General features: G+C 33.3%; 5 protein-coding genes and 2 long non-coding RNA genes across 30 annotated transcripts; 3 read left to right on the top strand and 4 right to left on the bottom strand.

Annotated features, from left to right (window-relative positions):
• Positions 1–8379: 8379 nt before the first annotated feature.
• On the bottom strand, positions 8380–9000 carry LOC112748175 (uncharacterized). The gene has a single exon (XM_025796381.1). It carries the CDS (start codon positions 8998–9000, stop codon positions 8380–8382), a length of 621 nt encoding a protein of 206 aa, XP_025652166.1.
• Positions 9001–29776: 20776 nt separating this feature from the next.
• LOC112748174 (uncharacterized) lies at positions 29777–30853 on the bottom strand. The gene has a single exon (XM_025796380.1). It carries the CDS (start codon positions 30851–30853, stop codon positions 29777–29779), a length of 1077 nt encoding a protein of 358 aa, XP_025652165.1.
• A 10102-nt stretch (positions 30854–40955) lies between these two features.
• Positions 40956–43170, top strand: LOC112750062 (xyloglucan O-acetyltransferase 2). Its single transcript, XM_025798578.3, has 2 exons — positions 40956–41445; positions 41882–43170. The coding sequence occupies exons 1-2, from the start codon at positions 41151–41153 to the stop codon at positions 43006–43008; spliced, it is 1422 nt and encodes a 473-aa protein (XP_025654363.1). The 5' UTR covers positions 40956–41150; the 3' UTR covers positions 43009–43170.
• A 3956-nt stretch (positions 43171–47126) lies between these two features.
• Positions 47127–48822, top strand: LOC140179637 (uncharacterized). The gene is made up of 2 exons (XR_011873327.1): positions 47127–47609; positions 48411–48822. It is a non-coding gene; the product is annotated as an uncharacterized lncRNA (long non-coding RNA).
• On the bottom strand, positions 48155–51614 carry LOC112750060 (uncharacterized). Of its 3 annotated transcripts, none has more exons than XR_011872969.1 (11): positions 51313–51614; positions 50925–50987; positions 50762–50848; positions 49999–50115; positions 49787–49909; positions 49317–49620; positions 49140–49213; positions 48967–49040; positions 48830–48880; positions 48663–48740; positions 48155–48434 (listed from the first exon to the last, which is right to left on the bottom strand). It is a non-coding gene; the product is annotated as an uncharacterized lncRNA (long non-coding RNA). The 3 variants fall into 3 exon arrangements; XR_011872967.1 differs by having other exon boundaries at positions 49140–49308; positions 49479–49620; positions 49999–50065; XR_011872968.1 differs by having other exon boundaries at positions 49140–49210; positions 49479–49620; positions 49999–50065.
• A 2480-nt stretch (positions 51615–54094) lies between these two features.
• On the bottom strand, positions 54095–62592 carry LOC112748173 (heat shock protein 83). Of its 22 annotated transcripts, none has more exons than XM_072218929.1 (8): positions 61432–62218; positions 61057–61337; positions 60164–60575; positions 59226–59531; positions 58933–59135; positions 58481–58605; positions 57989–58218; positions 54095–54586 (listed from the first exon to the last, which is right to left on the bottom strand). In XM_072218929.1, the coding sequence occupies exons 1-3, from the start codon at positions 61442–61444 to the stop codon at positions 60402–60404; spliced, it is 468 nt and encodes a 155-aa protein (XP_072075030.1). In that variant the 5' UTR covers positions 61445–62218; the 3' UTR covers positions 54095–54586; positions 57989–58218; positions 58481–58605; positions 58933–59135; positions 59226–59531; positions 60164–60401. The 22 variants fall into 22 exon arrangements, with proteins under 22 accessions (XP_072075030.1, XP_072075038.1, XP_072075029.1 ...); XM_072218937.1 differs by having other exon boundaries at positions 58880–59135; positions 59226–59431; XM_072218928.1 differs by lacking the exon at positions 54095–54586 and having other exon boundaries at positions 57812–58218; positions 58724–59135.
• Positions 62593–62719: 127 nt separating this feature from the next.
• LOC112746969 (xyloglucan O-acetyltransferase 1) lies at positions 62720–64571 on the top strand. Its single transcript, XM_029293221.2, has 2 exons — positions 62720–63106; positions 63412–64571. Exons 1-2 carry the CDS (start codon positions 62932–62934, stop codon positions 64149–64151), a joined length of 915 nt encoding a protein of 304 aa, XP_029149054.1. The 5' UTR covers positions 62720–62931; the 3' UTR covers positions 64152–64571.
• Positions 64572–72089: the final 7518 nt, after the last annotated feature.

Genomic DNA, 72089 nt, shown 5'->3' with positions numbered 1-72089 from the left:
TCTTATTCAACTGTTGCATCTTTTCTGGTATTATTTTGGTGCTTCATGACTTGTTTTATTCTGATTGGGTAATATTATTTCAGTCAATGCTAATCTTTTATGATACCTGCGTTCCTTTTGCATTGACATGAATTTATATTGTCTTTCATTACCTACTATCTCTTCCCCATTGTGGCACTTTTTGCACTATTGGTATGCCATTTGCTTCTAATATTTTCTCACTTGCATGTTGTAGCTACCATGTAATTGAGACTCTCGTTATTTGGCATTAACTCGCCCATATTTTATTTGTTTTCTCTATCTTTGTTTGTGGGTTACTTTTCTTCTTTTTTCTCTTCTCTCAGGATGGCCACCGAGAAGGGAAGGAAAAAGCTTCTCAATGGGGCGACAGACAAGTCCATCTGCACAATCATTAGAGAAAAGCATCAGTTGTAGCAGTCCATCTACTTGCACATCTTAGCATGCACCGAGGACGGTGCAATCTTTAAGTGTGGGGAGGTCAATCCTTGACTTCCGGAGGTAACTTCTCTCTCTTAACCCCAACATTTGACTTTTTCTTTTGTTAGATAGGATAAATTGCATGTTAATAATTGTTACATGTATGTTTTGCTTAGTTGAAGTAATATTTTCTTTTTCAAGACCCTTTTTTATAGCATTTCACTAATTTAAATTGAAAATTTGTGTTAAACTTGTTTGAAGATTGTAATTTGGAACATGAATTATAGCTAAGAACACACAACCTGTGAGATTTGAGATTAATTACATGGTTACACTATTTAACCATAATATTTTATTCTTGTGTGTTTCCTTCCCTATGATTGTAATCTATATTTTGTTCCATTCTATATGTCCATTATTTAGTATATTCATACTTATATGTGATTGAGGCCATCATTTGTTATTAGCTCACTTATCCCAAATAGCCTACCATTTCAATTACCTTTATTTGCCACTTTAAGCCTTTTAATCTCCTTTTGTTCTATATTTCACCACATCACTAGCCTTAAGCGGAAAAACAATTAATTACCCCAAGTGAATCTTTGGTTAGCTTAAGTTAGAAATTGTGTATCAATTAAGTGTGGGGAACTGTGGGAACTTGTGTTGATGAAATTGTGCTGTGTTTTACTGAAAAAAGTATTGGAAATTTGGGGTGCATACTCATATGAGAGCAGAAAAATTAAAAATTCATGTGCATTGATATGTTATGTTTACTTTTATATTTTTAATCACAAAAAAAATTCAAATAAATAGATAAATAAGGGGACAAAATTACCCCAATGCTAAGTTTAATAAAAGATCAATGCACATGTGGTGAAATTAAAGAAAAGTTGATGCATGAATATGTGATGCAAAAGTAGAAATTTTGGGTAGCTAGGCATGATTTTGGAATTACATAGAGTGTGTGTGTATGTTAGGTGAAAGCTTAGGTTCATCAAAGATTTTTAGCTCACTTGGCCATACATATATCCTCACCCTTACCTTAGCCCCATTACAACCTTGAAAAGACCTCATGATATTTGCATTGGTATACTAAATTTTTGTTGATTGGTTAGATGAAGAACAAAGTCTAGAAAGCAAGACTAGAGAAGAATAGAGTGATCAACCCTAGACACTTGAGAGATTAGAGTGCATATACACTACCAGTGAGGGTTCAATGCTTGACCCTATGTTCCCTGCTTCCATGAGCTATCTTCTTACAAGTTTACTTGTCTTTTATTGTATGATTTGAATTAGTGGAATCTGGTTTATTTTTGTCTTGAAGAGCTTATTTACTTTTGACCAAGTAAACAGAATCATCTTAGCATATAGTTGCATTCATAGGTTGCATCTCATGAGTCTTACTTTCCTGGATTCATTCTGTATATCTCCTTGAGCTTAGCATGAGGACATGCTAATGTTTAAGTGTGGGGAGATTGATAAACCACTATTTTATGGTTTATCTTGTGCTCAATTGAGTGGTTTTTGTCAATTCTTTACTCACTTATTCATACAATTTGCATGGTTTTACAATTCCTTCCTGATTTTGTGATATAGTTAAAAACATGTTTTCTAGGTCTTTAAACTATCAATTTTAATTATCCTTTATTACCATTCGATGCTGTGATCTGTGTGTTAAGTGTTTTCATGCTTTATAGGACAGGGATGGCTTAGAGAATGGAAAGGAAACGTGAAAAAGTGGAAGGAACGCAAGAAAATGAAGTTTTGAGAAGCTGGCAGCGAGCGCACGCATGGGCGACGCGCACGCGTGCCTAGCGCAGAAGACGAGCGACGCGCACGCGTGACCTACGCGTACGTGTGACATGTGCCACGTGCAGAAAGTTGCAGAAAGTGCTGGGGGCGATTTCTGGACTCCTTTTGGCCCAGTTCCAAGCCCAAAAAACACAGAATAGAAGCTGCAGAATGGGGGAAACACATTCATCAATTCATTCACATTAGTTAGGTTTGAGATGTAGTTTTCTAGAGAGAGAGGCTGATAAACCACTATTTTATGGTTTATCTTATACTCAATTGAGTGGTTTTTATTAACTCTTTACCCACTTATTCATACTATTTGCATGGTTTTATATTTCCTTCCTAATTATGTGTTTTGATTGAAAACATGCTTCTTTGATCTTATATTTGCTTATTATTAATCCTCTCTTATTACCATTAGATGCCTTGATATGTATGTTAAGTGTTTTCAGATATTATAAGGCAGGAATGGCTTGGAGGATGGAAAGGAAGCATGCAAAAGTGGAAGGAATACAAGAAGTTGGAGAAATTGCTAAGCTGTCTAGCCTGACCTCTTCGCACTCAAACAGCTATAACTTTAGCTACAGAGTTCCAAATGATGCGGTTCTAGTTGTATTGGAAAGCTAACGTCCGGGGCTTCGATTTGATATATAATATGCTATAGTTTCCCTGATGCTAGATGACGCGACCGCGTGATCCATGCGGCCACGTCGCAGTGACGGAAATCAGCGTGTTTGAATTCTTCTCCAGCGATTTCTGGGCTGTTTCTGACCCAGTTTGTGGCCCAGAAAACACAGATTAGAGGCTATAAAGTGGGGGAATACATCCATTTATAGAGAGGCTCTCATATTTACAATTTTAAGAGTAGATGTAATTTTTAGAGAGAGAGGTTCTCTCCTCTCTCCTAGGATTAGGATTTAGGATTTCTCTTAGTTTTAGGAGTGACTCTCAATCCTAGGTTTAATATTCCTTTTACTTTATATTCCTCTTTTTACTTTCAGATGCTTCAATGCTTGTATTAGATATGTTGCCCAATTGGCTTATGAACTTTTCATGTTAAGATCTGCATATTTTATTTAATATTATTTGAGGTATTTTCAGATTTAAGATTGATTTGCTTATATTGATGCTTTTAATTTAATTTAGATATTTTTCTCCCTTTTGGCTTTGGTCAAGTGATTGGTAGTACTTGAGTTGTCAAACTCAGCAAGTGATTGAAATTGGCAGATTTTGCTTTAGCTAGGATTGCTCTAACACTAGTCTCTCTACAGGAATTGACTAGGACTTGAGAATCAAGCTAATCATTCCACTTAACATTCCTTTGTTTAATAAAGGCTGACCAAGTGGGATTAAAACCCAATTCTCTTCACACTTGTTTTATTCTGATTGGGTAATATTATTTAAATCAATGCTAATTTTTATATTACTGATATTCCTTTTGCATTGACATGAATTTACATTATCTTTCATTACCCACCTTTTCCCCCATGGTTGCAAATTTTGCACCACTGGTATGCCATGGCTTCTATTATTTTTTCCCTTACATGTTGAAGCTTCCATGTAAATGAGACCCTTATCATTTGGCATTAACCCATACTTCTTTTATTTTCTTATTTCTATTATTGGGTTACCTTTCTTCCCTTTTTCTTTCAGGATGGCCACCAGGAAGAGAACCGGAAGACGTTTACATGGGGAGACAGACAAGTCCATCTGCACAATCCTTAGAGAAAAGCAACAGTTGAAACAACCCGTCCACCTGCACATCTCAGTATGCACCGAGGACGGTGCAATCTTTAAGTGTGGGGAGGTCGATACCAATCTCCATGGGTTAGTACTTTCCTGTCTCAAACACCAATATTTTATTTTCTTTGTTAATTGTTACATTTGCATATTTAATTGCATGTTTATTTGATTTTATGCATTTAGTTACTACTTGGTTGAAGTAATATTTTCTTTTTCAAGAAATTTTTATAATATTTCACTAATTTAAATTGAAAAAAAAAATTTTATGTTAAACTTGTTTGGAAGTTGTATTTGGAACATAGTTTTTGAGCTAAAGAACACACAACCTGTGAGATTTTGAGCTTATTTATATGGTTACATTATTTAACCATAAATTTTTATTCTTGTGTGTTTACTTCTCTATGATTGCAATCTTAGCTTTGTTCCATTCTATATGTCCATTATTTAGTATATTTACATGCTTGCATAGAATTGAGGCCATTGTTTGATTTTAGCTCACTTATCCCAAATAAGCCTACCCTTTAAATCACCCTTGTCAGCCACTTTGAGCTTTTTAATCCCCATTTGTTCTATATTTTATCACATCACTAGCCTTAAGCGAAAAATAAATTAATTATCCCAATTGAATCTTTGGTTAGCTTAAGATAGAGATTGTGTATCAAATAAGTGTGGAGAAATTATGGGAACATGGGTTGATAAGGGAATGTAACATGTTTCTAATTTATTTGAATATTAGGAATTTGGGAACCTACTCATGAAAAAAAAAACCAAAATAGAAAAATAATAGAAAATCCATGTGCATTGATAAGTTATGTTTATTTCTCTACAAAAAAAAAGAGAAAAAAATATATAATATAAATAAATAAATAAGGGGACAAAATTACCCCAATGTTAAGTTAATAAAAGATCAATGCACATGTGATAAAAATTAAAGAAAATTTGGTACATGAGTATGGGAATTATACAAAAGTGGGAATTATGGGTAGCTAGGCATGAATTTAAAAGTATATAGAGTATATGTATATTAGGTGAGAGCTTAGGTTAATTGAAGATTCATATTATAGCTCACTTGGCCATACATATATCCTTACCTTTACCTCAGCCCTATTACAACCTTGAAAAGACCTCATGATGTTTGCATTGGTACATTAAATTTTTGTTGATTGGTTAGATGAAGAACAAGGTTTAGAAAGCATGACTAGAGAAGAGTAGAGTGAATAACCCTATACACTTGAGAGATTAGAGTGATATACACTTCCAGTGAGGGTTCAACGCTTAAATTCTATGTTCCCTGCTTTCATGAGCTGTCTTCTTACAAGTTCACTTGCTTTTTATTGTCTGATTTGAATTAGTGGAAATTGGTTTGTATTTGTCTTGGAGAACTTATTTACTCTTAACCAAGTAAGTAAAAGCATTTAGCATGTAGTTGCATTCATAGGTTGCATTTCATACCATTCCTCTTCATCTTTATAGCTTCTCTTGAACTTAGCATGAGGACATGCTAGTGTTTAAGTGTGGGGAGGTTGATAAACCACTATTTTATGGTTTATCTTGTACTCAATTGAGTGGTTTTTATTAACTCTTTACCCACTTATTCATACTATTTGCATGGTTTTATATTTCCTTCCTAATTATGTGTTTTGATTGAAAACATGCTTCTTTGATCCTATATTTGCTTATTATTAATCCTCTCTTATTACCATTAGATGCCTTGATATGTATGTTAAGTGTTTTCAGATATTATAAGGCAGGAATGGCTTGGAAGATGGAAAGGAAGCATGCAAAAGTGGAAGGAATACAAGAAGTTGGAGAAATTGCTAAGCTGTCCAGCCTGACCTCTTCGCACTCAAACGGCTATAACTTTAGCTACAAAGGTCCAAATGATGCGGTTTCAGTTGCGTTGGAAAGCTAACGTCCGGGGCTTCGATTTGATATATAATATGCTATAGTTTCTCTGACGCTAGGTGACGTGACCGCGTGATCCATGCGGCCGCGTCGTAGTGACGGAAATCAGCGTGTTTGAATTCTTCTCCAGCGATTTCTAGGCTGTTTCTGACCCAGTTTGCGACCCAGAAAACACAGATTAAAGGCTATAAAGTGAAGAAATACATCCATTCATAGAGAGGCTCTCATATTTACAATTTTAGGAGTAGATGTAGTTTTTAGAGAGAGATGTTCTCTCCTCTCTCCTAGGATTAGGATTTAGGATTTCTCTTAGTTTTAGGAGTGACTCTCAATCCCAGGTTTAATATTCCTTTTACTTTATATTCCTCTTTTTACTTTCAGATGCTTCAATGCTTGTATTAGATATGTTTCCCAATTGGCTTATGAACTTTTCATGTTAAGATCTGCATATTTTATTTAATATTATTTGAGGTATTTTCAGATTTAAGATTGCTTTGCTTATATTGATGCTTTTAATTTAATTTAGATATTTTTCTCCCTTTTGGCTTTGGTCAAGTGATTGGTAGTACTTGAGTTATCAAACTCAGCAAGTGATTGAAATTGGCAGATTTTGCTTTAGCTAGGATTGCTCTAACACTAGTCTCTCCACAGGAATTGACTAGGACTTGAGAATCAAGCTAATCATTCCACTTAACCTTCCTTTGTTTAATAAAGGCTGACCAAGTGGGATTAAAACCCAATTCTCTTCACACTTGATAAGGATAACAAGGACAGGATTTCCAGTTCTAATACCTTGCCAAGAGTTTATTTTATTATTATTATTTTATTTTATTTGTCATATAACATATTCTCACCTTACTTCCTAAACCCCAATTTACAAACTCATAACCAATAATAAGAACATACTTCCCTGCAATTCCTTGAGAAGACGACCCGAGGTTTGAATACTCGGTTATCAATTTCAAAGGGGTTTGTTATTTGTGACAACCAAAACGTTTGTATGAAAGGACTTTTGAAGGTTTAGAAACTATACTTGCAACGAGGATTTATCCGCAAATTTCTAGACCACGCAAAAGTCCTCTCATCAGAGGCTCTCTCCTCTCTCTAGGTTAGGATTTTAGGATTAGCTTTGTTCAATTTCAGATTTATACTTGCTTTAATTTAGTTTTCTTCTACTCTTATTTGTTCTGGAACTTTAGTTTATCTATTTCTCTTGCTGATTTATTTATTTTCCCAATTTAGCTTTATGAATTCTAATGTTAGATCAATTTTATATTTAATGAAATTTGAGGTATTTCAGATTTATGATTGCTTTCTTCAATTTATATTATTGATGCTTGCACTTGGTTGTTTGAAATTTATTATCTCTTATTAGTTCTCTATGTTTTTATGTTGTGCCTTCCAAGTGTTTGATAAAATGCTTGGGAGGGTTTTAATTTAGATTTTGGATTCTTAGCTTGAATTGAGTAATTGGAGACTCTTGAGTTATCAAACTCCTTTGTTGATTGATAATTGGAATTTGCTGGTTGATTTGGATCCCTCTAAAGCTAGTCTTTCCTTAGGAGTTGACTAGGACTTGAGAAATCAAATTGATTAGTCCACTTGACTTTCCTTTATTTAGTAAGGGTTAACTAAGTGGGAGCAACGAACAATTCTCATCACAATTGATAAGGATAGCTAGGATAGGACGTCTAGTTCTCATACCTTGCCAAGAGTCTTTTCTAGTTATTAATTTACTTTCTAGTCATTTTATTTCCTTGTTTCTTATTTCAAAAATCCAAAAAGATACTTTTCCATAACCAATAATAACTCATACCTCCCTGCAATTCTTTGAGAGACGACCCGAGGTTTGAATACTTCGGTTATTATTTTTATTGGGTTTGCTTTAGTGACAACCAAATTTTTGTATGAAATGATTCTTTGTTGGTTTAGAAACTATACTAGCAACAAGAACTTATTGTGAAATTCTTTACTAGCAAAAAATCCGTTCGTCAAAATGCATCCAACCATACTGATTGGTCTAAGATCCTTTATCTCCTTCGCACCCACAAATTTTGGTGCCAATGCTACCCAAGTAACATTGGAATCTGCTGGTAGCCTCACTGTCTCAAAGAACGTCATCACAGCTTTAGTAAATTCCACTCCAATCTCCTCCCAGCACCTTTTTATAAATTTCATGTTATATCCGTCACTACCCGGCGCCTTAGATGATTCGCAATCCCATACTGCATCCTTCACTTCCTCCTCCGATGGTAACACCTCTAACGCTTGAGCTTCCTCCATCTCCAATCAATTGACTAGACCATCTCGAAAGCTAATATTTGGCGAAGCTTCCTGTTGGTACATTTTCCTATCAAAATCTCTGGTTGCAACCTTAATTCTTGTATGATTTCTTATCAATCTCCCATTAATCACTAAAGACTCAATCCGGTTATTCCTTTTTCTAGCTGGTGCTATGTTGTGGATATACCTTGTGTTCCTGTCCATCTCCTTGGCATGTCAAGATCTGGACATTTGTTTCCAGTGTATATCTTGTCTCGTATACCATATCTCACAACATCTTACTAGCGCCTTTCTTCTTGCTTCTATTGTACCATCATATAGCCCGTTGCTAACCATATCGTCCACTTTCTTGATTTCGTCCTCAAACCTTTTTATCTTCTCAGGTATATTCCGAAAGTGCTGGTTGTGCCATCTACCCAGTGGTTTTGATAACGCCTTTAGCTTATCCAAAAACTGTGTATCTCCTAAACCTCTCCATTCTTCTTTCACCATCCTTAGGAAGCCTTTGTGTGTGAACCACGAGTCTAGACTGTGGAACGGTCTTGAACCCTGTACTATTCTTCTATCTTCCACTATCAAAGAACAATGATCTGATAAACCTCTCGGTTCTCCTCTAAGTTGAGTATCCGGGTACGCGTCTAGCCATTCCAACCTCACCAGGATTCTATCAATATGACTACAAGACTGACCTCTAAACAATGTATACTTGTGATCATTAAGCGTCAAGTCCATCAACTCCATATCATTTATCCATGTTCTGAAATCTTCAGCAGATGCTGACAAGCTAGTCGCCCCTTTCCTCTCCTCTATATGCACAATTTCATTGAAGTTCCCCATGAAACAAAAAGGAATTTGACACAGCCCTGTAACATAACTTAATTCCTTCCATAGTAAAAGTTTTTCATCTCTCACATGCGGTCCATATACCAGACAAACCGCACAGTGAAAGTTATCTTTAGTCATCACCCCTTCTACACATAACCACATATCTCCTTTATAGCAATTTATCAGTTTAAAAATAGATTTATCCCATATTAACAGTAAACCTCCCGATGCTCCAATTGAATTAACGCACTCCCAGCTAGCTCTATCATTACCCCAAATACTTGCTACATCAAATTTATTCACCACCTCTTTTTTTGTTTCTTTCAAACCCAACATGTCTAATCTATATTTATTTTTGAAGTTTTTTTATCATATTCAATTTTGTAACTCCTCTCATACCCCTAACATTCCAAGAACTTAAAATCATTTATAAATTTTCTTACACACCTTCTTACGAATTTCTGGATGACTTCTTCTGATTTTCTCTTTTTGCTTTGACTGTCTCCATTTCATAGCCAATGCTTCATTTTTCTCTTAAAGAATCGCCATAATGTCCTCCTCATCATTGCACGGGATTGCACCAGATTCGACCGCCAATTTCCAAGCCTCTTTATTCTCCGCCATTTTCTCTTCCCAACTCTGGGATTGGTGGCCTCTGTACAGCGTGGAACCTTCGTTCATATGAACCCCGGTGTCAGTCTCATCTAATTATTGGTCTTCAGTTTCCATTCCTTGCACACCACCGTGAGCTTCTTCCAATCCTGCTGCCAATTTCCTATCCCCCGCGCCCTTGGATTCCCGTCCCTCCTGGTGTCTTTCAATTGGACCTCTTCCGTCCATCTCATTCAAATTCAGGTTTCTTCTCAATCGTTCAACATCCTCGAGACGTTGCACTGTTCTAGTCTTCCCAGGGAGCCATTCAAGCTCTTCATAGCCGTGCCCAGAACTCATGTCCGCAGGGCACAGATCCACTGCGTCCGCGCCATCTACCTATCCCTCGTTCGTCGCCTTGCCCGGCTTCTCGTGCTGGACAGAATTGTCCGTGCGCGGCTACCTGCTCTCCCCAAAGCTTCTCATCTTCTCTTTTCCGCAACCGTTGTGGAACAGCTTGGAGGCACGCTTCTTCCGTTGGTTCTTCATACAACCGGGTCATGTCCTCTACCGGATCGGACCTAACCGATTTGGGGATTCCAAGTCCTCCTTCCTTCAGTTGGGCCATTTTCTTTTTATTTTTTCTATCATTGAGTTTCAAGACATAGGGCTTGCTTTCCTTGAGCCCAATAATCTCCTTCCTATAAGCATTTGAATCCTCATTTTGAAATCCCTTATAATTGCATGATAACGTGCAATTTGAATCAACCTCTGTAGCTGGCCCCACCAAGATCTCCTTCCCCCTTTGTTAGCGCATTATCACCGCTCTCATAATGACAATTTGAAAACTGAATATTCCATTCATTCAATTCGGAGGGTAAAATCACAACTTTACCCTTGTCTTGTTCATCATCCACTTGCTTCTCCACCATAAGCCCCGCTGCCGGATCCCCTCCAGCCACCATCGGCTCAATGCCACCACTGATTGCATCCCTCATATCAACGTATTGCATATCTTTTCTGACTACTAATAGCTTATCCCCTTGGTCAACCTTCGTCTCCGGAAAACATTCTTCTCAATACACATCTCCACCTATCTCTTTTACTAGAACATCAAATCCGCCCGCACCAATGGTGACATGAATCCACTCGTTAATCATATCGAACATACATGTATCTATTAGGACGCGGCCAACACTAAACGAATTACACGTTTCTGTTAAAGTATCACACTTTACCACCTTACCCCATTGATCTCCTATTTTTGTAAAAGTCTCCGTTGACCAAGCGTGCAAAGGAACTCCATAGCATTCCAATCATATTCTTCTAGTCTCGCTCCTCTCAGTCTCAACCATCTCCATATCATATAGAACAATTTTAATAGATCGTTCATTTTGAATGTGTATGCTTCCTCCGTATTAGCTAATGTGTCAAACATTAGCATTGCTTTGGATGCACCCAAATCCCTTACATGCGTTACGCAGGGCCATTCATTATGAATCTTTTGACGTAGTGCCTGAAAGTTAATCGTCTTTGTTGTGCCTCCCACAATACTTCTTTGTAGCCATGTAACATTATCTTTTGCCACTGGTATTTCTATTTTCTTCGACCATCCATTCTTATTTGGGTTCTTGACATGCGTATCTCTTGCAGACTTATCCCCTTGCTCTTCCGCCTTCCTTGTATTCTTGTGCTACTGAGATCCACCTTCATGTCCTTGTCTTGTAGGTTCCGGCACTTCTTTTTCTTTGATGTCCTTCTGTTCAGGTTTTCTTCTATACTTTGCTTCTGCTACAAAAATTCTTACCTCTCAACATTGTATGATTCATTTCTGTAATAGCCTTCAAAGCTCTCCCTTTGTAGTGTATCGGACAAATGCGAATAGATAAATTTACCCATTCTTGTTTTTCCGTGCCAGATAAATGTCTATCATCATGCCCGTCCAATTGAACAAACTAAAAAATTCGCATTTTGATATATCAGCTAGGAGATTATCAACAAATACCGAGAAAGAATCAAGCTCCAAACGATGATACTCATCTTTGTTCCAAATCCTAGGATCCTTACCCTGTTTGGTCGTTTGTCTATTGCTATCCCTCCCAGTGTTTACCCACCCAGCGTTTCCCCTCATCTCTCTCTCTCTATAATATGTTCGAATTTTAATGTGTTTGCTATTTGGATACCCCTAGTTTGGATTTTAATTTGTTTAGACTTTCGATTACGACAATGACAAGTATTTAACTATAATTGTGGATTATAATGGGTTTTTTTGTTATTGCTAGAATATTATTAACTTGTTTATTGATTTTATATGTTTATTATATTTATAGGAATTTTAAAATAAAATTCTCATTTTTTCAATTTTTTTTTCGAATTCTTATTTCATCGGATGCCCAATTATTCGAATCGAACTAATCTATTTTTTTAAGGGTAGCAATGGGGCAGATTTTTGCTCTACTCGACTCTGCCCGCCCAACAATAACCCACGTAGAATCCGCCCTACTCCTATCTGTGGGTAGTATAAAGTTGAACCATAATCCGCCTCCGCGAGTACCCGTCCCACTCCTATCTACTCCTATAATTATTAAAATTCAATAAATAAAATTAAATTTCAAAATTTATATAACCATAATCACATACATAACATAAATTAAAATAAAAATTTAAATATGATACAATATTATTAATCATTTTACAAATTATTTTACATATATTACATGTATTATATATTAGAATTACATATATTATTTATATATCGGGGTGGGTATTACCTAAACTCGACCCCGCTCTCACCCCTCCTAAGAACTTGTCCCAGTAAAAGCCCGCCATGAGCGAGTAAAAATAAAATGGATACCCACAAACTCGGATGGTATTATCATCTCTATCTATTTTTAATCAGTTTGATTTAGTAATACACATAAAAAATGTAAAACCAATATCGCATCCAAACCAATAACAATTTAATTGGTTTCATTATCATTTCTCTTTAAATCTAAATCAATCCGATCCGTGAAGGCTCGTTTGTAGAGGAACAATTTTTTCTTTTTTTGCATGATAACGTGGTCGCATCATATATATTTGGTCCACTATTTAAGAGTTGTAGGACATTATTGTTGTGCCAATAAGGGGGAGCAAATTTTCGGTGACAGCATAACCCATGCCGTAAACTTTAAGGCAAGAAAGTATGCACTATATATATGGCTAATTTTTTTTTATATTGTTTAAATATATGTGTAATACATTATTATTGGAAGATTAGGTATTTTTTTTGATATGGTGTTTTATTCAAATTGGACAGTCCGATTTGTTTGAAGAGAAAAATAAATTACAAATCGGAGAGTCCGATTTGTTTGGAGAAAAAAATAAACTACAAATCGGAGGGTCCGTTTTACATTTTTTATTTTTTTTATTTTTTAAAATAAAAATCGGACGGTCCGATTTCAACATTAAAAATTTTTTTATTTTCAAATTCACAAATCGGACCGTCCGATTTGTGATTATTTGTTTGAAAAAAAAAATAAAACAAACAAATCGGATGCACCGATTTGTACATCCCATACCAATGTAAAACACACTTCTGCTCACAGCTTCTTGTTATACACTTCTCTCTCCCACATAAAAATAACAAGCGTATATAATCATGTGCTTTATATAAGAAAGGGCAACCGACACTCCAAATTAAATGACATGAATACTGAATGAATTCAGCTAGGTCAGGTTTTAAAATTATTGTTAATAAAAGTTTTCAAATTTTTTATTTTAGTAAATTCATTATAAACATGTTTAAAGTTTAAATTTTGTATGAATTTTATAAAAAAGTTAATTAATAACTTTAACGTGTTTGATATATGTTAGTTAAACAGATATAAATACTATTAGGATTTTGCTATTGTCTGTTTTTCAAATACTAATTTTTATACCCATCTAACTCATGATTTGCATATATATATATATATATATATATATATATATATATATATATATATATATATATATATATATATATATATATAATGCTACCCAACCTAGTCACCAAAAAAAAATAATGCTACCCAACCCTTCTAAAATAACATGTAAGTTACCATTCATTATATGTCAAATTGTAATTGGTCCTTATCTTACCCATAGTTGGATTATTTTATAATTTATTATTCTTAAAATATCAAAGCTCCACTCCCGTTAATTGAAGCACATTCCACTCCTCCATTTTTTGTTCATCACTTCATCACCTAGATTCGATCCTTCCAAGCATCGTCGCATTCGTGACAAGAAGCGCCAACGTCATCGCCATCTACTGCCCTCCCACACAACCTCTCTTTCTTTAGTGCATAATTCCTTAGTCACGTTGTTGAATTCCGTCGCCCATAACTTGTCCTTCCCAATATAGCCAGCGCCTCTTCTTGCCATGGATCACTGCTTATCCACATAATTAATAGTTAATTTTGGTTATTAAATTTTTTTAGTAAAAAAATATATCTTTATTTAATTACGTGATGGAACATATATTTATATTTATATGTAAAATATAATATAATAAAATAAATCTATTCAAAGTATTTAAAAGTATAATTAAAATTATGAACATACAAATATAATAATAAAATTTGTACTCCAAACAAATAAACATATTTTTTTATCATACATATATTATTTAAAAAATAAATATATTATTAAAATTAATAACAGAAATTTAAAATGATAAAATTTAACTTTCTTACCGTATTTTTATAGTATTTTTATTTTTTTAATTTTTAATTTATTAGTACTTTATTATTTAATTAATAATTAAACAAATTATTTTTATGAAAAATTATTTTTTGTATTATATTAGAGAAGAGACCAATATAGCAGTTTAAAAAATAAATTGTATAAATATTTAAGAGATAAATATGAAATACATACCTAAAATAAATAAAACAGACAAAATAGAAGTACTCTTGAAAAATGGAGAATTATTTTTGTCTGTTTTATTTATTTTAGGCATGTATTTCATATTTATCTCTTAAATATCTATCTATATAATTTACTTTTGTATTTAAAAATTTTAATATTATCTATTTTTTATTTAAAAATAATTTTTAAATTATTTTTTAAACTGTTATATTGGTCTTTTTTTTAAGATAATACAAAAAATAATTTATCATGAAGATAATTTATTTAATTATTAATTAAATAATAAAGTACGAATAAATTAAAAATTAAAAGAATAAAAATACTATAAAAAAATACTTGTAAAAAAGTTAGATTTTATCATTTTAAACTTGTGTTATTAATTTTAACAATTTATTATTTTTTAAAATAATTTATGTACGATAAAAAATATATTTTTTTTTATTTTAATTATACTTTTAAGTACTCTAAATAGAGTTATTATATTATATTTTACATATGAATATATGTTCTATCGTGTAATTAAATAAAGATTTGTTTTAATAAAAAAATTTAATAGCCAAACTAAACATTACTTAGGTATGTATTTCATATTTATCTCTTAAATATTTATACAATTTATTTTTTAAACTGTTATATTGGTCTCTTCTCTAATATAATATAAAAAATATTTTTTCGTACAAATAATTTGTTTAATTATTAATTAAATAATAAAGTACTAATAAATTAAAAATTAAAAAATAAAAATGCTATAAAAAATACGGTAAAAAAGTTAAATTTTATCATTTTAAATTTCTGTTATTAATTTTAATAATATATTTATTTTTAAATAATATATGTATGATAAAAAAATATGTTTATTTGTTTGGAGTATAAATTTTATTATTATATTTGTATGTTCATGATTTTAATTATACTTTTAAATACTTTGAATAGATTTATTTTATTATATTATATTTTACATATAAATATATATTCCATCACGTAATTAAATAAAGATATGTATTTTTAATAAAAAATTTAATAACCAAATTAATCATTAATTATGTGGGTAAGTAGTAATTCACGACAAAAAGAGACGCTGGTTATACTGGGAATAGAGGCTTTGATATTTTAAGAATAATAAATTATAAAATAACCCAACTATGGTTAAGATAAGGACCAATTACAATATGACACATAATGAAGGGTAACTTACATGTTATTTTAGAGGGGATTGGGTAGCATTATATATATATATATATATATATATATATATATATATATATATATATATATTGATGATAGATTATGATCCAGGTCTAGGGTTTGTAAATAAAACCAAAACCTAATATATACATACATATACATAAAAAAAAGTATTTATTATTGACTCACTAAAAGATAAGCTAAATTGAAATTAAAAAACACAGAAATTTCAACAATATAAAACAAAAGTTTGTAAAGTCAAACACAGGAATTTGTAAAAGCCCAAATGTAGTATGTATTTTATTATTGTGTTTCTTTTTAAAAATTTGTGTGTTTATCGTAAAGAATTTTGTATTTTTGTCTTTATATTTTTTCTTCACTTTTTCACTTCTGTTTTTCTGTTTTTTCTTTTTTCATAAAACACTATAAAATATAAAATGAAAGAAAGAAAGAACGAAAGAAAAAAAAATGCAGAAGAAAAAATTGGAGAAAAAAAAGGGAGAAAATGTAAAAGTGTATGTGTGAAGGAAAAAAAATTGAAAATACCTTATTATAAAATTAGTTTGATCGAAAAATATTTTTGTGATATATATATATATTGTGGTTTGTGGATGTGGCTTTGTATAAGAGCGGCTATGCATGATTGGATGAACATTTAACTGATGAATGATGATGAACTCGTCACATTTTCACACAGTTCTAATTTCTTCCATAGTGGGTTGTTGCATTTGCCAATCATTGTTCAGAATATATGTGTGCCAACTTTTTTAAATGCGTTTTTTGTTTTTGTTTATTTATTTATTACTTTTATTTCTTGCTTCGGCCATTCTTGTTGGCTAATCCCATTTTTATGTAAATCATGGAAGATATATAGGGTTTCATAATATAATTTATTTCATGTGAAATAAAAATCTTTCTTAAAAATACAAGTAATTCAATTAAAAAAGGTACGTGGCTCTTTTTTTAATTCTCTTATTTCATAATATAAATTTAACTCTCAATATGATATTTATTAATAATAGCTATAATTAGTAACTTGATCGTTTTTTTTTTTTATCAAAAGTATTAGATGTTTTATTGCAAAACAAAAAAGCAATATATTTGTCTATGATGCCAGAATACAAGCATAGTAAAAAGGTTGGATATTCTCAATTGAAAATAAAATCAGACAAAAATCTTAGAGAGAGAAAATATAAAATAAAGGAGTGAATTAAGAAAATTGGGGGTGGTATCAATAATTTTTGAGAAATTCATCAGCGAAGTACAAGGTTTGAGATAGAATTTTTTTCAATCGGTTTACGCTAGCCTTTAAACATCCAAAGATTTCGATTGATCCATACTTTTCAAAGGATATTAGCTACTGGCTAAATTATTCTTGAAGTCTAGTTGTTTCATCATAGTTTTCACAAGTTGTATCCGCCATTGCCAAGGTTGAAGTTGCGGGCCTTGGGGATCAAGTTGCTTAAAGGTGAGTTGTCCCAAACACATTATTTGAGAGCAAAAAATTGTTGCATGAAATGCTGATTCCGGAGCAATAACACAACGGGAGCACTGTTCATCCGCATGAAGAAGGCGTTCATAGAGTTTCTCTTTAATTGCCAGTCAATTATGAAGTAGTTTTCAAACAAAAACACGAATTTTAGATTGGCACTTTAAACCCCAAATAGATTTTCAAATTTCTTTTTTCTGGAATCTTTCTGTAAGAAGGTCAATTGGAGGGTTAGAAGAACTAATATACTGTGGAGTATCCCGATTTGACAGTGTATTTTTTGAAATTATTTATAGTCCATGGAGGGAGTCTTTTACTTCATCTATTGGAGTTTGATTGATTTGAATTACAATTTTTAAGCTGAAATATTCTTGAATCAATTGTAGGTTCCAGTTTTCAGATGCATTTAGAAGTTGTTTCACTCAGAGGAGATCAAGGTTTCTAGCTTTATTGGGAGGGAGTCTGAAAGGGAGGCTCAAACCCAACCATAGGTCATCTCTGAGCTTCACAGATCCCTGTTTCGACACTCACCATTTAACACTTTTTTCTAGCACCTTCCTTTCTTCTAGGAGGTTTCTCCAGGTCCAGGATAATCTATTTTCTACTTGAGCATTTGAGAATGAGGTAAGTCTGAAATATTTGTTTTTGTATATCTTATAGAAGAGCGAATGTGGTTGTTAGTAGTTGCCAACCTAATTTAGCTAACATTACTAGGTTGAAGACCTTTAGATTTTTGAAACTCGTATCTCCTTCATTTTTTGGTATGCTCAAAGTATCTCAATCAATCCAATGCAACTTCTAATTCATTTTGTCTTTGACCCCACTAGAAGTTTTTCATCATTTTTTGCAATTCATCAATTAGAGATTCCGAAAACTTAAAGCAACTTAGTGTGTAGATTAGAATGGCAGTCCCTACAGCTTTTATCAGTATTTCTCTCCCACTAGTCGACAAAAAAGAAGGTTTCCAGTGGTTCAGCTTTTTTGCAACTTTGTCTTTGACATAAGCAATGGTCTCTATCTTTGATCTCATGACTGTAGAAAGTAATCCTAGATATTTGTCTTGTGCACCCACATTAGAGATATCTAATACATTGGCTAGGTCTTGTTTACTCTGCTAAGGAGTATTTTTACTGAAAAATAATGCAAATTTATTAAGATTTATCCTCTGCCTACTGAGATCACCATAAAGTTATAGAGTATTTATTAAGTTTATATAGTTGAATTGGTTTGCTTTATATAAAAGAAGCGAGTCCTCTGTAAATAGTAAATGATTGATAGAGGAGCATCTACTATTCAACTAAAGTCCCTAAAATAGGTTATTCTGTTCTCTTTTGTGAAGCAGAAAAGAAAGACCTTCTGCACATAGTAGAAATAGATAAGGAGAGAGGGAATCTCCTTGATGAAGCCCTCTATATGGTTTAAAAAAATTAGTAGGAGTACTATCCACAATAATAGAGTAAAAAATAGTAGAGACATATTCTTTTATCCAATTAATCCATTTATTAGAAAAACCTAACTTTTTTATAACAAACCACACAAAGTTTCATTCTACCCTATCATAATTTTTACTCATGTCAATATTTAAAGCTAAATCATAATCACCATAGATTTTAGATTTAAGAAAGTACATGCATTTATGAGCTACTATAATGTTATTACTAATAAATCGTCCTCGGATAAGAACACTCTGATTGTCACTAATGACTCTATTTATGAGAAGCTAGAGTCTGTGTACTAAGATTTTAGAGAAAATTTTATAAAAAAACTATACTCAAGCTAATTGGTATAATATGATTCATAGACACAACATTTGAAATATTAGACATGAGACAAATTTGAGTATGATTGAAACTTTTGAGAATTTTGTTACCTCTAAAGAAGCTTTTCACCACTTTACACACCTTTGACTTGATAACAACCCAATAGAATTAAAAAAAAAAGTGGCTATAAAGCCATCATCTCTCAGGGCAGTGTCTAGATTAATGAAAAAAATAACTTTTCTAATCTCTTCATCTGTTACAGGCTTGGTCAGATTGCGGTTAGTCTCAGCTGACACTTTTCTTCTTAAACCACCTAGCACATCGAAGGGGTCTTGAAGATCCCTTGCTGAAACCAACTCCTGGAAGTACCTCTGATCCCTCGCCCCTATAGATTCTGGTGTGGTACACCATAGCCCATTCTCGTCTTCTAGCCTCTATATCTTTTTTTTTTTTTTTTCTGTTTTTGGCCTGATTCTTGGAATAAAAAAATCTAGTATTTTGATCCCCACACTGCAACCACTTCACTCTAGATTTTTTCTTTTAGAACCTCTCTTCTTTAAGATAAGCTTCAGATAACTCATCCTAATCTATAAAATTTCATACTTCTCAACTAACTCAGGATACTCCTTCAAAATTGTGAGCTTGTCCTCCAATCTCATCATCCATTTCTTACTATTATTCATATCTAAAGATGGCCACTTCACCAGTTCTTGTTTGCATAATTTTAATTTTTGAAACAGTTAGTACATAAGAGATCTTTCTATATGAGTTAGCCAAGTATCTTTAATTATTTTATCAGTTATCTCTTCCTCACATCACTTTTTCTAAAATCTGAACCTCTTCTTACTTTTTACTATTTTTGAATGTGATCAACATGAGGAGCCTATGATCTCATCCCAAGTCTTCCAAATGAGTAACAATGGCCATTTGATATTATTCTCTTAGTTTTTCAGAAATTAAAGTACGATATAATCGTTTCTTGATGGCCATTTCCTGACAGCTGCGATTCCACCAAGTGAACTTTTCAGTTGTGAAATTCATATCCATCAAACCACTCCTATTACTAAATCTCTGAAAACTCTAAATAGATTGTGGATATTTCTCTCTACCGCCCTCCTTTTCATAGTTTGTCAATATTGTATTGAAATTCTCATAACTACAAATATATCTCTTGTTTAATTGAGTATGTTGAGCAGTTCATCGTATTGACTTTCCCGGATCTGATCTATATTGCTTAGGTGGACTCCCAAGACTTGCCAAGTGATCTGTCTTTCTTGGTCATCTACTGAAATCCATATATATAAAGAAATCCTTTGTCATCCGGATCTCCAATTTCACCTCATCCTTCCATGCAACAATCAACCCTCCCGTCATTCCATTCGGATCGACAGTAACTCTTTTTGTATTCACACTTTTTCATTTGCATAGGATTGATGTTTTATCTCACATAGAAAAACCGCCTCGGAGGAATCTTTGGATCCCTTGAATGTTGTGAATTGCTAATAACTTTTTTCAAACTCCGACAATTCCACATCATCATCTTCATATCAGTGTGGGTGCCTGATTTGGGTAGGCACCCTCCTCCCTTTCATCAACAGCTTCAATTTCACTACTCAACATCTCACCTTCCTGCTATTCCTCCATCTTCTCCTGCCTTCTTTTGGCACTAACTACATTTTTATTATTCTCTCTAATAGTATTCTTCCTTGCCAGGTGTTTCAGCCTAGGTCTCTTGTTGCTGCCTTTGTTTTTTTGTTGAAAATTTTTAATTTGATCATTTCTCTATATTGATAATTAAACTAAACATATCAATAATTTATAATAAAATTAAAAAAGATGTTTAGAATACTTAATTCTACAAACTTAGTTTAAGAGAGACAATATTAAATATGTAAATAAACTTGAAGAAATTAAATTTTTCAATTTCTTTTTTTTAATTTTGTTATAAAATGTAATATTTTACAGAGGACAGATCCAAGAATCTAATAAAAAAAATGTCAAAAATTTGGTAATATATATAAAAATAATGATGATTAGTGTCTTCTTTTAATTAAGAAAAATATTAATAAGTATTTGTCAAATAAAAAAATTATTCCAATTCTTATAATATTTTATTTTAAATCTAATAAAATATAAAAATATCTATTTTTAAATTTTTTTTGTTAATTAATTTATTTTGTTAAATGTTCACGTGACAGTGAGTTATATTTTATGTTTTATATCATTAAAAAATATGACATAAAATAATATAAATCAATTACACTAATAATTTGTTATATGAATTTAAAATATATTAAAATTTTTTTATATAATAATATGTATAAAAATTAAGAAGAAATAGTAAAAAAGACAAGAAACAATTAAATAAAATTAAAAATAATGTTATTATAAATAATATTAAAATATTATATGATAATAAGTGTAACATTTAAATTTAAAGAAAAAGTAAGGGCAATTTACATAAATAAATTGTTTGTCCCTCAAATTTACGCAATTACATTGTTTCAAAAATGAAGACGCAAATACATTATTTCATATATCTATAGAAATCGCTACTACTAGTAGCGGTTTATCAAAACACGTAATCCGTTATAACCAGCAGCGGTTTACATGCGAATGGGAGAACACAGAAACCGCTAGAGACGGTCGCGGTTTCTGTTTGTTGATGCTTGGCCATAAACCGCTACTGGCAGTAACGGTTTATGTGTATTGGGACATGTGCGTAAACCGCTAGGCAGCAGCGGTTTACGTTGATTAGAAACAATATTTGTTTATGCTAAATTAAGTTACAAAAAGATTGAGAGAAAGAAAACGGAGTATATATTTTTTGCAATCATATGATTTATATGGATAAAAAATGAAGTAATTTTTAAAGAAAAAGGGTATGCTTTAGTGAATTTTTTACTAAAAATAAATTATTTTATCATTCATGAGTTTTAGAAGGGATGAAGATAAAAAAAAATTAGTCTTAGTTTATATATTTTAGTACTCTGTGAGTATTTACTCTTTGATTTGTTATTTAATCTTATTTTAATAATAAATACAAATAAAAAATTATTACATGCATATTTATATTTTTTATTTTATAACTATTATTTATCCAATTAATCAACTGTAAAATACAAATAATTTTTATTTTTTGGTATAAGACAACAAAGTTGCACAAATAAAAAAAATCATTTGGCTAGAACCTCAAATGTAAATCAGCAGCAAAGAACATAACCCATTTTTCAAACTCTCCAATCTCCTTTGTATGGTTGATATAAATAAAAAAGAATGAAGTGATTTTTAAAGAGAAAAATATATGATTTAGTAAACTTTTGGTTAAAAATAAATTATTTTATTATTTATAAATTTTAAAAGAGATGAGAATAAAAAAATTTAGCCTTGGTTTATATAATTCAATACTTTGAAGACTGTATTTTTTTATTTATAATTTGGTCTCACTTCTAATAATAAATACAAATAAAAAATTTATTACATGCATATTTATATTTTTTAAATTATATTGTGAAATGATAAATTAAATTTTTTATTTATAATATTATTTAAATAGTATATACCATTAATTGTGAGATAATTAATGGTATATACTATTTAAATAATATTATAAATAAAAAATTTAATTTATCATTTCACAATATAATTTAAAAAATATAAATATGCATGTAATAAATTTTTTATTTGTATTTATTATTAGAAGTGAGACCAAATTACAAATAAAAAAATACAGTCTTCAAAGTATTGAATTATATAAATCAAGATTAATTTTTTTATTCTCATCTCTTTTAAAATTTATAAATAATAAAATAATTCATTTTTAGCCAAAAGTTTACTAAATCATATATTTTTCTCTTTAAAAATTACTTCATTCTCTCTTATTTATATCAACCATACAAAAAAGATTGGAGAGTTTGGAAAATGGATTGTGTTCTTTGCTGCTGATTTGCATTTGAGGTTCTAGCTAAATGATTTTTTTTATTTGTGCAACTTTGTTGTCTTATACCAAAAAATAAAAATTATTTGTATTTTACAGTTGATTAATTGGATAAATAATAGTGATAGCATCATAATCTTGATGAATAAAATAAAAAATATAAATATGCATGTAATAATTTTTTATTTGTATTTATTATTAAAATGAGATTAAATAGCAAATCAAAGAGTGAGTACTCACAGAAAACTAAAATATATAAATTAAGACTAAATTTTTTTTATCTTCATCCCTTCTAAAACTCATGAATGATAAAATAATTTATTTTTAGAAAAAAATTCACTAAAGGATACACTTTTTCTTTAAAAATTACTTCATTTTTTATCCATATAAATCATATGATTGCAAAAAATATATACTCCGTTTTCTCTCTCTCAATCTTTTTGTAACTTAATTTAGCATAAACAAACATTGTTTCTAATCAACGTAGACCGCTGCTGCCTCTAGCGGTTTATGCACATGTCCCAATACACATAAACCGCTACTGCGAGTAGCGGTTTATGGCCAAGCATCAACAAACAGAAACCGCGACAGCCTCTAGCGGTTTCTGTGTTCCCCCATTCGCATGTAAACCGCTGCTGGCTATAGCGGATTACGTGTTTTGATAAACCGCGACTGGCAGTAGCGGTTTCTATAGATATATGAAACAATGTATTTGCGTCTTCATTTTTAAAACAATGCAATTGCGTAAATTTGAGGAACAAACAATTTATTTATGTAAATTGCCCAAAAAATAATGTAAAAATGAGAAACTCTATACCAAATAAAAAAATACAAATAATATAAATATATGAGAAGAGGTTAGAATTTTAAGTATATAAGATACATGGTCAACTCTTTTATTATCACTATACTATTAAGCTTCATTTTATGTAATGCATTCATTAGAATAGCATATAGGAGTTTAAAATTTTTTAGAGAAGCCAAAGTCGCTACTCGTCCTTTTTAAATCCATCCTTGTTCTCACATATTTTTTTTTAGTCTTATTTAAAAAATATACAATAAGATATCATATTTTATAATAAAATTAAAAAAAATTGAGAGAATTTATTTTCCAAATTTGTCATTCATCATTAATCAAGTTGTAAAAAATTATAAAATCTCTAATATGATAACTCATATTCAACTGTCCAAGAGAAATGCAAACTAAATTCATCAATGTTAGGAAGAATAAGAAGATTATAGAAGTTGATATGTTTGACAAATTAAAATATCTCTAATTGCTTACTAATGCAAGTTGCTAATATCATGAGCTTATGCATTAAACATTAGAAGCAAGAAGAATCAAGTAGAAAAAGAAAATTAAATTAAAGTCAAATATGAATTGCAAGTTTTGACCAAACATTGAAGAATATGGAATATTAAAGGATTTAAAAGCAAACATGAATAAGAATTAGGAAACAAGTTAAGTAGCAAACTAAATGCAAGTTGTTTACCACCAAATTTTATTCTTAAAAATTAAGGATATTAGTCGTTATTATAGTTATCAATTCGGATTAAATCGGTCAGTTTGACTGAAAAATCAATAAACCGAATTTTAAATCGATCCGAATTACACTTCTAATTATTTCTGCAATTAATCCGCAAAAAATTAATTTGACTCGTCTTAAATCGGTCAATTCAGTTTGAACCGGACATATTTAACCCAACGAATCGATCAATTCAAAAATTAACACTTGGATCGATCAATTCAAAAATTAACACAAGTGTGACTTAATCTTGAAATCTCTGAAATAGAGGAATATGAATCTTCTACTAGGGTAACATGTTCTTTAATACTATTAGGTAAATAATTATATATGTTATGAAAGCAACGCCGATGCACTTATTATCATACTAAAGACTAATAACTATATATATTATACTAAAAGCAATTGTATTTAAATTAAAGCAATACAATTTAAATAATATAAAATATTATTTTTATTCTTCCATAAAAAAATTGTATTTGTTTATTTTATAGTTTAATTTTAATATATTAATAATATAAAATATTTTATATAATTAGCAATCACCTCTATTCTTTTGAATAACTATTTATACGTTTAATATAAAAAATAATTATTTTTACTGACGTAATGTTACATAACTAAATATAATGCATCAAAATTTTAATTTTATTAAAATTGTATATATTTATTTAATTATTATTGGGTCAAACGGTTCGACCAGTAATTCACCAGTTGAACATTAACCTAGTGACCCAGTAATTTAGCCGGGTCGACTGACAGTTCGGTTCTGATAAATATGGTCATTACTCATTATATTAGGTATTTTTTTTTTACGAAAGATAGAGAGACTCGAATCCGCGATCTTTTAGGTAAGTATATGGAGACTATGCCATTTGAGTTATAACTTATTAGCTAAAATAGAGGTTTGCATTATGATATAGTTCTTAAGTAAAGTTTATAAGTTAATATGAGTTTAGATTAAGAGTCTTTATTTTTTCTCTATTAAAAGTAAGTTAACAAATACTAAAGATATGTCTTATTGTTGTAATGTTATTCTTCTTTCTAGTATATTATTATGTTATTGTTAAAAATTAAAATATATTAAATTTATGTTGTATTATTATTAAGTTATTTATGTGAATGAACGATTGTAGACGAACAATTTGTGGAGTTTATTCTAATAATAATAATAATTTAATTGATATATATCTTTAAAATTATTATTAATAAAAATTTTAACTTTTTTGATAATACATAACAAATGTATTAAAAATATTTTTTTATATTTTTATAAAAACTTTTTAATGCTTTAAAAACACATGGTAATAATAATCACCCACATGATAACTAAACCTTAGTAATGATCACGCACGTGTTTGAGAAACTCGGTGAGGTTTGAAAATTTTTAAGGAAAAAACATGTGCTGCTTTACATTGATTGGAGACATGCATACTAGAGAGGAAATTAAAACAACAAACGCGCCAACGGTTCATTCAATTTAGGGTCTAGCTAGCTTGGGACACAAAAAAGATGAAGGGAATAGAGAACGATAATAAAGCTAATCACCAACTAAAGATAATTAAAGCAAAGCATGTCGCCAATTATTGCCCTAAACATTTCTATTTTTCTATTTACGGTGATTCACGTTCTAAATCTTTTAATCGTAAAAGGTTGGCATTTTCTCTTACAATAATCCAACTTTTTTATTATCAGCAGTTAGTATTTTATTTAGGATTGAAATATACAGCTTGCATTGTTGATTAAAATAAAGTCACAAAAAAAAATCTTGATTAAAATAAAACGTTGGCTGCATTTCGAATTTTCTATATATTCCTGTTTGTTTATTCCAAGGTTATAAATAAATAAATAAATAATTAACAGTATAATACAGTTCTATAACTTATAAGTTATAACGGCAAGTAAACGTGGGTTGCATTTCCGATATATTTTTTCCCTCACGATTTATTTTCTTAGTCAATAAAGAAGTACAAAGCAATCCACTCCTGCAATAATAATAGTAATAATATGAACATGTGTTTTTTTTTTCTCCTTACATAAAAATCATCAAGTCAAGTCAGGTTCTGGCCGAGGCTACAACTCAAGAGGTAGTTTTAGTGCTAGAAGCAGAGATAGGTTCAATAATGTGCAGCATTTTGGTAAAGGACGAAATCAAAATTTTTACGGTTCAGTTGTTAATTTTGTAAAAAATTTAGACACACTTTTATGAATTGCTGGTATAGATTCGATCAAAAATTTGGAAGCAGTTAAAATACACCTCAAATAAATGTAACTATGAGCAATTTAGCTGTCACATTTTCAATCATTTATGACTCAAATTAGTATTTAGATTTGGGCGCTATTCATCACATGACTCCAAAAGGTTCAAGCATGACAGAATATGATAATTATAATGGTCAAAAACAAGTAGTTGTAGATCATGAAAATTCTTTACGATATTTTAAAAGTTAGCAATTCACTATTAAAACTATTTTCTTCTCAATATATTTTTAAATTGCAAAGACTGCTACTTGTACCTGAAATTAGAAAGAATTTATTTAGTGTTCATAAATTTGTTTGTGGTAATAATGCATGGATTGAATTTCATCCTAACAAATGTTTGGTTAAATCGCAGGATTCTAAGGAGATTCTTCTCCAAGGAATAACTGTTAGAAATGATTTATATTCATTTGGTCCAGCTTGCTTAAAGGAATAAATCAGTAATGTAGATGTTACTGCATATTCTACTCAATTGATAATAATTTTGTTTTTAGGCTATGTCATTTGAGACTTGGACATCCGTCCTCTAATATAGTGTCAAAGGTCCTTAAAGATAGAGGAATTTCTTTTACTATTTCAAACTGTCTTTGTAATTCTTATTGTTTAGGAAATTCTATTCAACTCCTATTTTCACATTTTACCACACTGTAATAAGTCCACCTTTAGAGTTGTTGTACACTGATATCTGGGGCTCTGCATCCATTCCTTCAATAAGTGGATCAAGATACTATATATCTACATTTTATCGATTTTTTTTTCAAAATATACTTGAATTTTCTTGTTACATAATCGGTCTCATCTGCATTCAGCCTTTGTTTAATTTAAGAAAATGGAAGAACTGCAATTTAATACAAAGATTAAGTCTATTCAATCTGACAATGCAAAAGAATATACTACTTTCACTACAACAAAACAGCAAAACGGCGGCGGTTATTTTGGGGGTTGCGGCGGTTATAACCGCTGCTAGAATCAGCTCCCGGCGGTGAGCGAAACGCGGCCAGGTCAACCGTCGGAATAGCAGCGGCGGCGGTTTTGAAGAACCGCGGGAACAACCGCCGCCAGAGTCTATCGGAAAATAGCGGCGGTTTAAAACCACCACTATGTGCCTGAACAGGGCAGAGCGGGTGTACGGCGGCGGTTTAAAAACCGCCGCAAAATTCGAAATTTTAGTTATCGTTGAACATTCACGGCGGTTTTGAACCGCCGCTGAAAGGTTGACAAGAACTTCTACCATGATAATTGCTGCGGTTAAAAACCGCCGCAAAAACTGTATCATGTTTTATTTTTTTTTGAAAAATAAAAAAAAATTATATATAAACTATTTCCTACTGCTACAATCCTAATAAAAAAAATAACTACTACAAATATTAAAATCTACATCTCAAAGTAAAATAGAAAAATTGACCAAAATAATATCAACACTGTATTTCAAAATATAATATATATTTAATAAGTCTTACATAATCATAAATCCAACACAATCAGTATTTAACACCTATATTTACATATCAAAGTAAATTCAAATAATGCAATACTAAAATTGAATTGAAAAAGAATTTTGCTATTAATATTTAACTAAGCTAAAAGCCTAAAATAAAGAGTTACTTTGATAATAAAGGTCTTCAGTCACTTCAATCATAAAATTCTACAACTACTTCATGGAAGAATTACTTTGCTATTAATATTCTACTGCAAAATGTAAGAATTTCTTCCATTAAGTATCCTTGCGCTATGGATCCTTCTGGTTGTGCTTTGTTACATACATATGACTTCAAGTGTCCTAAATACCTATCCAGGAATGAAGATTAAATACTATCCAACAAAGTTATAAATAACGATCTAAGCTAATAATTTTACCTCTCAATAGGGTACATCCATCTATAATGGACAGGGCCTCCAAGTTTAGCTTCTTCTACAAGGTGCACCATTAAGTGAACCATAACTGTGAAGAATGAAGGAGGGAATAACATTTCCATGTGGCATAACGTGAGGACAATTTGATCTTGTAACTTTTCCAAACAGGGGGCACTTAACGCTTTACCACATAATTGTCTAAAGAATGAACACATCTCAATAAGCACTGCAGAGACCTCATCAGGCAGCCCTGTTCGCATAGCTAACGGTAATAATTGCTCCATAAGTATATGAAAATCATGACTTTTTAGCATCCCACTCAACTTAAGAGACTCTAGATCAATGCACCTTGATATGTTGCTTGCATAACCATCGGGAACAGTGACGTTTTTCAAAGTTGTCAAGAATCTGTTCTTACCCAAATTGTTCAGAGTATAAATTGCCGGAGGACACTTTCCATTTTCCCTTAGCCACAGATCAGGCTTGATACCCATTTCTTGAAGGTCTCTTCGAGCATTTATGTGATCTTTTGACTTCGAACTATCATTTAACAAAGTATATAGCACGTTGTCACATACATTTTTCTCAATATGCATCATATCGAGATTGTGTCGCAGCAAATTAGACTTCCAATATGGCAACTCAAAAAAAATGCTCTTCTTTTTCCATTGTTGAGTACCACCTCCTTCAACAGTTCCACCAGTGCGTAATCTTTTACCACTTCTTCCTATTTCTTTTCTTCGGCCAAAGGTGACATTAATATTCTCAACTTGTGAAAGGATTTCATTGCCAGATAATGTTCTTGGTGGAAGCCTTGTTTCTTCTCTTCCATTAAATTGAACGGTGTTTAATCTAAACTTGTGTCTCTGATCCAGAAAGTGACGATGACCCATAAAACAATACTTTTTGCTGTGATTGAGACGATGAGGGATATTATCGAAGTTGCAAGACGGGCAAGCAAGTCCTGTGTATGTATTCCATCCAGAAAGAGTCCCTAACCCAGGAAAGTCACTAATTGTCCACAATAAAGCTGCGTGCAACTTAAAGACTTCTTGTGTTAAAGCATCATATGCATCGCAACCCTCAACCCATAACTCCTTTAACTCTTTTATTAGAGGTTGCAAATAAACATCTATGTTATTTCCTGGCATTTTCTTGCCAGGAATTATCATTGAAATTATGAATGATGTCGATTTCATACACGTCCATGGAGGAGTATTATACGGAATGAGAATGACAGGCCAAATACTATGATTTGCACTCAAAGTTCCATGTGGATTGAAGCCATCGGTAGCTAATGCAAGACGCACATTTCGTGGATCGGATGCAAAGTTGGAGTGCTCCAAATCAAACCTTTTTTCCAGGCCTCAGAGTCTTTTGGATGTCTCATTGTGTTATCCTTATTCTCAGCTGTAGCATGCCATCGCATATCAGCAGCAGTCTTTGACGAGTAGAACAATCTTTTCAATCGAGATTTTAAAGGAAAGTAATGAAGAACTTTTGCTGGATGCTTCTTCTTTTTGTTACCAATAATACTCGATGCCTCAGCTGGACCTTTTTTCTTATATGTCTTCCATCTAGACCTATTATAGACCTTACATGTCTCCCTGTTCTCATCTTCGCCCCAATACAACATACAATTGTTTGGGCAAGCATGTATCTTCGTGCAATCCAAACTGAGTTTAGAAATGATCTTTTTTGCCTCATAAAAAGAACTTGGAATCCTTGCATATTCGAATGCGTCACTCAATAGTTCTAAAATCATCTTCATGGACTTGTCGGTCATACCACAAAGGGATTTAATATGGAACAACTTCAATAGAAAAGATAACTTCGAGTATCTCGTACACCCTTCATATAACGGCTCTTCTCCATCCTTAAGCAGCTCGCTAAACCCTTTCGCTTCAAGAGTTGCATGAGATTCACTAGGATCCAATCTTTGAGCACCACCATCAATGACTTCATTTGCTATGACGGGTGTTCCATTTCTGATGTTCCCACCAACTCCTAGACCTTCACTAATCAAGTTTCGAATTGAATCAACCTCGACCATAGGATGCTGCTCATCGGCCATACAATTTTGTTGTAAGTCTGAAAAAATACTACTTGAGACGTTGCTAGTTTCTCCTATCGAGCGCTCTCCATGATAAAACCAAAATGTATATCCTATTGGGAATTGTGTACAAATCAAATGATCGTACACCTCGTCCCTTGTTAGCCACTTCTTAAAAGCACATGCATTACATGGACATATGATTGTTCCATCGGCAGAATGATGTGCAAAAGCAAACTCAATAAATCTCGACACACCTTGTGCATACTCAAGAGAATTTCGTGGTCTCTTAATCCACGATTTATCTAGAACTTCCATAGCTTTAAAGTGTATTGTTCTGGTTTAAATCCATGTGCACTATTTAGTAACAAGTATGTAAATATATATTTTTTTTAAAATACTAATCTACCAACCATAGGAAAAGAGATGTTACTTACTTGTTTTTCAAAAAGAATCAGCAAATAAGTAAAATGGAATAGGTAGGTATGTTACTTCCAAACAAAACAGCCTTCACTGAGAAAGAAAAATAATAAAATAAGAATTAGAATTAGAATCAGAAAAATGAATTAACATGGATGAAAGATAGTAGCTATGTAGGTTGGCAAAAACCACAAGAGATTGGCTTGTTATCCTGCCAAACGCACCTCAAAAATACAATTCCAAAAACCAGCTCAAATCATAGTTTTCCCTTGCCCCCTCCCCCTCTCTTAAAATAATAAAAACTGGATATCATTGCATGCATTTACTGCTCTTATGGGTTGGAATAAATATTCTGTTACTTAGCACCAATTTTAGACATAAAACGCAACAGTTTCACATGCAGTTGCATTTTCAGTTTCACAAAGAAAGTAAGAGAGAGATGGTACTACTCTTAAGACTTAACTGTTAATGCATCATCACTATTTACTATACATTCTCCATTCTTTCAATTCCATCCAAAAAAAAGTTCATAATTAGTTAGCTAGCTATGCACTCAAAACTAGACAATATAACTTCAAGACCATCTTAACAACAAAATAAATATCTCTATAGCAAATGAATGGAAATATGATCAGAATAAATGCACGTCCAGTGTTTTTTACAGCAAGTGAAACTAAATAATCGCAGACCACGGAGAGCACACTAATGAATGATTATATAAATTAATTTATGATCTAGAGTTTTTATGCAAGTTGACTAATTTTTATGATCCATTACCAGGCTATCTGTCATGTGTAGAAGTTAGGTACTCATTCGGATTTACCTTTGATTAAGTACTAATTATATTCAAAACTAGTCTGGAGTCCTTAGTCAACCATATAAGATGTAATTTTACTCATTGAGCTCTCATTCATGAAAAGTCCTAATGTAAAAGTATACAAAAATGTCAATGATATCACTACGTGTGAATTTTAAATAGACACAAACCTATTGCACAAAGTAGCCCAAAGCATGCTTCAACTATTGAATTCCTGATCTACTTCTTTCTTCCGAGAAATGCCCTTGATATCTTTGTTTTTCAATTAATTACCACTCATCTTCAATTTAATACTAATAAAATAATAAGTGAATCAATCTTAAAAATAAAAAATACTATTTCTCTTTTATTTCTAGTATTCTCTAGCTAAATCTTTAATTTTTCCCTAACAAATATAATAATAAATTAAAAATAATTTAACGAATATATACTTTAAAAACACTTGATAAAATTACTAATTAAATCAGTTTATCGGAAAAAAAATAACAGGGTAATCCCCATCACCAACCAACTTTGATGAGGATGTCTCCATTAAACTACGCAGTTAGCATAATACTAATTGTTTTAGTCAAATTCGCTATTTAAAGTTGAATGGTCTATGCTTCAATAGACTAATGCTTATTGTTCTCTGCATGGAGTCTCTGCATCATATGATCTATTATTGAAGCATATAGTAAAATTTCAATTAAGAAAGTGCACAACACCAAACATGGAAGAGAAGTAGTGGATAGGAAATCAGCTGTTTTAAGTTTATGCAAAGAACTAATTTCATCCATCTTATCTGAGTAATCATGAACTATTTTAGTTTATAAAAATTTGTAAAAGCTAAATGACTCACATATATATGTATAAAGAGACACCAAACTAACGAATAACTATATAATGATTCAAGCCTTTTGGACCTCTAAATGTGTGTGCATGTGTTCTGTTTCTAATCAAAGAAAAGCATGTAAAGTAATAATAAAAAAATCAGGTTAACTTATTCTTTATCTTGCACTTAGTTCCAATTCCTTCTCTTGGGTTGTTTTAGTTGTCAATTAGTTTAAATCCTGAAATCTTCCATAACACCTTTTTGGTTTCAGTCGAAGACAGCAGCAGATGCATGTATGCTTTATGACATCAATAAAAAACAGAAGCAATCATTTTTCATCCATGGACATGAATCTCTTGTCTTTACCATTTATCAAGTTTTTAACTCTTGATGGTAGTATAAATTATTATCTTAAAGGCCAAGTTTGTTTAAATTGTTCATGTTTTCTTTTAGATTTAATTTACAGAACTAGAGAAGGGATAAACTAAAGAATATCAATTGTCACTTGTTACATGAACAGTGGACCCCTTGCCTATTGTTGCATGTGCTAATACTTTCAAAAACTTGCCAAATCATGTTTATGTCATTGTGTTTATTAGATTCAACAATTATAATGGTGGGTGCACACACTTACTTCCCTTGAATAAGTAGCAAACAAAAGAGGTCAAGAAACAAATAAACATTCATATCAGCTAATCAGATCTTTGTCAAAATATTTTTTTTAAATATTTGAAAATGTTTCATTAAAAGAACTCATTATTAGCTAAACTTTAATAATAATCAATAAAGAAATAGATAAATAAATAGCACGCAATAAACTTAACTAACTTACCTTCCAGAGATGAGCTGTAAGAACCTCAAAGGTTGAGAATGGAAGAGATCCTGTCTTGATGCACTACAACAAAAATTTTTACCAAAGTTTTACCAAATATAGACGAGACAAACACAAAGGGGTAGTAGCTATTTACTTGATTGATAGGAGAATTAGTAAATAGCATTTTATTGGGTACTTGCATGTGTTCAGTGGTGGAATAGGAATAATATAATCTATACTTTTAGTATTGGCACTTGGCAGTAGCTATTTGACTATATAAGTATGAATACATCAGAAAACAGGGCTAGCATTCATAGTAAACTAAATAATCCATTTTTTAACTTTAATTATCAATAATCATCAACAAAATTAGACAAATCTTAAAATACTAATAATTATTACCTGTGCCAAAGTTGGTTTTGACTCAATTTGGCTTCCTTTGCTAAGAATATAAACTAGAGAGGATAACTATTTCAGCTTAAGACCTACAAAACCCAATTAATCAATTAATCAAACAAATCAAATACCTCTCTGATATGCATGCGTGGTGGTTTCTTTGGAGTTTTATTATTCCATTGTAGTAAGATTCTACCTGCAATCAGTTTTGGGTCTATTTCTTCTTGTGTTTTGTATCTCAGATTTTGTTTGTTTTTTTATTTGTCATGATTATTGTTCTCTGTAGAATTTTTACTTAGCTCACAAATAAACAAACACACCCTCCTTTCTTCTCTTAGTTGCTCATTTTACTTCATAATTTAAACCTCAATTGAGAACTAATTTAAACAGATCATATGATCAAATATGCAACTCCGATCCCAATGATGAATCCAATAATGAAATTACACAGATTGCATACAAATTAAATCACATAAAGAACTTCTTCAAGCGCACTACTTCATCAGACAATTTCCTATTATTAGTTTCAAGATAGATTGTCTTTTAATCAAGACATTATTAAGTAATAAGTATGAATTCCTCTTTACAGTTTATATCAAATAAACCCCTAAATTCCTAATAGTAGAGAAAGAGACAGAGTAACCTTAAATTGCAGAAATTTGCACTTCCAGGAGAGAAATTCGTGCGTTCTCACAGTGATGAACAAGAAGGAGAAACAACAATGGGTTATCAGTGATTATTAACTAGAAGAAGTATAAAATTGAATCGAAAAAGAACAAAGGAAAACACAATTAGCTTACCAGAGACAGGAATAAATCCATATACTTTTGCTAAGCCATGATTCCTTGCAGATTTTCGTTATGCACGAAGAGGGTTTATTCACTGGAATTAGGGTTCTGGGCGCCAAGCTAGGTTTTGGAAAAATGAAGAACTGAGGTAATGGCGAATAGTGGGTAGTGGAGCTAGCGAGAAGTGCGAACGAAAGAGAAATTAGGCGGTTTAAGCATAGAATGGCGCGAACTCCATGAACTGCCGTGGAGTGAAAACGATGGCCGCCGCCGGATTTGTTTTTCAGAGGCAGGTTGCTATCAACCGCGGGTATGTGAAATTGGGGTAGCAGCGACGGCGGTTCTAATTGACCGCTCCCCTAATATAGCCGCTGAAATTAGGTTTCCTTGTAGTGTTTAGCTAATTTTTTGAGAATAGAAGAAATTGTCCCTTGCTTTTCTTGTCCGCATATGCACTAACAACATGGTGCCACAGAACAGAAATACAAGCATATTACAACTATGGGGTTAACTCTATTAGCTAAAGCTCATTTGCCTATGAAATTCTGGGAGAAAGTATTTACCACAGCAGCCCAACTTATTAATCTGTTATCTACTCTAGTATTGAATTATCAATCACCCTATGAGAAGCTAATGCAACAATCTCCACCTCTTGATATGCTAAGAGTGTTTGGTTGTTTGTGTTACCCTCATACAAGGCCATACAACAAGCATAAGTTTCAGTTCCGGTCAGAACAATGTGTATATCTTGGACCAACTCTAGGGTATAAAGATTTTAGGTGTCTCACAAGCAGAGGTAAGATCATCGTTACTAGAAATGTGCATTTTCAAGAAGATGTGTTTCCCTACAAAGAAAGTAGTTTTGGTTTTGTTCTTTGCTCAACTCCATCAGCTAGTGTTCCTTCCTTGTCAATACCTCATATTTCAGTGCAAAAGTTAGCAACTGCACCACCTAATGTACTTACACCAGTGAATTCTTTGGATAGCTCAGCCTAACCAAGTTTGGATAATCAACCTACTCTTTTAGTGCCAAAAACCACAAACCAGCTGCCTCACATGCCTCATACACCAGAATTGGCAAGAGTTTTTAGTTCCAAATCTCATGATACTCAAGAACAGGCCGTGTCAACCGCAGATCAACATCAAACTTTCGATACTCAGTCACAACCTCCCTCGTAAACAGCAAACAAACATGCTATGGTAACAAGATCCAAGAGTGCATTAGTAAACCTAGAGTCTTTCAAGCTGAGGTGAATCAACAATCCGATGTGAGTCAACAGATTTAACAATTAAGCTCTCACCATTCCTCATTGGAGGCAATCAATGAATGACGAATATGCAGCATTTATGCGAAATCAAATATGGGTGCTAATATAATTACCAAAAGATAGATCTTCAGTCGGAAGCAAATGGGTGTTTAGAGTAAAATGAAATTCTCATGGCACAGTGAGCAAGTACAAGGCAAGGTTGATAGCTCAAGGGTTCAATTAAAGGCCAGACATTGATTTTAAAGAGACTTTCAGTCCAGTCATCAAACCAGCAAGTGTAAGGATTATTCTAACTCTGGCTCTCTCTAGAGGCTGGGACATAAGACAAATGGATGTTAATAATGCTTTTTTACACAGAGATCTTCATGATGAAATTCACATGACTCAACCAAGAGGTTTTGAATTGGTGGCTCACAAGTGGTTTGCAAGTTAACCCGCTCTCTATATGGTCTTAAACAAGTCACACACACCTGGTTTACTAAGCTCTCAACAACATTAAAAGGCTTAAGCTTCACCCCAACAAGGTCTGATGTTAGTCTTTTTGTGAGAAAAACAAAAGATTCAATCACTTTTATGCTTGTGTATGTGGATGACATTGTCATCACATGTTCCTCATCAAACACAATTAGTAGTATTATTCAGCAGCTAAACAAGACTTTTGTACTTAAAGACATGGGCTCCCTTCACTATTTTCTTGGTATAGGAGTAACAAAGACATGTGATGGAGGAATGGTGCTATCACAGACCAAGTATATCAAGGATATTCTTCTAAAGGCATCAATGCAAGACTACAAAGCTGTTCCAACTCCAATGACATCAAATCTGACACTGACTTCCACAGATGGCGAGGTGTTCAATAATCTAAGTTTGTATCGGTCTGTTGTAGGTAGTCTTTAATATCTTACTGTTACAAGGTCAAAGTTAGCATTTTCGATGAACAAGATGAGTCAATTCATGCAAGCTCCATGGGCTCCTCAGTGGAAGGAAGTGAAGAGAATCCTAATATACTTACAAGGAACAAGAATAGTTAGACTGCACATGCAAAAGTGCTCAGTTTTAGCTGTCACAGGTTATTCTAATTCTGGTTGGGCTTCAGACATAGAGGATAAGAAGTCTACAGCAGGGTATTGTGTCTATATGCGCCAGAACCTAATTTCCTAGAGTTCCAAAAAGCAACAATATGTTTTGAAGTCCAGCACCGAGGCTGAGTACAGATAGGGGGTGAACGCGGATCGGATATGGCCAAAATCTTGATCCAATCCACATATTTGCAGATCGGATATATCCGCAAAACACAAAAATATTTTGAAAAGCTTATTTTTATTAAAAAAATATCAATAAAATTCTTTTTTCTACTCTTTTAAACATGTTTGCTCTTAAAATAATATTAAACATACTTTTTTTAATAATAAAATTATGGTAATACAATATATATAATAATTATTAGTTGAAATAAAACATAAAAAGAATATTTAATTATTTATTTATTTATTTTTGCGGATCCGTAGATATGCGGATACCTACATAAAATTCGCAATCCGATCCTATTAGTGTGCGGATTGGATCCATATCCACAATTTTTGGATTGAATTCGGATGAACACCGTGAATATGCGCAAAATTTTTTGGTCTCTAAGGTATAAGCCGAAAATTTTTTTCGTCTCCAATCTTTTTTTGCATATAAAATTGTCTCTAAGGTTTAACTTAGTTTTAAAATCATCATATTTACCAAAATTTTAAGTTTTATTACCAAATTATCCCTACCTAAAAAAGGGAATCACGCGAGGAGGGGGAGGGAAGAAGAAGGGGGAAGGAAAGGTGGGGAGAAGGGAATCACGTGAGGGGAGAAGGAAATCCGCCACGTCGTCGTTCTGCTCATCCTCCTCTCGCTTGTCGCCGCTGCTCGTTGCCACTTGCCGTTGCTCCTTGTCTTGTGAAGGAGAGAGGAGACGCGAGCCTTGCCGCCACACCTTGCCGCCGTCGAAGAGCTCGTGAAGAGAGAGAGAGAGAGAGAGAAAACGCGCGGTCAGGGAGAGGAAGAGGGGTACCTCGTCGATGTCGTGCTTCACCACTGCCGCCGATGCTTCTATTCCTTGCCGCCGCTTCTGTTCCTTGCTGCTGCTTTGTATCCTCGCCGCTAGTCCTTACCACTGGTCCTCTCTAGGGTTCCGATTCTATTTTTGATTCGTTCTGCTTCTGTTTCTAATTTCTTCTGCTTCTGAGTTGATTTTCTGGTTCTGATTCTGATTTTATTGTTCATTATTTCTTCTGCTTCTAATTTCTTCTGCTTCTAATTTGATCTTTGATCTCTTTGTGTTTTGTTCTTCTGATTCTTGCGTTCTGATTTTTTTTATCTTCTAGTGCTTTACCAGTAGAGAAAACAAGCTGCAATGCACAGTACAACATTTCTCTGAGCTTTGTATATCTGAGAAAAAAAATCAATTTTCTGAGCTTTGTATTTCTGATTCTATTTTTTATCTTTATTACATTGGTTGTGCTTCTGATTTTATTGTTGTTGTTGCTGGTGCTGTGATGAAGAAGAAGAAAAAGAAGAAGAGATGTTGCGGTGATGCAAAAGAAAAAAAGAAGAATAGAAACTGGGTATTTTGATGAAGAATGGGAAGGGTATTTTGGTCCGAATGATGGTTTTAAAATTAAACTAAACTTTAGGGACGATTTTGTATGCAAAAAAAGATTGGGGATGAAAAAAATTTTCGGCCTATACTTTAGGGACCAAAATCGTACTTAACACTAATATTAAACATACTTTTCTTAAATAATAAAATTATAATAATACAACATATATGACAATTATTAGTTGAAATAAAATATAAAAAAATATTTACTTAGTTATTTATTTATTTTTGCAGATCTACGGATATGCGATACCTACATAAAATTCGCAAACCGATCTTATTAGTGTGCGGATCGGATCCATATCCACAATTTTCATATTGGATTCGAATAAATACCGGAGATACGCGAATCGGATCCGATCCATGAACACCCCTAAGTAGAGAGGCATTGGAGCTGCTGAATTGCTTTAGGTAAGAAAATTACTAGTTGAAATTCATATTGCTGCACATCCTAAGGTGTACTGTAACAATTTGGGAGCGGTTCAGCTATCAGCAAACTTAGTATGTCATTTTCGTTCCAAATACTTTGAGGTAGATTTGGGAGTTGTCAGAAATCATGTGTCAAATAAAGACATTCAAGTTCATCATATTTCAGGAGATACACAAGTGGCAGATGCTATGATTAAAGTAATTTCTTCTAAAAAGGTCACTGAATTTTGCTCCAAACTCGTGATTAAGGACAATGTAATCCTTCGTTTGAGAGGGAACAAAAGAAAAAGCATATAACGAAGTTGAGTTAATTGTGATCACTGTTATAAAATTGTTAGAATTAGTTACTATTATAATTAGTTAGGAGTTATGATTAATTGTGCAAGTAAATGTGTATTAGTTATAATTTTTTGAGTTCAATAAACAAAAAACTAGAACTATAAATACTAACTAAACTCATGTGTAAATATTATTCATTCAATTTATTCATTTATTTTTAATGCAACACTTTTCATCTCTCTTTCTCCCTTTATTCTTTAAATTCTACCATTTGGAAGTCACCGACACTTCTCACCTGTATCATTAAAATATATTTTAATACTATAATTACTAAACTAATTAAATAAAAAATTCATATAAAGTCATTATTACATAATTCATTATATCGAGGTTATAAAATGTATTATGAATAAGAAGATATCAATTTTTTTATTATTATTAAAGAATATATCAATAAAAACTTATTTCGTACGGAAAAAATCGCAATTCAAAAAGCAAATTAAAAGGAAAAAAAAAAGACCTTTGAATGCCAAAACTCACTTTTGATTTTTGAATTTGTCGTTGAAAAATGAAAATGGTACCGATGAATGGGGAACCCCATGGCCCTTATGGGCTATGGCTACTGTAAAGTGTAAAGTATTAAGACAATTATGTCCTTGCAAATGTAGCACCTGTGTTCAGCTTGCAACTAGAACATGCTAAACAGAAAGATTATTAACGGGGTATTTTGGTCTTTCGACTTTGCCTGTATAAGAAGCCATTTTCCTAAAAGAACCAGAAAATAATTGTAAAGTAGTGACCAACACTATAAATTAGAGAACGACCTTTTTTTTTTAATTTATTATTGGAATGATTGGGAGTTTGGGAGTTGATGAAGTATAAGTGCAAAGAAATAAAGTTATAACCAAACTAAAGGGGAAAAGTATTAATGCGATTTTAAAGGGGAAAAAAAAACCTACAAAACTGTGGTTTTATATTTAGAAATGAATATTGTCATTTTTATTTTGATACTGATATTTTTTATAAATTCATATTCATATTTCATATAATATACAAAGGGATGGATTTTGGTATTAAGAAACGGGGGCAATGGTCCCCCCTAACTTGATCATTTTTATATAAAAAATTGATTATTTTACAATTTAACCTTCTTAATTTTATTTCTTTTCTCTTGTCAAGTTATATATTACATGTTGACCCCCTCCATTAAAAAACTCTAGCTCCCTGAATATACAACATAAAAAAATCACATCTAGAGTGAAATTATCATTTTTTATATTTTTATTTATATTTTACCACTATAAATGATTAAATGCTTGTCCCCCGCTTTTCGTGGTGTCTATTCTTGATATTTAATATCCATTTTTAATGTACAAGATAATAGCAGAAATACTAATTCTAATATGAAAACAAAAATCTGCTCCTACTAAAAAGAGCAAAACAGAACGGATGAACCAGAAACGGAGGGTAGGGAACAAGATTAAAGAGGAGAGTACAGAGCAGTAACTAACTATATATAAGCGATAAATTGCACAATAACAAAACTTATCTTTTTTTTTTTACTTTTTGTATTTATTTACTTATAATTGTAAGTTATTAGATGAAAATTTAGTCAAATCAGTTAAATTATCTAACCGCTACGTGAAATCGACTGCATCTGAGTTTCGACTTTAATTATTAAGGTATGACAAGTCAAACAAAAGGAAGAGGAGTAAATTGCTCTAGTTACTGCGCATAATTGATAAGAAGACCTTATCATTTGTGCCTTTTCTCGCTCTGCAACAAATCCGGAATGAATACAATCATTGTATTTCAGTGTTCCATGACCGAATCTCCACAAAAACACAACTTGTGAAAACTTTCAGAGATTGTGGAAGATCCAATATTGTGCTTAGCAAACATCTCTATCTACCTCTTCAACTTCCACATTAACATAAACAAACACAAAAGCAGAGAAGATGGGAAATGCTACAAACCCATTCAAGGATCAATCATTATGTCTCATTAAGAGAATTCTTCCATTAACACTCTATGCTTTGCTTCCTATTGCTCTTCTTCCCACTGCTTTGCTTTGCTTACACTTTTACCCTCTTTCCTTTCCTCCTCCCTCTCCTCCACAAACTCATCATCTTCCTCATTCAAACTCCATCACCATCACCTACCACTCTTCTCTTTCTTCTTCTTCTTCTTCCCCTATTCCTCCTTCTTTTCCTTCTTCGTCGTCGTCATTAACAACAAATTCTTCTTCTACAGGTATATGCATCGTGCAATGTTTATGCATGGTGTACTTTCTTCTATCTTGCTTAAAAATATATACTACATCTGTTTCAAAACATAACTGTGAGTTTAAGCAAAATAGTGCATTGGAAACTCAACGTGTCTGAATTATTCAAATACATTTTCAATGCACCACTTTATTATCTAGATTCACAATTATTTTGAAGCAGAGAAAGTGATTGATTATTACTTATTTGTTGGTCTTAAATTCCACAATAAGCTCTCTTTCACTTATTTTTTTTTGTATTTGGTAATTTGAAAAAAAAACCCGTTTTCCAAAATTTTTATTTTCACAACTCACACATAATATAACAACGTGTGACATGGGGCTTTATTAAGTTTGTTGGTTTATTACTAGAATGCTTCACATAAATGCATTGTAATTTATTATTAATTTTTCTCGGTGTGGCAGAAAAGGAAAAGGCTTATTATGACGATGAAGAGAACCAATGTGACTACTCCAATGGAGAATGGGTGAGTGACAACACAGGCCCTATGTACAATGCAACCACATGTGGAACGGTCAAAGGGACTGAGAAATGCACCCCAAATGGAAGACCTGACTCAGGGTACCTATATTGGAGATGGAAGCCAAGTCAATGCAATCTTCCAAGGTTTGACCCCAACATTTTTCTCCAACTTGTTAGGAACAAGCACATTGCTTTTCTTGGTGACTCTCTTGCTAGGAATCAATTAGAGTCACTACTATGCATGTTGTCCACAATTTCAACACCAAATCTTGTGTATAGAAATGGTGAGGACAATAAATTCCGTAGGTGGCACTTCCCTTCTCATAATTCAAGTTTCTCATTGTATTGGTCCCCATTTCTTGTTCAAGGTGTAGAGAGATCAAATAATGGGCAATATTATAATACTATGTATTTGGATCATGTTAATGAGAGGTGGGCTAGGGATATCGGTAATTGGGATATGATTGTAATTTCATTTGGCCATTGGTTTTTGCTTCCTTCAATTTACTATGAGGGTGGGAAAATTTTGGGAAGCTTGAATGTTGCTGAATTTAATCACACTCAAATTGATTTTTATGATCCATTAAGGAAGGCATTAAGGACTACCCTTAATAGCATAATTGAGAGGAAACTAGCAGGGGGTAGAAATGGAAATTCCAATAATAATGGTGTTGATGTAATTGTGAAGACATTTTCACCTGCTCATTTTGAAGGTGATTGGGATAAGGCAGGTACATGTTCAATGACTAGGCCTTATAAGGAAGAAGAGAAAAAGCTTGAAGGAATGGATGCTGAGATTAGGAGGATTGAGATGGAAGAAGTGGCAATTGCCAAGGAAAAAGCCAATAATGAAAGTGGATTATTAGGGTTTATTAGATTTGAGGCATTGGATGTAACAAAATTAGCACTCTTAAGACCTGATGGTCATCCTGGTCCTTATATGTATCCTTTTCCATTTTCTAAAGGGGTTCCAGAACATGTTCAAAATGATTGTGTTCATTGGTGTTTGCCAGGGCCTATAGATACATGGAATGAAATTTTTCTTGAAATGATCAAGAAGTGGAAATAACAACCAAGGGAATAATGAAATATTATTGATGTAATTAATATACTATTTAAACATATATAGGTGGTGGTGACTATTGCATTAGGGAGGTGATTTTTTTGTTTATACATTTTTTTTTATGGTTATACAGAGAATTTGTGCATTAATCTAGTATTGCACTTGTTAATTTTTGTGGTTGTGTGAGAGAAAATATTTATTAATGTTGTATATTGAATTATTGATGATAGCAATTAAAAAAATAGAGGTAAACAATGTAAATGTTGAACAATGTGAATAATAGCTTAAAAAAAAGTTAAATTAATTATTAAAATCAGATTCTCAATTTCTTAGAATAATTAATTTTTGAATTTAAATTATTAGGATTAGGCAACATAACCTCTTTTTAATATACTGTGACATCACGTTTCCATTTCATCTCAACCCTCCTCCTGCCCCTCCTCCACTCACATCATCCTTCATCCCGATGGTCCTTCCCTCCACGCTTAAAACTCACCGTCATCAATCTCCGGTTCATGCCCAAAACTCGCCATTGGCGCTGGAGACAGCCGTTCCGACGCCGCAGTCTCACGCCTAATGCAATGCAGTCGAAATACCGATGTCCATGCACGCCGTGCAACCTCACCCCACACCGCTGTCCCCCCACGGCTCGTGCTGACACTGCTGCACCCTCACACTGATACCGCTGCATCTTGATCGTGTGTCGCTGTCCCTCTGCAGCTCATGCAGACGCAGCCGTAAATAGTATTTTGTAGCAGTTATTGATAGAGCCAAACAACTACATAAGATTTAGTACGCATTTTCATATACCGTTAATTACTACAACTATTTGTTATTTCAATTAGATATGGCAGAGTTCACAAGTAATAGTGTTGAGGAGTATTTCAAGGAAAAGACCATTTTAGTTATCGGTGCAACTGGTTCTTAACCAAAGGTTATTACTTATTACCTCTGTATGTATATCTAAACTTCTGAAGGTGATACATATTAGTTCAATAATATGTCGGATAGTCATTTTAGTAGGTATGCGAATGGTTATTTGATTGGATTGGGTTTAGTTAGATACAATTAAAATATGCTGGATGTTCAATTCAATAGGCATGTGGATGATTATTTTTATTCTTAAGTGGATGGTTATTTGATTAGATTTGATGTTATCTCAAATTCTCCTTGACGTGGCGGTGACTCAGTGAGGAGGATCCCGACGGCGACGATGGGGCTAGTTAGTGACCAAGCGACGGTGTGAAGAACTCAGGATGATGATATCCAGTGAGGGAGAGAGTGATGCCGGCGAAAGGGGCTGGTTGGTGAAGTGGCGATAGCAGAGGGTTTAAGGAAAAAGCTAGTGCTTTGGTAAATTAAGGTATCATGGATGGTTAAAATTTTTGAATTATTGAATGGGGTTCTTTGGTTGGATAATTTGGGTGGATTGTTTTTTTTTTTTAACTTTATTCGGGGTGCGAACAACGTGAACAATGAGTTGCACTCCAGGCCCACTAAAACAAAAAATATTCCACCCCATTTATCCATTACAACCTTAGTCTCTTACCTTCCACCTTTCTCTCTTTTTATTGCAGCCGCTTTACTCCCCATTTCCTGTCGCCCCGTCACCAACGCACCTCACCAGCGCCACCATCGTCTGAAGAAGTAACGCGCCGCACCACTGCTGCACCTTCTTCTCCCATGCATCACACCATCCATGTGTTCTCTGTAATCGACGCCGCCGCTGCACCTTCTTCTTCCTTGCATCGCGCTCCCTGCACCTCTGCCCTTGCTTCCATGCCGCTGCATCGTGTCTTTGCCATTTTCATCGCATGCTGTTTTGCTTCGTTTACCCAAATAGTATGACCCAAATAAACATCTATATCTTAGTGAAAAGAACCATATGCATACATAGTAAAATGAACATTTTACGGAGCTTGTGCTTGTAGAATCAAGCAAATCAAGTAATGGCATACCCAAATAAACATCCACTTTAGAATTAAAAGAATCATCTGCATACTTAGTAAAATGAACATCCGACTTAATTGATAAGAGTCGTGAACAGCAACGGCGGCGGGAGCACGGGATCGCAAAATAGTAGTGGCTACGATTGCACAGGTATCGCGGGACAGCGGCATTCTCGGACGGACAAGCACCTCGCATCAAAGTTTTCGCGGCGGTGATGGTGAATTGTGGAGGAGGACTGGCAGGGCACTGTGGAGGTGGCAGCAGCCCTGGGGTCGTGAAAAGCAGCGTAGGCAAGAGCACAGGATCGTGAAACGACAATGGTTGAAGCTGCACATGTATCACAGGACAGCGGCACTCTCGGATAGCAAGCACTTTGCGTCAAAGCTGCTTTTGGCGGCGACGGTGAAATGTGAATGTGAACCGACGGGATACTATGAAGACTGTGAGGTGGAAGTCAAAAATATTGTTATGATGAAATAGTAGAAATCGATGTAGTGTAAATGTATTTAGGAGTGTTAATTTTAAATTTTAAATTTTAAAATCTAATAATATTTAATTAATTAATAATTTAAATTTTAAAATTAATTTGACATTTTTTAATTCATTGTTTGCGTTATTAAGTATATGTGCTATTCTTTTATACTTTCTCTTTTGCGTATTATTACCTTTGACATCAGATTTCACCCGCCAAAAAAAAAAAAAGCTTAGTGAAGATTAATTAGAATTATCTAGTTTAGTAAATAACTACTTCGATATTTGACATTCATATGCAGATATATATGTAGGAAGTCACTCAGATAAAAATGTCTAAAATATTTTTTTTAAAGATATTTTTTTACAATTAAAATTTTATATATGTAATCGATTAAACCGTATTATTTTTGTCATAATTAATTAGATCAGACGAACTGATTTAGCCAAAAAATCGATAAACCAAATTTTAAATCGATCTAAATTAATATTTTATTTTTATAAAAAATAACTGCAATACTCTATTATAAAAAATGACTAAAATACTCACATTATATATATATATATATATATATATATATATATATATATATATATATATATATATATATAACCCTAAATCTTAACCCCATGACGGCACTAAGGAAGAAAAGAGTTAGAATTTAAGATTTTCATAATTCATATATATATATATATAATAAGAGTATTTTATTATTTTCCATGATAAGGGTATTGTAATCATTTTCTATTAAAAAAATATTAATTTAGACCAATTCAAGATTTAGTTTATTAATTTTTTGGCTAAATCAATTTGTCTGATCTAATTTTGATAAAAATAACACGATTTAATCAATTATATGTATTGAATTTTAATTATTAAAAAATATATTTAAAAAAAGATGTTTTAAACGTCTTTATCTAAGTGACTCTTATATATATATATATATATATATATATATATATATATATATATATGTATGTTAATAATTCATGTGCAGTTAACTTTATGTAACGTTGATAGTTGAGAGACTTTAAATAATTTGACTAATTTAACTAAATTTTTATCTAACGATTCTCAATTATTAATTTCATGTGAAGTTGATTATATATATATATATATGATTGATGAAGATATTCTCTCATATATTGTTGGATTATATAACTCGGCATCATCTCTTATAGGTTATTTTATTTTATTTCTTTTAAAAAAGTTGCCTTTTCATGTGTGATGAGTTGGAGCATGACACATGCAATTAATATATCACTGGACAACTAACTGCGTTCACGTTGAAGCTTCTAGAAGACTAAAATAATGGTAACAAGAATAATTTAATCTGATCACGAATGGAGTAGGTTACTGGAATTGCTATAATAATTATCATCAGTTGTTTGATTAATTAAACTATAATTTACGGTTAGAAACTGCAGCTTAACGTTACATTTTCAGGATAATCAAGAATGATATAAACATTCTAAGTGACTGAGGAGTAGTGTGAATTTTGTAGGTGACAGACAGACACATATGGTACTGTACTTTGAACTATGAATATCTAGGGCCGAGTACGTGATTGTCTATTTATCCCCCTTAATAGTGTCGGTGACAGTTACAATGGTTGAAATTAGTGGGTAACTACAAGTTCGTGACAAGTTTTATTTTATAATAAAAAGAAAGTATAAGTTAGGTGGAAGACTGGAAGAGGAACTGACTCACATCACCACCTTTACCTTTTACAATGTCATTGATGGAAAATGTTATGCTCTTGAATTTAGCTAGGTGATATTATCTAGAGTTAAGTATGATTTTAATTTTTAAATTATAGACTAAATTTTTTTTTGTTTTTAATATTTTTTTACATATAAAATCGTCTTTATGATTTAATGTAGTTTTAAAATCATATTTTGAACTAAATTATTTTTTTTTCTTTTTTTCATTACAGTATTTTTTCTTTTTCTTCATCAGAAACAAAAATAGAAGAAATAAAAACAGAAACAAACATAGAAACAGCAACGATGACCGTGGAGCATGCAAGGAGTAGCAGCGACAGTGAGAAGCAGCGGCGATAACGAGTTACAGCAGCGACAACAAAAACAAGACACTAAAGTGCTTTCACTTTTCAAACTGTGTGGTGTATCTTTTGAGTTTTGACTCTTTACGAGGACGACGACCATTCCCTAAGCTTTTTCAGGTCTTCTTTAATGCCTTCTCCTTCCTTTTCTTTTTTATTATCTTTTCAATTTACTTCCTCTTCCCCTTGTTTCTTTTTTTTTCCTGTTCCTGAATTAGTTTATTTTGCACTTGAGTTGGTTCTACTTGTTCATTAAAAAAAAAAATCACTTTTAGCGACCATTTATTTTGCTTTTAGAGGCAATAAAAATAACCGCTAATATATTTACTGGCAATTAGACATTATCCGTCTTATACTTTGTCACTAAAAGGTTTTAGCGGCAATTATAATATTTGCCAGTAAAGACATTTTTAATAGTCGCAAAAAGTATATAACTTTTAATGGCTATTTTCTTGGCAATTTATATGTCCACCAAAAGTAATTCTAAGATTCCAATGTTATTCATTTTTAGTAGCCATTATTATTGCCGCCAAAATCTATTTTACCGGCAATTTATATGGCCACTAAAAATTATTCTAAAATTGTAATGTTATTCACTTTTAGTTGCCATTACTATTGCCGCTAAAATCTTAAGACTTTTTTTAATTATAATATACTCAAATTAATTACTACAAAATGAGATATTTCATTAAACTCAAATATTGATACATACATTTCTCTTGAAAAATAATAAATCATATTACAAATCTAAACAATAAAAAATGCTACAAGCCTATAATTATACTAAAAGTAATATTATGAAAAAGAAATATATCTTAAGACTTTTATTTTTGCTATAGAAATGGAAATGAACTATAATTCCAATATATCTTGTTCAATGAATATATCTTTACTAATACTCGATGGCTGCTATGTCATAAGCACGAGCAGCATCTTCTTGGGTGCCTGTTGCAGGACAGTGGAAATTCAGATTCTGGTCAACATGTCTAGAGAAGTTGTGAATGAAAGTCAATAGATATGCAATTTTGTTTTAACACAATTATCAGTATCTAAAATCCATTAAGCTTCAACTAATCCAAGTTAAGTTGGGTTAACTATTGCTTGTGTGTGTGTGCACGCAGAATCTCAATCTAGTTTTGTAGAGCTCTTATGGGGTCTAGCAATTTAACTTACTGTAAGTGCCTAGGTAGAGATTTTTGTTTCCAAAAAACTCTTCCGATCCGTGCTTCCCATCTACCATTGTGGTGGTGCCTGTAATATACTAAACAAGTATTAGTGATTCATATTCATCTACTGCAATCCAGAACTCATGATGTTCATATTTTCTTTTGGAGTATCACCTTGCAACACCCCTATACTTTGATACACCTCTTGAAAAGCCACTGCTCTTTCTGCAAGTTAAAAAGAAAGTGAAAATATGAGTGAAGTGATCTTGGTAATTCTCTTAAACCAATCTTGTGAATTCTATCTATCTTACCTCCTTAAAGTAGCCAAGTACTCTTCTTCTGTCATAGTTTGCATGATCTCAATCTCTTTCTCATAATCTTATATCTGTAGGAAGAAGCATGAGGATATTAGGTCATAAATAATTTGCATTTAAGCTTAAGCTAAAATAGACTATCGCTTAATAGGGAATATCTATTACCATACCGGAAAATTGGTGAAAGTTGATGTTCCCCAGTACTTAAGTGCAGCTAAATCATATGCTCTAGCAGTAGATTCTTCTTCATCATATGCCCATGTGATAATATGGAAGATTATTTGCCTTTTCATTATTGAATAACAGTTACCAAAGTAAAATCTTGGCTTGTGTACTAAGCTACTTACCAAGGTAAATTGTAGTCAAAATAGTCAATCCCAATCCAAGTTCCAAAGACAAAGTTTGAGGATTGTGAAAGGAAAAATTATGTCAGAAGAATAAACAAATTCTTGCCTAACTAACAAAACAATTGACATAAAACCGGTAAAAAAAAAAGAAGCTGCCAATACCTTGCTTCCCTTTCTTCCTTTGTGTTATGCTCCAAGAGAGCTTGTCCCATAAGTGATCTCAAAGGCTAATTTTTGTATTCTTATGGTTCGAACACAAAGACACCCGATTTACAGGTCAAAACATCTAGCCTTTCAACGAACCCTATATAGGTGATCTAGTCATTAACTAATTCACATTTTCCTTTTTTCTTTCTTTTTTATAAAAAGCTAATTCAATATACTTATCATTGACTATTTTATAAATATGCTAACATTCGAACAAGAATTGAAAAGAAAAAAAATGTGATGATGATGATGCGCAATCAGACCTGGAATGCCTTGTGATTTGATACAATCCTTCTAATTGTTGTAATGGTTGTTATCCCTAAAGAACTAACCAAGACTCTGAAGATGCCCATGCTAATGCGAACAACATATGGGTTAGATTCTTCCTGTACAAGAATCAATTTCACAGGAGTTAAGGAAAGTCATGCTGCAAAAAGAGTATTAGTGCCTCTCCATTTGCAGAAGAAAAAATTACCTTCTAAAAATCATCATTTTTTCGCAATGGTTCCATGGACAACTAATGAAATGTTAAATGTTGTGATCTGCACTCAAGATTTGAGGAGTGTCACGCCAATCCAAGAATGCATAAATACTTAAAAGAAAAACAAAAAATAGAGTATAATATTGGAATATTTACAAATAGAAACAAGCAAGAAATTATCACTAAAACTTGCTAGCATGCCTTTCAAATAGGAGAAAAAAACCAAGCTTAAACTTAAGCAAAAAATTAGCACTATGTGCCTACAATTTTTGACAACTTTAGTGTAAATGTTGTGGTTGATGGCAGTACAGTTGACTTTGGATTATGGGACACTATTGGTAACTACTTTTCTAATTTTCACACGTAAGAGAAATATTTTTTATGCCATTATTATTTGTCCAACTGTTTTGTCCAAGTTAATTACTAGCTTGATAACGTAAAATTCAACAAGCCAGATAAAAAATATACTACATCAAACAAGAACCTATATATAAAACCTTGAATATGGATCATCTGATTGATCTCGGTAATCCCAGACCAAGCACAAGATTTCTTTTAATTCTCAAAGTTCTTCACACATCAAATTTAGATTTAGTTAAATCTAATACTTAATCTTGAATTTAGTCAATTTCAAATAAGAATATAATGCACAACTAAAATTGAATTCTTCCTATAGCATGTCATATAGAGATCATTAAACAAAAGGATAAATTTAGTTTAATTGTTGAACATAAAAGACACATGAAAAACAGCTTACTTTTTCCACCTTGGCAGTAACTTTCGTAGCATTGTCATATAATTCTTCTCTGACAGGTAGCTGCTTGAGATTCCTATCTTTAAAATCCTATAAATTAAGATTAAGAGATAATATAATTGGCTGCCAACGTATTGATTCTAGAAACTATAATAATATTATATACCTCAAAAGAAGCAGCTTCTCCTCTGAGATACTTCTTTATTTTCATATCTAACTCATCAATGTACTGAAAAGCAAAACATAATGTAAAGTGTAAAGAATAAAATTAGATAACAAAATTCAAAAAAACACCACGGTGATATGTAACACAGAAATAAGCTTTGTCAAATTGCTATATTGCCAATACATTCGGGAAATAATGATTAAATAGTAGAACCCAGTGTTACACGAAAATGATAATACCAATTCGTTGCAACAATTCCTAATTTCAAAATTCAAAGTTCAAAATTTTAATGAAATCAAGTTCAGTTAAACCTAACTAGTGGATATTATCAAATTTATGCAGAATTTCACATCAAGTCAAATGAATCACATTGATCAATAAATCTTACTATGCAGAGAAGCTATGATAATCAAGCCAATCACCGAGAAAAAGTGGATGACGATGGCTAGCACTCTATCACAAAAACGACGAACAATTGTAATGATGATCTCTACCACTTTTGACCTCCTGGTTCCTCAAGTTCTGAATCCTCGAGTCCACAGCTACAAGTCGGAAGCAATTTCAATTGAAAGAGTAGATCTGAGGACGACGCAGCAATGGTGGCTCTGGAACTGGAAGACCTTGGCAACGGTGGTGATTAGCGGATATTTTATAAACTTTTTGGCATTATTTTCCTAGTATTTTAGTTATGTTTTGTTGAGTTTTATTATGTTTTAATAGGTTTCAGTGAAAAATTCATATTTTTTTATTTTACTTTGATTTGTTGTGATTTATTATGATTTCAAGTAAATTCTGGCTGAAATTGGAGAGTTTTGGCAAAGTTCGATTCAGATGCAAGGAAAGCGTAGCAGATGTTGTCAGATTCTGACCTCCGTGCATTCAAACGAGCATTTCTGGATCTACAGAGATCTAAATGACGCATTCTCAACAGCGTTGGAAAGCTACTTCCAGGGCTTCCTAGAAATACATCATGGTTTATACTTTTCTTCGAAGGAGACTACCCATATTGGGCATTGAACGCCCAAATCACTCTTCTTGGGGCGTTGAACGCCCAAATCACTCCCTTCATGGCATTCAACGCCACCCAAGGAGCACAAGGCAGCATGGACAACCCCCTAATGGGCGTTCAACGCCCATTCCTCAAGTTGGACGCCAAGCTCAACCCAAGCACTCAACCAAAGTGGGTCCAAGAGTGGATTTTCGCACCTTTAGTCTAGTCTATCACATTTTTGTACTTCTTAGTTATTAGGCTAGTATATATAGGCGAAGATCACCCATGTTTAGGATCTTCATCCCCTCAGAACAATTGATACTACTTTCTGTACAATACGAGCAACTAAACCTCCTAGGTTAAGGTTAGGAGCTCTGCTGATTCCAATGAATTAATACAAGTACTTTTCCATTCCAACAAATGTTTGATTCTATTCTATGATGCATTGTCACTCTTCATCCTTAGAATCTCGATTCTACATGAGTTACGAGTCCTGACCCGGATAGTATTGAACTACAACTTGATGATGCATCACGGGTTCCAATAGAATTATCTGGGCTAATTGGGGTATGTGACATAAAATCTCGTTAGTCTGGGATAACTGAGGTTCCTATGGCTCTAAGGGCTAGACCCATAAGATCATCAATCTCTAATTTGGAAGATCTGACCTTGTCTGTGTCGTTTGAGTAGGATCGTCAAGAGATTGAGTCACGTGTGCTTCATCCTGTCCCAGATTGATCTAGTCTGTTCGGATGTTTGGTCTAGACCTGAGGAGATTAGTGACCATGACCATTGGCCTAATCACTTACAGCCTTGCCATTGAATGAATCATTCATCATTGGAATAGTGGGTATGACGTATTAATCCAGAAGAAGAAGCATCTTTAAAGCCTTAACTGATCCACCATTACTGTCTCTACACCAATCATTTATCGCTTTTGTTATTGCTTGTTTATGCGCTTACAACACCCAACAACTATCTTTCTATTCGCCTGATTGAGATCTGCAGGATAACCACAGATTGCAGGATAACCCACACCCACCTGAGGTATTACTTAGATGACCCCGTGCACTTACCGGTTAAGTTGTGCAGAGTTTAATTTTACGCACCAAGTTTTTGCTGCCGTTGCCGGGGATTGTTTGTGATTGACAAACTAATGGTTGTCTTGTTCCTTAGATCAGGTATTTTTACTGTTTTTCTTTTGATTCTATTTTATATTTTCTTTATTTCAAAAATTATTTAATATATATATATATATAATAAAAACTTCTTCTTTTGTTTGAGTCATGTGTCCGTCTTCAAATTTGGTGTCTTTTTGTGTCTTCATTTTCTTAAATTTTTGAAAAAGTGTCCTATTTTTCTTCTTGGTATTCGAACTGTTCTTGCTATTTTTCTTTGTTTGATTCTGACGGAGGAAAATGGCGGTCTAGAATTTCTCAATAACATCGCGTTGCAAGTATAGTTCTAAACTAACAACAATCCTCGTTCAACGTTTAATTTGTTTGTCACTTAAACAAACCCAATAAAAATAACCGAAGTATTCAAATCTCGGGTCGTCTCTTAAGGAATTGCAGGGAAGTATGCAATTATTGGCTATGAAAAGATATCTTTTGGGGTTTTTGTAATAAGAGACATGTAATGTAAATAACGAGAAAATAAACAAACAACTAAGAAAAGTCCTGACAAGGGTTGAGAATTGAAATTTATATCCTCATTATCATTGTCAATTGTGATGGTAATTGCATTTTGCTCTCACTTAGTTAACCTCTAACAATTGAAGGAAAGTCAAGTGAACAAAATCAACTTGAGTTCACTAGTCCTAATCAAAGATTAGATTTATTGAAGCTCAAGCCAACTAGCGACTTTCAATCACCAATCAACAAGAGACTTTGACAATTCAAGAGTCTCCGAATTACCCAATCCAAGCCAAGAAAACAAAAATCTATTTTAAAACCCAACCAAGCATTTTATCAAACACTTGGAAGATACAAAACAAAAACATAGAAAATTAACACGAAATAGTAAAATCTAAAACTAACAATTGCAAGAGAACAATAACAACAAATTAAAGATAACGACAATAAACATAAAATACCTCAAAATGCATTAAAAGGAAATTGGAACCAAACAAGGAGTCATGAACAATAAAGCAACAAGGTAAAGGTAACAACATATAAACTAAGGAATGCAAAGAGATAATAACAAGAAATTAAAAGAGTAACTTGAATCAATATAAGAAGTAGAACCTAAACCTAGATGAAACTGAAAATAAAAGAAGAAACCCTAAAACTTAGAGAGCCTCTCTCTCTAGAATTCTACATCTAAAACCTAAAGTGTGTGAATGAATGAATGATTGATTGATTGATTATTTTCCCAGCTCCATCCTCAACCTCTTGTCTTTATTTTTTGGCATGAAACTGGGCCAAAATCAGCCCAGAAATCGCCCCAGCATATTCACTTTAGTGCAGCACGTGCCGCTAGTCACGCGTACGCGTGGGTCACGAGTACGCGTTAGTCATGCTTACACGTCATTGAACGACGCTCCTGGTTACGCACACGCGTCATCCATGCGTACGCGTCGAAGCCAGCTTCTCAAATCTTTAGTTCTTTGAGTTCCTTCCACTTTTGAATGCTTCCTTTCCATCCTCTAAGCCATTCTTGCCTCATAAACCTGAAATCACTTAACACACGAATCACGACATTGAATGGTAATAAGAGAGGATTAAAAATTAGTAATTTAAAGGCCTAGGAAGCATATTTTCAATCATAGCACAAAATTCAGTAGGAAACTTAAAAACATGCAAATTATATGGATAAGTGTGAGAATAGTGGATAAAATATACTCAATTCAGTACAAAATAAACCATAAAATAGTGGTTTATTAAATTCTAAAAATTTTAAGTTTGGTGTCTTATTAGTTGTCTTTCTATTTCTGTTTGAATTTTTATCGTATCTTTCCCTTTTCAAAAAAATTTTGTTCTCCCGTCTTATTTAAATTTCAAAATTCAAAATTCAAATTTTAGAATCCAATTTTCAAATTTCAAAATCAAATTTCAAAATCTTTTAAATTTTAATTCCAATTTGGACATTTCACTAGGAGTTTTATACTGTGACATAGAGACTTCCAATTTTTCTTGCTTATCGTTTGTGTAAGCAGAAGCAGGAAAAGTCCACTATGGACCCAACTGGGAATACACCACCCAGAAGAACCCTGGGGTCTTATACAGCTCCCACTCCTGACTTCTATGAAAGAAGCATTTGCGTACCTCCTATTTGAGCAGCAAACTTCGAGCTCAACCCACAGCTCATCACTCTAGTGCAGCAAAACTACCAGTTCCAGGGACTCCCACAGGTAAGGGTGGCAACACTACCCCGCCCCTACCCGCTCGGGGCGGGTAATTACCCGCCCCCGCACCGGGCGGGTTTTAAACGGGGCTGGTTCTTGGGCAGGGCGGGGCGGGGTCGGGTTTAGGTTAAACCCGCCCCGGTATATATTTTTAATATATAATATATGTAACATATATAAAATAATTAGTAAAATGATTAATAATATTATATCATATATAAATTTTTACTTTAATTTATGTTATGTTTGTAAATGGTAGTTATATAATTTTTAAAATTTTATTTTATTTGTTGGATTTAATAATTATAGGGCGGGTAGGGGCGGGACGGGTACCCGCAGGGGCGGGTTAGGGTTTAACATTTTACTACCCGCGGGTAGGGCGGGGCGGGTTTCATGCAGGTTTTTTGTCAGGCGGGGCGGGGTCGGGTAGAGCAAAAACCTGCCCCTACCCGCCCCGTTGCCACCCCTACCCACAGGAGGAGCCCACAGATTTCCTTGCAGATTTCCTACGGATTTCTGACACAGTACAAGCTGAAGGGATAGACCAGGATGTCTACCGGCTGCTACTATTCCCCTTTGCTGTGAAAGGTCAAACAAGAAGGTGGTTAGATAACCAACCCAAGTCCAGCTTGAAAACATGGAATATGCTAGTATACTTTCCCCCAAAGAAGTTAACCCAGCTCATACTGGATATTCAAAATTTCAACCAAGAAGAGAGTGAATCTCTCTATGATACTTGGGGGAGATATAGAATGATGCTGCGAAAATACCCCACAGAAATATTTTCAGAATGGGTGAAACTAAACATTTTCTATTATGGACTCACCAACAGAGCCAAGATGTCCCTAGATCATTTTGCAGGGGGTTCTATCCACATGAAAAAGACAGTTCAAGAGGCTCATGAACTCATTGAGACCGTCGCCAGTAACCAGCATTTATACTCATTTGGTGAAACTATAATAAACGGAGAGGTCAAGGCAGTGTACACTGAACCAGACCCTCTTAAACAGGATGAATCATTAACTCAGCAACTAAGCTCTCTCACACAACAACTGCTGAGTTTGCAAAAAATGTTGCAAGAAACCCGTGCCTCGAACAAGAAAATAGAGGCACGGCTGAATCAGGCCAAACAACACTTATCTAACCAGATAAGAGAAGAGTGCCAAGCCATCCAGTTGAGGAGTGGAAGGACACTAAACAGCCAATCTAATGACGGTGAGAAGCAAGGTGAAGAGGGAACGCCAGAAAATAGGAAAACAACATCCCAAGGTATAATCCAGGGCGTTGAACTCCCAGTGGGGAGCAATACTGGCGTTCAACGCTAGGAAGGGAGCAGCCTGGGCGTTGAACGCCTAGCTAGGGAACCACAAGCAGGTGTCCATTCAAAGAACATCCCTCTTAAGCCAGCTAGTACCCCTCAGTCTGGTATTATAGACACACCCCCTCTGTACCTCTCAGCATACCTGAATACAGAAATAGAATGCCTTATCCTCAAAAACTCTGCCAAGCGGAAAAGGATAAGCAGTTTGCTAGATTTGCAGACTACCTCAGGACATTGGAGATCAAAATCCCATTTGCAGAAGTCCTTGAACAAATACCTTCTTATGCCAAGTTCATGAAAAACATATTAAACCATAAGAAGGACTGGAGGGAAGTAGAGACAGTCTTCCTCATTGAGGAGTGCAGTGCAGTCATCCAAAGGGACCTACCAGAAAAGCTCCAAGATCCTGGAAGCTTCGTGATACCCTACAACCTGGGAGACGCCTGCACAAGGAAGGCTCTATGTGACCTTGGGGGTGAGTATCAATTTGATACCTTCTTCACTAATAAAGAAACTCGGACTGATCCGAGAAGTCAAGCCTACCCGCATATGCCTTCAAATGGCCGACGGTTCGACCAAGTTTTCATATTAAGCCTACTCTGAGTGGTGGTAGTGCTTCACTTGAATTGAATTTGATGATGATGATGAAAAAGAAGTTGGAGAAGAAGGTGAAGGAAATAATAAAATGGAACTTTAAAAGAGTAAGTCAAAGAGGCAGAGGTGGAGGGAGAAGGACAGAGATCGGAGTCGCTGATGAAAAAGAGGAACAGAGAGGTGACAAAAAACAATGAAGTGGTGGATCTGAGTGTAGCGGCGGCGAAAGCGTGTGCAGCGTCGAGAATCAGAAAACAAGCACAGTGCAGGGTAAAACGAGTGACCACTTCAAGAAAACACGTCTATTGCCACGCTTTTTGAGCTACCACCATGCTTTTGAAAGAGTGACCTCTAAAAGGGTGGTGGTTGCTCTATCGCCACACTTTTTTCAGCCTATCGTCACGCTTTTTTTTGCCACTCTTTTTTACAAATTGTCACTTTTAAAAGCGTGGCCGTAGGTGAGAGATATGGCCACGCTTTTAAAGCGTGGCTATAGGGAGAGATACGGCCACGCTTTTAAAGCGTGGCGATAGCCTTATCAAATTATATAAAAAAAAAAAATCCTTTTTTTGACTTTACCTTTATCACTACACTATAAATTTTCAGTCATTTTTTATTACCAAACCAGTATGCAATTTTTATTATAAGACAAATTAAATAGTAATTACTGACATATATAATTTTTGCTATAATTGTTTTATACATTAATACTCAAATACAAAATAAATCTCGAGTTCAAAACTCTAATTTCTCAATAAGCTTTTCAACTTGAGCAAAAAATACAATGCTATCCAATACTTCAATTAGCTTACCAAATTTGACAATCATTATACAGATTTACAAATCTTGGTAGGTTCGTTCCTTCCCTTTTGGCATTTGAAACATCATCAGACCTGAAAGCCATCTTAGCAACATCTGTCTGCTCTGGCACTGCAGGAAGAACTTTGTCCACCACAATCACCTTCCCATCATTCGGTGTATGGTTCCAGCAATTCTTTAATATCTTCAAGCATTCTTCGTCATCCCAATCATTAAGTATGTTCTAGAAATAAAATAATATAATCTAAGAAAACTATGGGATCAACTCAATCATAATATATATAGTTTTCTTAGAATGCCTAAATCCATCGTTTTTAGCTAATCAAAATTCTGCCTTGGTTCCTTCAAAAGCATTGAGAGAGAAGAAAGGGACAAACTTGAATGATATACATGCAAGCACAAATATCCAAACTCAATTATTGTAAAAAAGGCATTTCCACTTAAAAGGGTCATAGCCAAGAAGAAGAGAATTAAGGAAGGAATACCAGTGTTGTAGAGGCTCTCAACTTTAACTTGGGCACTCAGACAAACTCCCATGCTAGAAACAGGTTCCTCAATTACTGAATCCTTGTTTGTTGTGTGCAGATTACAATTAGAAACAATTTCCAATCTGCCAAAGAAGTACAAAATCTGTTACCAGAACAATCATCAAGACAAAAGCAGTTTGAAGTACCAACAAAGGTATCCACTATAAATACTGTACAATGCCTATCAAACTAATTTTTTACTTTAGCAGATTGGAAGTACCACTGCGCTGAAGGATCTCGAGTTTTAGAGTAGTAGAGGACTGAGATGTATTTCCTCATCTATTTTCGTTAAGGAAATTAAACATGTGAGTCCAGTACAAATACTCAAATAAGGTGAATTTAAATCCTATGGCATACATAATAGCTTGAAGTGTTCTAGTGCAGAGACACCATTTAATCCTATGGCATACATGTGTGTAATCAACTCCTTCACTGTGATATCTTTATACATTGCAGGATTCTCTTCTGTCACCAACTCCCTTATTGGTCCATACACTTTTGAAATCTCAGGTTGAAGATGCTGTCTAAAAAAACATGCAACCGAAACTCGCGGACCTGTTTTTCGAGCCAAAACTCTGTGCTTGGAGCTCACAAACTTATTGTTTGTGATTAGCTGTTAAAAATGATGTTGAAGCATTAAATCACATAGCCACAAAGCAGTGTGTAAAAATATCTATAAAAAAGTTGATAAAATAATCACTACCTGCATCATATCACCAAGGTTAATAATGAGAGCACCAGGAATGGGAGTGATATCAATCCACTGGTTTTCATAGAAGATTTGAAGTCCACCAACTTGGTCTTGTAGGAGAACAGTGAGGAAGCTAGAATCCCAATGGCCACTTGTTCCCATAGTGAGTTCAGGCTCAGGACAAGGAGGGTAATAATGATTAAGCATGAAAAGCCCTTCTGCATAATCTATGTCTTTAAGATAATTGGGATTAAGGCCTAATGCTTCAGAAAGCAATTCAAATAGAACTAGTCCCAATTTCTTAACATACTCTGCATACTTAATTATTATATCTCAAGGAAATTAGATTTCACAATCATGAATAGCTAGAAAACACAAAATTCTTATCAGACTATGGAGCAATTATTTCAATTAAGTTGTGGTGACCAAGTTTACTATAAGACTCTACATTGTCTTATCAAGCTATGAATAGAATACTTCAAGAGGATCAATCTCACCAAATATTATTACTGTTCACTTAAAAGTCACAGCAGCTCTTCTGGGTTTATTTTATACACTAAACTTACTAATAACTAATATATTTGGTATCAAGAACTAAAATTAACTGTTAATGTATAGTTCAGCTTATGAGTCTTTAAGTTCTTGAATGTGTAGGGTCTGTAATAAGTTATAAAAAAACCTAAGTAGTTGTAGCAGTTAGGTTGGCTTAGCTTTGCTTAGTACAAGTGTATATATATACCTCTGCAGTGTAACTCTTTACACACTTATAAAAGATCTGAATGACAATTCACTTTATACAAAGATTAGCTCTCACTCTTTCATTTGATTCTTCTCTATCTCTTAAGGTTTACATTAACTAACTACTAGTATGTTGTTGGAACCACTAGCATGATGGAATTCTGTACTATTCTTTCAACAAATAGAAAGAAGAAAGTAGAAACCATATGTACCTGCAGATTGAAGGGAGTTGGAGAGGATCAAGAGGTCTTGGAGCCAATACACAAGTGAGTGTATCCCTCCAATTAACCGCAGGTGTTGTGTACAAATCAAAGTTGGTGTTGTAATACACCATCCTTGAAATATCACGTGAATAGATCTCTCTCTTCACCTCAGGATCCTGCTCATGAAATCTGCGCGCCCCATCAATCATTTCTCGGTACAACACATGTGACTTCAAGCTACTTCACTTCAGCACACACGACGATACAACAATTGAGAGTTCAATTTCTTGGGTTCATCGTCCTCATCATCACTAATCTCTTTCTCGGTCGTCTTCTCAGTCCAAAGATAAATGGGATAACTAATGAATTCCGAGTGCTTCTTCACAAGATCCTTAATCCTCCTCTCCTCCAAGTACTCCAGCTGTTAAAACCAAAGACAATATCAATCACTCAGCCATCATCTCCATTGCAAGCTCAAATTAAAGCAACTTTCAATTAAAAAATACCTGAAACATTTTAAATGTTCCCCTAAAGTTTAAAAACTAAGCACGCACTTAATGAATCAAATTGATGTGCAGACCTAAATGTGTTTCTAAATAAATTCATACAGAAATAATTATGTTGTTCCTTACACTCCTAAGATTCCGATTTCCACGTGTTCATAATTATCCATTATTATTTTTTGTGTCCTTCGAACTCATTGCAACAAAAACTTCATATCAAATATTACTATTGGTGAATTATATAACACGTCAAATAACCTATTAACCCAAACATATCCACATCATATAGATAAAAACACCAATCAAAGAATACATATCCAATACAGAAGAAAACGACAGCAAAAATATCAAACTTCTGAGCTAATAGAAATCAAAATGGGGCTGAGGTGTCTGTATTACCTGATCCTCCTTGAGGAAGAGGGTGATTTTGGTTCCTCTTCCGAGTTGCTCCCCACTGGTATCCCTGGTCACAGTGAATGAGCCACCAGCCTGGGATTCCCAAATGTACTGCTCATCATCATTATGCTTAGTGGTCACAATCACCTTCTCGGCAACCAAGTATGCAGAGTAGAACCCAACACCGAATTGTCCAATCATGCTGACGTCAGCACCCGCCTGCAGCGCCTCCATGAACTCCTTCGTCCCAGACCTCGCTATTGTTCCCAAATTATTCACCAAATCTACACACACGCACACGAACAAATCAGTAATCAAACTCAAAGAAACAGCACATGACTAAATACAGAACAAAATTGGAAGTGCATTTTACGGTACCTGCTTTGGTCATTCCAATTCCGCTATCGATGATTGAGAGTGTCTTGTTGGCCTTGTCGGGGACGAGACGAATGAAGAGCTCCGGCTGAGCATCGAGCTTGCTCTTATCAGTTAAGCTCTCGAATCGGATCTTGTCCAATGCGTCGGAAACGTTGCTGATGAGTTCGCGAAGGAAGATCTCCTTGTTGGAGTAGAAAGTGCTGATGATGAGGACTTAACCACCAGGCAGCCATGCTCGGTGGCGGCAGCCAGATCCACATTGTCGATCCCGACGCCGGCCCTTCCGACAACCTTGAGCCTACCGGCGGAGGACTGAAACACCTTGCGCGTGACCTTGGTTCCACTCCTGACGATTAGCGTGTCGCAGAGCGAGATCTTAGTGCAGAGCTCCTCAGGGCACGTTAGCAAACTCCTTGAGCAGCTTGAGGCCCGCCTCGCCGAGCTTCTCGACGACGAGAACGGTGGGTTTTGCGTCGAGGCCGGCGGAGACGAAGACGACGAGGTGGCGGGCGACGCGGCGGCTGGAGCGGAAGAGGTGAAGTTGAATGTGAGTGTTAGTAAGAAGAGTAGAAGTCTGAGCGTTAGGGTTTTCAGAGCTCCATGATTTGCTGAGTGTTAGGGTTTTCAGAGCGTTTAGTGTAATAGTGTTGTAGAGGAGAAGAGTAGAAGTTTGATGAGTTAGTGTAGCGCGTTTGGGGCTTGGAGTTCCTTTTTTTCAGTGGAAACTTTTTTGCCACGCTTTTTTAGGGGTGCAGAGATATTAGAAATGGGGACGCTTTAAAAGCATGTCAAGATCAAAAACTTTTCGCCACGCTTTTAGAAATGGGGACGCTTTTTTAATTCTTTTTAAGTTTTATATTTTTATTATATTTTTAATATAATTAACAATACTTAATAACATTTATTTTAGTATAAATATTTCTATCCTCGCGCCTAAATTTTTTTTTTGGCTCCGTCGCTTAGGCTACCCCTCATTCTCTCTTCCTTATAATGTAGAGTTTCTTTATTCATTAACTATCCTTGGGAAGAAACAAGAATATTGTACAGATCTGAATTGAATACTTAATTCTTTTTTTTCTTTTATATTTTTTCCCTCTGTGTTTGTCTCTGATATCAAACTAGGAAAGATCACTTATTAATTCCCTCAAAAATTCCCTTCTCGTTTGTATCTTATTCACGGCATCAAAGGTTAAAATATCACAAACCTTATCTTCTATTGGTCCCCTCATTCTTCCTTCAATTCTACCCAGTTTCTCATCATAAATTCACATTGGTTTTCTATTATCACATTTTGGTGATTATAAATACATATAGATTAATAATTACTAGCTCTGATCATTATGTGGAGTATGGATGCTCCTAATTATCTTGTGAGCATGTTAGACATTACCCTTCTTAATTCTCTTGGCCAAGACAAGAACAAGAAGAAGAACGATATTAAAGAGAAGAAGAAAGGTTATTAGGATATGAAACAAGGTAACGAACGTTCATTAGAAGATTATGGGTCTTACAAACCCATTCAAAGTCTCGTACACTCTCTATGCCATATTTCCCATTATTGGACTCATAATTTCATTTTACTTTGTCCCCCTTCCCTTCATTACATTTCAAATCAAACTTCCATATTATTCCATTTCCACCCCACTCATGATCAACACCTCTTCTAATTCTTCAGGTACTTATTCTTCATTCTTGTAAGGAAAATCATTCATATGCAACAAATTTATATGAATAATATGCTTGTTTGAATTATTAACCGGATATGGTTTCTATTCATTTACTAAAGATATGTATTTGATCTATACTTGATGATTGTTTCTGGCAAAGTTTTGATGAGCTTTTATTTTATTTTATTTTGTAGTTGGCAATAAAAGTTCGTAGAAACACACAACTGTTACAAATTGATGAAAATAAAATCTAAGATAGAGAGGAGTAGAAATTGTTTCTAAATATGTATGTTCTGTTTTTTTTTCTCCTCAGGAAAAATAGAATATGCAAATGAGAATTCATGTGACTACTCCAATGGCAAATGGGTCCGTGACGAAAGAGGACCTTTGTATAATGGAACCTCCAAATATTGCAAGATGAAGAAAAATCAAAATTGCATCGCTAATGGAAGGCCTAACACAGAGTATCTTTATTGGAGATGGAAACCCAATGATGATTGCAACCTTCCTAGGTTTGATCCTAGTACTTTTCTCCAACTAATTAGGAACAGACACGTGGCATTTGTTGGAGATTCTGTTGCTAGGAACCAAATTGAGTCCCTTATTTGCATGCTTGGTAGTAATAATGATGATGACTCATCAAAACCAAAACGTCTGTACCATAAAGGTTCACGAAAATGGAACATTCTCTCCCACAATGCAAACTTGTCCTTCTATTGGTCCCCATTTCTTGTGAGAGGTGATATGAGGTCCCAGAAAGGGCCACATTACAATACAATTTATTTGGATCATGTTAATGAGAGGTGGGCAAGGGACTTGGATGAAATGGACATGATTGTAATTTCACTAGGGCATTGGTTTGATGTTCCTTCAATTTACTATGAGGGTGGTTCAATTTCAAGTTGCCTAAAGTTGCCACAACTTGGTTATTGCAATCATCATGTTAATGATTTTTATGATCCGTTAAGACAGGCTTTAAGGGTTGCTCTTAATACCATAATCGAAGCGAAAGCAACTAAAGGTGACAAACTCGATGTGATTGTTAGAAGTTAGAACGTATTCACCGTCTCATTTTGAAGGTGAGTGGAATAAAGGTGGTACTTGTTTGAAGGATAAGCCTTATGAAGATGGGGAGAAGAAGGTTGAAGGAATGGATGCTGAGATAAGAAGGATTGAGATGGAAGAAGTGGAAATTGCTAAAGAGAAAGCCAAAGAATTTGGAGGGTTAATTAGGTTAGAGATAATGGATGTGACTAAGTTAGCATTGTTGAGACCAGATGGCCATCCAGGTCCTTATATGAATCCTTTTCCATTTGCATCCAAAATTGTTCAAAATGATTGTGTTCATTGGTGTTTGCCCGGGCCTATAGATACATGGAATGAAATTTTATTAGAGATTATGAAGAAGTTGGTGCTACATTCAAAGGCTGAATAATACTCCTGATGAGACATTCTCCACATTCTTGTTAATAATCCTTTTGTGGTTTAATCTTCCTCCTTATGATTATAAGGCTCATCCTTAAACGCTCCTTGCTAAGTATGGAGTGCTACACACCTTGTGAATTCGTAAATCTGAACCCTTCATTTATTATATTTTATTTGAATGGTCTGGATTTAAAAAGGTAACCTGTTAATCAGGTTAATCATTTTTTGATAAGTTTTAGATTTTTTTTTTAAGTCTCAGGTATTGGACTGTAGTTCAAAATAAAAAAATAGTATATAAATATTAAAAACAATATGTCTGTAAAAAAATTATTGGACTTTAGAATTAAAATAAATAATACATAAAAAATAAGTTGAAAATTCATGTACTAAATCTAGAAAAAAAGATATATTAGAATCTTAAAAAAATAATATTAAATATATATTATGTATATAATATTAAAATTCAAATAAATTTTGTTTTGTGTGAAATAAAATTATAATATTAAATATAAACACAATGCTAAAAAATTTTGTGTTATATATATATTATGTATATAATATTAAAATTTAAATAAATTTTATTTTGTGTGAAATAAAATTATAATATTAAATATAAACACAATGATAAAAAATTTTGTGTTATATATATATAATTTTATTTTGTGAGAAACAAAATTAAAACATTAAATATGAATAGAATGATAAAAGATTTTGTATTATACTAATTTAATTAAAAAAATATATATACAACGTAAAAAGCAAACAAACATATAATAATTTTATTTTGTGCGAAACAAAAATTCATATAAGTTTTTATTAACAATTTTTTTATTGAAATATGTCATTTTACTATATTTATAATATATTATTTGGGATAATTATATTATTTTAGTTAATATATATTATTTAAAAAATATTTAAAATTTATTATTTTGTATTAAGAATATTATTAAAAATATATTATTAGTTTTTCTTAAAATAATACTTTTTTTTCTTTGGTTCAAATACTATGACAATAAATTTTTTTTGTAACTGCGTCTACTCAATAAATATTATATTCATATATTTCTATATTGTATGTAAAATAAATAATTATTGTTTAAAAAAGTTAATAAAAAAAATATTCTTTTTTTACCAACTCTTAGGTGAATATAGAGACTATGTCATTTGAACTATAACTCGTTGGCAAAGAAAGAAATACTCTTAATTATATATTAAATAAAATAATTATTTATTAGGCTCATTCTTATACAAATAATTTTTTTTTATTTTATATATGTAATTTTTTATACCAATTAGCTTCAAAATTTAATTATTTTTTGAATAAATTAATAAAAATAATACATATAATTGTTTAAATATAATTGTATTTTAATTTTTCATTCTATTACGTACACGTTGAGGATAATTTAAAATAAAAGATAATGGACTTGTTGTAACTGTCATGTATTTTGTGCTTTGATTGCGTTGTCATCTAAGAATCATGGCGCCTTCATGGAGACCGGGTTCTTCTACAAAATCAGCCAACCAACAGCGGCGACAGACAGCGTCTTCCTTTTCTATGACAGCAATTTTTCGGACTTTGAAGGTCCATTTATGGTAGATGTGGAATGGGGTGGGTTCAAGAGCGTCAAAATCTGTGGCTAGACAGAACAATAGTGGAAGCACCTGCTAGCAAAACAGTGAAAATGCTTGAAGACATCACATCAACAATAACAGGAAGTCGATCAAATTTTTGTGAGTACTTTTCTGGTGTAAAGATAGTCCTGTGTTAAACGAGCGAATTAGTTTTTTTGTTAGTGCCGGTTTGTTTGTTCAGCCCATGACAAAAAAAAAATAACAATAATAAATAAATTTAATTTACCTAATTACTTTTGATAGCAGATTAACTTTTAAAGAGTGCTGCACTCCCTACTTTACCTAGAGTGCACTAGCTTTCGCCTTATTATAAATATACATTGGAAATTAGAATACAGTTCCATAGAAAAAAATAAATGAATATTAGAAAAGTTTTGATAAAGGAATAATTATAATGTTTATATACCGTGGTTGTTCTCTCCTTTAGATCGGTACTAGAAAGAAAATATTTGCAAACATTTTATGATGGTTCCACACAAAATTTAATTTTGTTATAAATTTCAGGATTAAATATAATTTTAGCCTTATAATTTAGATTGGAAATCAAAATCGCCTCCAAAATGGTCTTACATTCAAAATGGTTCCTAATGTAAAATTTTATTTTAAAATTATCATTTATCTAAATTTTGGGTAAAAATACTCTTTTTTCAAATTTTTTTTAATTCCTTATCTTCTCTAAAATTTAAGGTTATGAAAATCAGACTGAATTAGCCAGTTCAACTGGATTAATTAAGAATCAGTCACATAATCGGTCCGGTTAATTCTTAGAACCGTTATACAAAAAACTAATAAAAAATAAGTCAAATCGGTGGTTAATCGGTAAATTGGTCGAACCGGCCAACTTTTTAAAAGTACTGATTTTGAAATATGGGTCCGAAACGGCATTGTTTTGACAAAAAAAAAAACAAAACAAAATAAAACAAAAAGAACCCACTTACCCACATTCTTACCTAGTAACCCATAACCCAGCCCATTATGTTGAGACTCAGTCCCCTTTTCCTCACTCACTAGCCACAACACTTCAACCCTAAATCCCTAATTTCACTACTAAGTTCCAATCTTCATCCAACTCCAATGGAGGCCATCATCCCTCCTAGTCTACCATAATCGATGCCGTATCAGAGCTACTGTCACCGGGAAGAAGGACCTCCAACGGGCGGAAGGAAGTCACCGTCGCGGATTGAAGCTGCTGTTAACGACGTCATTCATCTGGTTGTCTAAACTCTGAAGCTCTCATGGTCGGCGTCGTCAGCTCGTCTGGTCGTCGGAAGCTTTTTTGTCAACATCGTTGGACATCTGTTCTGCCGCCGAGACCTAGCCGCCTTCTCTGTTCTCTGCTGCAGTGAGTTGTACTGGGTTTTCAACTAATTTTTTGTTTGTTAATTATATGAATTATATGAATTGATATGAGCTACATGAATTTATGCAAAGTTCTTTTTTTTGTTAATTATATGAATTATATGAATTGATATGAACTATATAAATTGATGCAGAGTTCTTTTTTTTTGGTTAATTATATGAATTGATATGAATTGATATGAACTATATGAATTGATGCAGAGTTCTTTATTTGGTTAATTATATGGATCGATGCAGAGTTCTATTTGTAATGGCTGCTGTATGTAATTCAATTTTGGATTATTTAGTTAATTAATTATTAGTTAATTATATGTAATGGCTGTTGTACGTAATTCAATGTTGGGTTTTGAATTTTACTGTGATTGTTGTAATTGCTGCTGTATGTAACTCACTTTGTAATGGCTGTTGCAGCAATTCAATTTTGGATTTTGAATTTAGCTGTAATTGTTGGCCTAACTACTGTATGTAATTCTCTGAATTTTACTGTAATTATTGTAATAGCTGCTGTATGTAATTCACTAATTTGTAATTTGTATATTTATGTAATTTAGATGGAACAAGTACAAAGTGATCAACAACCACAAGATAATGCCATCCAAGAATCTCAAACGGGTTCTTGACGGAGGAAAAACGTCGGTAAAGATTTTCACAAAAATTATCGCGTTGCAGGTATAGTCTAAACCGACAATTAAACCTCAATCAATATTTAAATTGTTTGTCACTAATACAAACCCAATAAAATTAACCGAAGTATTTAAACATCGGGTCGTCTCTCAAAGAATTGCAGGAAAGTGTAGTTATTATTGGTTATGGGAAAGTATATTTTTGAGTTTTGAAATAAGGAACAAGTAATGTAAATAACAAGGAAATAAATAACAACTAAGAAAAGTCCTAACGAGGATTGAGAATTGGAATTCCTATCCCCATTATCATAGTCACTTGTGATGGTAATTGCCTTTTGCTTTCACTTAGTTAACCTCTAACAATGAAGGAAAGTCAAGTGAGCAAAGTTAACTTAAGTTCACAAGTCCTAATCAAAGACTAGATTTAGTGAAGCCTAAACCAACCAGCAAGTCTCAATCACCAATCAACAAAAGAATTATGATAACTCAAGAGTCTCTAATTGATCAATCCAAGTTAAGAACATAAAAATCTAATTTAAAATCCAACCAAGCATTTTATCAAACACTTGGAAGGCATAAAATAAAAACATAGAAAATTAACAAGACATAGCAAAATCTAAGACTAACAATTGCAAGAGAAAACAATAACAACAAAGTAAAGAAAACAATCATAAACATGAAAACATAACTTGCATTAATAAGGATTAAAGGAAACAAGAAGAATTCATAAACTAAATTGGCAACATAAAGGAATCAATGATAGAAGTAGAAAAACTAAAGTACTAAAATAAATAAAAGTAGAAGAAAACTAAATAAAAGCAAGGTAGAAATATGAATTTGAGAAGAATAAAGCTAAAAACCCTAAAACCTAGAGAGATGAGAGAGCCTCTCTCTCTCTAGAAAACTACATCTAAAACCTAACTAATGTGAATGAATGTGTTAATGATTGATTTCCCTTTCCAGCTCCACTCTGCAGCCTCTAAGCAGTGTTTTCGGGCCTAAAACTGGGTCAAAAACGGCCCAGAAATCGCCCCTAGCGTTTTCTGATATCTGCAGCACGTGACGCTTTGTCACGCGTACGCATCGCTTGAACAAATTCCTGGTCACGCATACGCGTCATCCACGCGTATGCGTCGCTTGCTTGCTGCACTGGTCATGCATACGCGTCGCCCATGTGTGCGCGTCGCTATCAGATTCTGAAAAACTTGATTTCTTGTGTTCCTTCTACTTTTGCATGCTTCTTTTCCATCCTCTGAGCTATTCCTGTCCTGGAAACCTGAAATCACTTAACACACATATCACGGCATCGAATGGTAATAAGAGAGGATTAAAATTAGCGAATTTAAGGCCAAAGAAGCATATTTTCAATCATAGCACAAAATTAGGAAGGAAAAATGTAAAACATGCGAATTATATGAATAAGTATGAGAATAATGGATAAAATCCACTCAATTCAATACAAAATAAACCGTAAAATAGTGGTTTATCAATCTCCCCACACTTAAACATTAGCATGTTCTCTTGCTAAGCTCAAGAGAACCAAAAGAGTGAAGAGGGATGGTAGAAATTATGAAATGCAGCCTATTTATATGAATGTGACTAAATGCAAAATGCTTTTACCTACTTGGTTAAAGGTAAATCAAATTCTCCAAGAACAAATATGAATGGGATTTCACTAATTCAAATCATAAAATAAAGCACACATAAACTTGCGAGAAGAAACCTCATAAAAGCCGGGAACAAAGAATCGAGCATCGAACCCTCACCGAAAGTGTATACACTCTAATCACTCAAGTGTTTAAGGTTCAATTCTCTACTAACCTTGCTTTCTAAGGCTTGCTTTTCTTCTACCAATCAACAAAAATTTAATGCACAAATACACATATTAAGAGGTCTTTTAAGGGTTGTAATGGGGTTAGGGTCAATGTATGATTGTATTTGGTCAAGTAGACTAACATCTGAATCCTTAATTAACCTAAACTTTCCACATAACTTAAGACAATCTATATAATCAGAATATAAAGTCTAACTACCCATTAACCATGTTTACCACATATTCATGCATCCCAATTTTGAGTACAGTACATATGCATTGCTATCACCATTTACTTTGGGGCATTTTGTCCCCTTTATATTATTTGCTCTTTTTTTTTCTTTTTCTCTTTTTTTTCTTTTTATTTTTGGTTTTTCTTTTTCTTCTGTTTTTCTCAATGCATATGATTAAGGTATTGAATGCATGAATATGTCCTTAACATTCTTTTCACATTTTCACAAAGTGAAAATGGAATGAATGATAGTATGCAAATGCAATTTGTAAAAGAGAATGAAGGATAAGAAAAATGATAAGTGAACTTTTGAAAAGTGAGAGAAGAAGTATGTAAGAAAGGAAGAAGAAAGGCATAAACAAGGCGCGAACGCGTCGGTTGAAAAAAATCAAACTACTTTTCAAAAGAATTAGCAAACAAGAACTTCAAGCTAGGCTATGAAAGAACAAGTCGACTCGAACAGAAATTCAAGGTACATAACCGAATAACCTCGAGAAATCGCTTCTAACGCTCTCAAAACCCGCGATTCGCTTTACTCAAAACTCGTATATCATCTATGATAACCCATTAGTTCTTTCATATACATAATTCGCTAGTATTAAGCCGGCCAAACTTAATCTCAGGAATTATGCAATGCAAGGCTAATGGCATTAATCAATAGACCGTCATGTGCATAAAGCTCTAATTCTTGTTATCCGAACAAGACCTATTACATGACAAACACTCAGAGTATGCAATTGAAGCATAGTCGGTCCATTCCTCAGGCTCTATAGGAAGGACCACTCTGATACCATAATGCAACACCCTAACTATCACAAAGTTACGCTTCCGGCTGCGCCACTCTGATAGCTCGGGTATTACGACGACTCTTATAATATTTAATACTAAAATATGAGCCTGTTTAAAACTTGAACCGAATTTTTCAAAATAACAAACATCCAGACTTGCAATATAAGTTACAATACTCACAGGATATATATATAAGTTACATACATACCTATTAATTATTTACAAACATCTCATATCAAAATTCTATCCCTCTTACAAGACTTGCAAAATTAAAGGTGAGGGAAACATAAATACTAAAACAATACAAAAATATCATCTGATAGAAAATAATTAATATCCTCTGAACTTCGTCGTCTATAACCTGAAAAGAGAAGATCTGTAGGGGAGTGAGAACATCATCCTCGAAAGGGTTCTCACTATAGGGTTGCATAATTACTATAATAGGATACGCGAGATAAAATCGTTACAGTGATTAATAACCGCCTTATGCATCTTTTCAAAAGCAAAGGTTTACTATAAAAGAAAAATATGAAATCTTTTCTGAAAGAGGAACTGGTCATTTTCTTAAAATTCAAAAGCCTTTCAAAAGGTTTATCTATGCTGAGTCAGATTAGTTTTTTTTTATACTTTTCCAAACCAGAAACATCAACCAGACATGGCCTTTGGCCCACCTCATGATCAACCACGGCCCTAGGCCCAAACAACCCAAAAACAACCAATCACCACAGTCCAACAGAGTCACAATCGCAGACACAAATAGAAAAGTTCAAGCACAAACAAACAGTTACTGCAAGTAGAGCAATTAGCATATAATCACAAGTAATCACAAAGGCAAACCAAGTACAATATACACACCCTAACAATGTCACATAGATGCATATGATGAATGTCTGTCCTAGTGGCTGATGATATCATCTGTCAATTATAAAGCCAACCCGACAAGTCCTGGTAGCTAACCATTAGACTGTCCCTCTATCGTGCATCCCCAACTCGAGTTATTCACAATCATAATCATAATTCATATCCAACACCCTTACTGGTGTTTATTCACGGGGGCGAGCTCATTCGGAACTTTCACAGTATCTGGCCATACTTACGACATAGGGTCAGCA

Source organism: Arachis hypogaea, chromosome 15 (genome assembly GCF_003086295.3).
Source record: "Arachis hypogaea cultivar Tifrunner chromosome 15, arahy.Tifrunner.gnm2.J5K5, whole genome shotgun sequence".
Taxonomy (NCBI): Eukaryota; Viridiplantae; Streptophyta; class Magnoliopsida; order Fabales; family Fabaceae; genus Arachis; species Arachis hypogaea.
This window is presented reverse-complemented; position numbering and strand designations above follow the sequence as displayed.

What these genes read in the sequence shown, in the direction of transcription:
- LOC112746969 (XM_029293221.2), top strand. Translation starts at nt 62,932, where the DNA reads ATGGGTCTTACAAACCCATTCAAAGTCTCGTACACTCTCTATGCCATA. An exon ending in CACCTCTTCTAATTCTTCAG is followed by an intron (nt 63,107 to 63,411) that starts GTACTTATTCTT and finishes TTTTCTCCTCAG; the next exon opens with GAAAAATAGAATATGCAAAT.
- LOC112750062 (XM_025798578.3), top strand. Translation starts at nt 41,151, where the DNA reads ATGGGAAATGCTACAAACCCATTCAAGGATCAATCATTATGTCTCATT. An exon ending in AACAAATTCTTCTTCTACAG is followed by an intron (nt 41,446 to 41,881) that starts GTATATGCATCG and finishes TCGGTGTGGCAG; the next exon opens with AAAAGGAAAAGGCTTATTAT.
- LOC112748173 (XM_072218921.1), bottom strand. Translation starts at nt 59,420, where the DNA reads ATGCTTAATCATTATTACCCTCCTTGTCCTGAGCCTGAACTCACTATG. An exon ending in ACCTTGGTGATATGATGCAG is followed by an intron (nt 59,136 to 59,225) that starts GTAGTGATTATT and finishes CATTTTTAACAG; the next exon opens with CTAATCACAAACAATAAGTT. An exon ending in AAGGAGTTGATTACACACAT is followed by an intron (nt 58,606 to 58,932) that starts GTATGCCATAGG and finishes CTTCTTTGGCAG; the next exon opens with ATTGGAAATTGTTTCTAATT.
- LOC112748174 (XM_025796380.1), bottom strand. Translation starts at nt 30,853, where the DNA reads ATGGAAGTTCTAGATAAATCGTGGATTAAGAGACCACGAAATTCTCTT.
- LOC112748175 (XM_025796381.1), bottom strand. Translation starts at nt 9,000, where the DNA reads ATGGGGAACTTCAATGAAATTGTGCATATAGAGGAGAGGAAAGGGGCG.